This window comes from Asterias amurensis, chromosome 10, assembly GCF_032118995.1.
Source record: "Asterias amurensis chromosome 10, ASM3211899v1".
In the NCBI taxonomy this organism is placed as follows: domain Eukaryota; kingdom Metazoa; phylum Echinodermata; class Asteroidea; order Forcipulatida; family Asteriidae; genus Asterias; species Asterias amurensis.
This window is the reverse complement of record NC_092657.1, coordinates 8,838,408-8,910,496: the sequence shown is the minus strand read 5'-3', so window position 1 is coordinate 8,910,496 and position 72,089 is coordinate 8,838,408. Positions and strand designations below refer to the sequence as shown.

The window sequence follows — 72,089 nt, the reverse complement described above, 5'->3', positions numbered from 1 at the left end:
TCAAAACATTTACAGATATATTCTCAAAGTAAATGTATTTAGAAGATGAATATATGTAAAAGTTACTCAGCAGTTAACAAGCATAACATAGGCAGCATTACTATTGCATTTGTTATGGAAATACTTACTGCGTTACTTAATGCGTTACTTTCTAATATTTATCTTTTAAATACATTGTAACTTCTGAGAATTTTGTTCGGAATTAATTAGCCCTTCTTTTGTGGTTTGTGTTTATTTTATTTTATATAGGCTTAAACTTTGAAAACATTTGTTTGTATGCTACGTACTTCATATTATTATTATTATTATTTTTTTACTTTGGGTTTATGGTTTATCAAACCATGCACAACTGCACATTTTAAGAACCTTCAGAACATGGTTTATAACCATTAACAACTTGCACTCATGAATCGTGGTTTATAAGCCATAAAAATGAAAATGGGTTTCATTCAAACTCCATCCCACATTGACTTTATGTTTGTGTCTGTGTAATATGGAGTATGCGTCATGAGTAGATGAGTGTACCCCCAAAGACTTGCATGAACAAAACACCACAAGCTAGCTGGAAGTGATCAACGGCTGTTACTGTTATTAAGAGCCTGTCCATGAGAGGACCATGCAGTCCGTGATAAGGTGGGGGTCAACGGATTTGGCTGAAATTTTGGTCGTAGGTGGGTCATAGGTCGCCTTGAGGCTGTGCACAATATTTGGCCAATCCGACCTCCCTAACAGAAAAAATAGCAAAAAATGTGTTTTTTAGTGAAAAAATTGCGTTTTTGAAGATTTTTGACTACAAAAGTTTAAACGCTTGCTGCTGAAAGGTGGAATACAGTAGAGCAATGAATTTTGCAGGGTCTTTGGTTAGTATCCTGACCTAAACCACGAACTCAAAATTTTTGAAAACCAAGACTCTTAAGAGGCAACAGTAACTCTTCATTTAAGGGTACCCCCAAAATTGCGTCACATCTTTGTGTCGCTGTAGAGTCACTAGTGCAGGTCTGTGAGCAATGACATTCAGGTGAAAGAGAGGTCTTATTATGGTCCTTAGGTAGCATCAATAAAATATTTGCCAGCAGTTTTTTGTTTGAAATGGCAGGTGCCTGTTTTGCCTTATAATGGCGGTTTAACATTGCATCATTCAAAACTGGTACCTCTTGTGATTTGCGATTGCCTCGTTTTCAACGGTAGTCTCGATGCATTGGACATGAAGCAAACCTCTCATCACCCTACATGAAACAATTATGTTGGTTCCTGAATCTTTAAGCAATTTTGGTAAACATGACCAATTTCCTCAGGATTCAGACACTGACCTTATATTTAAATGTTTTGTTAGTTTGTCATATCAAATCCTGATTTATATTTTAATTATAGCCCCCTCCTCCAAGCCTTTCACCCTTTCTGATTTGTATGATCACATGAGTAGCTATCAGTGCCAGTTATTTGGTCCTTGTCAGGCATTTGCAGTACTGCAAAGCCAATATCCTCTTCAGAATAAGTTAATTAGAAAACATTAGATAACAAAATAAACACACCAGGACTTTATTATAGTTTAGAGAAAAACACAATAAGTGTCAATGGTTTTATTTATTGACATCATGAGTGCAACAGTTCAATATGTTTTAGTTTTTACCTTCACACTACCTGTGTGTGGTATTCCCTGACTACATGTACATGTATACAGTCAAGATAGAGTGGTACAAGTATTACACCAAAGATAATACTCAAACGGCATCACAGTTGAAAGCAGTACTGGCCATTGAGTGAATGATTTTTTGGGGTGTGAAAATCAGCCCTGATGGTAACGAGACAATTGGAAAGCTAATTGGCTAGGTGTAGTTTGAGACCATCAACATTTTGAGATTTAAAAAAAATAAAAAATGGAAGAGTAGTACTGACTGTTTAATCAAAAACGAACACTTGATAAGCGTCCGATGGCATCATGCATTTAAATGCCTCAAAGCTCACACTGGTTCTGTACAGCATCCACGAGAACCTGGTTTCTACCAATTCTACAGCATTATTTTGCACATCAGTCCAGCTCTTTGATGGCAGTGTCCCAGATTTTTGTAGGAGAGCAAGACGTGAAAAATAGCTGGCTATCTGTTGGGTAGTCAACCAGTCATCTCTGTGAAAGTGACTTTTCAATCGCCGGGACACAGTTTCTGGGTTTTCCTTTTTTCCTGTATTGGCGCCAATCATGAACTGAGCAAGCAAAATCTTGCGAGCCCAGCCAGGAAGGATTGCCTGGGACATAGAGGCCGAAGCTGCTCCCGAACTGACAGTCCCAACACCTGTACTGGAACAAGAAGGGCCAGCTTGCATCTCGCCAATCTTTTCAGCCCACTGACATGCAAAGTAACAATGTAATGTTTGTCATGTTGTGGGCCAATATTTATAAAATATGTCGTTTGGTACACCAGTTGTCTGCAGCTTGATAGCACACAACTAGAGAGCTGGTACTGCTGTCAACATCTTGATCACTTTGTGATAAGTCAGCAGCTTTTTCACCAACTGTGATCTTCATAAGCCCATCTTCTTTACCAGGTGCCAAACAATTGAGAACTAAACCAAAAGCTTCCTTTGCCTTTCTTCTATAATAACGGATGGTACTATCAGATGCTTCTTCTAATGGTCGACGAAGCTGTCCATCAACAGGAGACCTTCCACTCTGGATAAGGAAAGTGTTCAGGGATTGCAACTCCACATTCTTTGGTCGGGGGGTTGGAGCCCAAGAAGAGTCAAATGCACCTAGATCATGTGTAACATTGTCATCAGTTGATGAAGACTCGCACGTTTGCTGAAAATTTGAGAAATTGAATAAATCCAGTGAGATACTGTATGCTGCATAAAGCAAGGATGAAACAAGTATGTGCTTATGAAGAAGCGTGTTTACAATTCTGTAGCGGACACTTTGTATTCATACTTTACTATTGAGAGGTACTTGCCCATTAGGCGCACCATGAATGCCAAATACTATGTGGGATTGAATACACGGTGTTGACAAGATGGCTCCTGTGAGCTGAGCACAGGTATATAATAAATCATCTGTAATTATTGTATTTTGTATCGTCAAATCCGTTGTAGCCCTTGTCCTGTTTGCGGAATCCGAACAATAACGTAACGGAGAACCCGTTATAACAACACTCACACACACAAACAGCATAAACATGGCGGAGTTCAATGTCACTGGAAGTCAAAAACGGCCCAATTTTGACCATTGTTTACAAACTGTTGATGTATATGCGGTAACCCTTCTTCTCAGGTAAGAAACAAATTATGTGGTTTTGGAGTTAGTTAACGGCGGATAACTTGGTGGCGACGTGCGGAAGGTTATCCCACCTCACGACTAGTTGTTTTATTCGCACCACGACATGGTTTGCCTTTCCCTTCATGGAGTGGATGACAGCATTTCCTTGTTGATGTCCAACTCAACCCTAACTTGTACCGATGTGCCGGGCATATCGTCTTATCACTGTTGTAAGCATCAACGTCGAATAACCCACATCGCAGGAGGATCAACTTCCACTCGACATTCACATCATGTGCAGCAACTTTCCACTTCTGCAAATGGCTCCGTATGTTTTTTGTGCATTGACGAAGATGCACGGTATTGCTCTCTCGCGGATAAGAGGGATATACACCACACTCGATGTCTTTGCAATGCTCAAGATTATAAAAATCACACTGCAGCGATACGGCCGCCATATCCATGGCTGACATGTTGACATCGCTCGCGATTGGGGGGGGGGGGGGGGGTTGCAATGCAATGTGGGGCGCCCTCTTGCGGTACTTCGCGCTAACTGGGTGGGCGGTTCTGGACGTTCCACTTCCATTATCACGGTCGTTGCTGCAAACAAAACTCTCCCATCCACCTTAATACACAAAACTTGCAAAAACTTATGTATCATCTTTGTTGATGTATTTGTTTAATTTATATAACATCCTATTCCAGACGTAAATTAAAGGCAAGCAATACTTTACTCAGGACTGTATGTAGGTTTGATACAGATACTTATGAACTTTTCCATCTTTGTTGACCCTTGGCAATCAAAATCAAGAAGAGCTGGCAATGTTTTAATTTTTTATTATTGTGGTTGGATATCTAAACTATACTTCCACCAAATTTGTTGACACTCAGCCCTGCACTAATTAAGTTATGGTTAACTGCGTAGATGGCTTATTTCCTTAGTAGAACTGTCAAGTGTTTTCCTAATGCCTAGATATCTAAAGTGAAAATTTTCACACATTTTTGTATTATTTCATCGTGAAGAGGACGATGAGCTCTTTCTTTCGATGTATATGTCGACAAAAATTGATACAGTTTAATGGAATTAACGGGGCTCTAACAGTACGCCAGAAACACTACAAATAAACTCCCCGGAAGTGTCAATTTTGCGCTGAAACTAGTTGGTGCCCGTACTTGGCCACTGTAAGATTTTTGAGCGAGCTGCTCCACCAGGTGTTATGGTCCCAGGTGGGGATCAAATAGCCAAGATTTGAGTTTAAATCGCTGACCCCCTTACCTTGTCGATTTTTGAATATTTTGCATGGTCTTCTCGTAAACGAACACTTAAACGAATGAAACAGGATCAGTGGGCATCACTCACTCCAGGCAGCTACTCCCTATAGCACAACACGAATGCTTGAGGAGTTTGAATGAAACCAATGTTCAGTTTGAACCTTGATTTGTGAGTGTACAGTTTTTATGGTTTATAAACCATGGTTTGAGAAAATAGGAATTTTTGGGTTTATAAACCATCATTTGTGAACAAACGATTTGCATGGTATATAAACCATCATTGAAAACAATATTGGTAAAAAAAACGGCACCCAATATAGTGCCCTTTGTCAAATCGTTTAATGTTTTCTTTGCATGTTTTATATGTAAACCCTAGCATATTCTTTCAACTATTGTATGGTTTACATACATGAATATACATGCAATTAAAGTTTTGAAATTATGGTTTACAAACCATAAAATCATATAAACCATGAAACATGTTTTTTTTTAAGGAACACGTTGCCTGGATCGGACGAGTTGGTTTATAAAAAGCGTTTGAAACCATTTGGTATGAAATGTATATGGTTGGAAAGATATTTTAAAAGTAAAATATAATGATCCACACAAGTATCACTCGAAATTGCATGTTTTTCTTTTTACGTCGCGAACTATCACGGTCGGCCATTTATGGGAGTCAAAATTTTGACTGCAATAAATGGCCGACCGTTTTATTGGACGAGGTAAAAAGAAAAACCTCGCAATTTTGAGGCATATTTGTGTAGATCATTGTATTCTACTTTTACATCATCTTTCTAACCATATGCATTCTATAACAAACGGTCACAAAACGCTTTTCAAAGACAAACTCGACCGATCCAAGGCAACGTGTTCCTTTAAGTATGTCTATAAACCATTCAAAATGAGTTTTAATAAAAATGGTAAATGATGCTTTCAATTTTCATGGCCATGAACCATGTTTTCAAGATTTACACTCTTGGTAATTACTCAAAATAATTGTTAACATAACGTACTTATTAACAAGCACTAAAAAGCTGTTAGTAGTATACAATGTTTTGAGAAAAGGCACCTCTGAAGAAAGTTAGTTATTCAGAAAGAGGTACCTTCTCACTTAAATATTTGAATTGAAAAAGAAACCTCAGCTGAGGTCTCGAATTCAAGGCATTTGAAACACAAAACTCGTGAGACGAGGGTGTTTTTTGTTCCATTATTCTCTCAATTATTCGACGATAAATTGAGTCAAAATTTTCACAAGTTTGTTATTCTGTGCAGATGTTGAGATACACCAAGTAAGAAGACTGGTCTTTGATAATGACCCCAAAATTATGTCCAGTGCCATTAAATTGTCATGGTTTATAAACCATGTTTTGTACGTGCTTAAATGTTCGTGGTTAAAAGAATAAAAGAGTTGCGACAAGTTCTTTTACAGCTTTTTAAAACTGGCAGGGTTATGGCCTAGGAAAGGTCCTCGCCTTTAGCTCAGGCCTTCATCGCATGGCCCTTTTAGAGCTCGTCGCCTACTCTTTTTTCCCTCATTCATCCACAACAAAATTTACATCTTATTTTAACAAACTAGGTTAAAAGTATGTCAAAAAAGCGCCAAATATTCTATTGACAAATGGCACCAATCAAAAACATTTTTCTCCAGTGATGACTGTCTGCATCTTTTCGAGAACCCTACGTAGGCCTCAGGTAGATGACTCGGCCAAGTTCGGAAGTTGATCAATGCGACACCTGCTAGGGCACCTGGTGGCAATAGGTAAGCCATGTGTTGCAGCATGTGCCACACTGCACTACACTGTGGTTGAAAGTCAACATCCAGTACATAAATCATCTTCATACATATGTCGACTGCTTGGAGAATCGAAGAACACAATACCGCCTTTCTCTCCACAACCATGAAGACATGGTTCGGGTTGTATCTACTTCCTCTGAGAAGAAGTATGAAGGGCTGTGGGCGTTCTTTCGCTGGAATGCTAGCCATATAATGCTGGATGTCGGTACCTTCCTGTGTTAAAAAAAAAATACAGATTCAAATTTTACATAAAAGAACGTACATAAAATAGTGGGCACAAAATTAAATAGCTGAAGATGGGGCTTAAAAAATAAATGGGGTCAAGTGGATTCTAAAGCCACATTTGTTTTCAAGAAGTATGGGGGTCCATTGTGCTTTTAAAACAAGTGTTTTGGGTTTATTTTGGCTTCTTGGTCGTTAAGCCCTCGAGGATGATTATTTCATTATACAATTGTTGCACGCTGTGACGAGGTCAATGGCGTATTGTACACCCGAGGGGGGAAAGGGCACCCGAAGCGCAGCCGAGGGTGCCACTTTTCCTCGAGGGTACTTGACTCATTACCATACCTTTTATTTTTTTTTAAGTTATAAGCAATTTATTAGATTATTAGTATTTCGTACAAACCTTAATGCAATTTGTCATCTATGAAATTTATATGATGTCATATTTCCATTGGGGATACAAAATTTAATAAGTATTTTGGTATGGTTTCACCCATGTACACTGATGTGTGTTAGCTGTATAACTAGTATTTTCTAACTAGCATGTTTTAGAAGTGAGTACAGCATCGATATATGTTACGTATTAAATTTGCATTGGGGTACACTTTTAATCAGCATCTGTTTTTCACAGAACTCGGTGCAAGGGTAAAAACCAACACGGGCAATTTTGGTCGAGGCAACCATTTCCATCCTCATTTGATTTTTGATTCAGACACAAATAAATTTTGCTAACCTTCTTGCAACTACTTTTAAATACAGTTTGAATTTCATCAGGTTCAATATGTTGTCTCTATGTACTAACATTCAGCTTAACTACATCATAGGTCACTGTTCATGCCGATATGTAAAACTGTTGAGAATGCTCAACTTAAAAAAAAAAGATCTTTGTCTGCCCATTTCAAAAAAAAAGAAAAAACAGTGCAAAAACTAAAAATTCTATGCAACTTACAATTCCTGGATCTAACAGGCGAGGATAAGCCTCCAGGATCTCTGCTGTAGTTGGTTGATCTTTCTTTATCCAGTTGTAACGTGGTTTACAGGTGTTGCCCATGTATTTTAAATAACAATGCCTTTGGTTCTTCATTATGTTTCATCCATGTTATTGCTTCTTTAACTAAAAAAATAACAAGAAGAAGAAAATATGAGCTGAATAATTCCATAGCTTATTTCATTGAGTGTAACAAAAGATGGCAACTCGTCACCAATTTTTACAGGACAACCTTTTCTTACCAGAATAACTCTGCTTAAAGGGTCTATGTAACTTTTTCAGGACAAAAAACACAATGTCCACAGATTTACACTAAACTTACACAGTTTGAAAATAATGATAGTAGAAATGTAATGAAAATAATTATCGTCTCATGGCACGAAAATTATTTTAATCATTTACAAACATATTTTCATGAAATTGTTTTACTCATTTCTCAAAAACTACAGCACCTCAGTAAGTAATATTTGAAGTGAAGCTTTCCACTATCATTATCTTCAAACCCTGTAAGTTTAATGAAATCTATGAACATTTTGAAAAAGTACCCAAATACTTTAACTATCCAACTGACCATTTGGAAAACAAATCATGAATTTGCACTTGAAATAATAAATGAGAAATAAATACATGTGAAAACCATGTGTTTTAGAAATGCAGGCTAAAACCATATCAATGCTTTTTAAGTATATGGGTTACTATATCCAACTGTAATCTGTTTACAAGTGCCAAATGGCAATAATAATGGTGAAACACTTACCTTCTGACTCGGTCAGTTCAACAAGATGTGTTATTTCCTTTCTTTTCACAGGTGTCTTCTTCTCACTGGTTTTCCCGGTGGTCTCTCTCATGTACTTGAAATGTTTCATCCTAACGTACCGTAATCGGTCTTCTAGGCTGCCACCTGCAGGATGATTTCTTCTGCCTTTCACAAACCACTGCTCCTGAGATAAAAAACAACAAAAACAAAACAAAACAAAAAAATTATTGTTTGAGTAGATAAGTGACCTGCACCAAGTAAATGAGTTGATGCTTACATGTAGCAGGAATATATAGGGCTTGATAAACTACTTGAGGTCATTAGTAGATCAGAGACTAACACATTTCTTCATATCAGCAGTATACAGATGAGGGACTGAAAAAGAAACAGTTTGAGGAGCGTGGTTGAACCATTTTAAAATTTGCACCTAAAAGCTGTCATAATGTCAAGTTTTTAGAATTACATGGGAGTGATAGAAAAACCATCATGCTCTTTCCACTTAAAACTTTGTTACAAAGACAAGAAAACAAAAACATTTTTTCTTTATTTTTTGCTTCCTTTTGCCATATCCAGTCTTTAAAATAAATCACACAAGTTAAAATCCTTATTTGTCAGGATAACACAATATGATATAAATGCAAAACTTACATATCCCGTTATGCCGTCTGTGTCTTTGAGGAAGGCGTAATTCTCAACGAGGCTATTGGCCATGGTTTCTTTTATGTACGCTGATGGACTGCAAAATATAAATAAAATAATAACATGTGTGTCACCAAGCCTAAATTTATCTTCCCTTAAATGTGAAAATTGCTACCACCTTTCATTTGCCTCCTGTTGTGGTTTGCAGTTAAGAGCACACAACACAAGCTCTGGTTTGTCAGCAGAATGTGGGACCGAGTCCCAGTCAATTCAAACCTGTAACATTGCATCCATGGCGTTATATAACTTGAAACATAGCCATTGCACAGTTTCACACAAAACAACAACTTCGATTGTCATCAGACAAAGTGGAGATCAATGTGATACCTTTTTCTTTTTTAAAGGAACACGTTGCCTTGGATCGGTCGAGTTGGTCTTTGAAAAGCGTTTGTAACCGTTTGTTATTAAATGCATATAATGATTAGATATTTTAAAAGTAGAATATAATGATCCACACAAGTATCACTCAAAATTACGTGGTTTTCTTTTTACCTCTTAGACTAACACGGTTGGCCATATGGGAGTAAATTTTTTGACTCCAATAAATGGGCGACTGTGTTAGTTCGCAAAGTAAAAGGAAACCCATGCAATTTAGAGGCACATTTGTGTGGATCATTGTATTCTACCTTTAAATATCTTTTTAACCATCTGCATTTTATAACAAACGGTTTCAAACACCTTTCAAAGACCAACTCGACCGATCCAGCAAGGCAACGTGTTCCTTTAAATTAGCAGACAAATATTAAAGTCTGAGAGAGTTCAGTTTAGCACACATGAATACTTACTTAAAACCATGTTTCTCAATCAGGTGACTGACAAGAGTCTGCACAAGTTTTCTACGATTTGTAGGTAGAAGCACCCCATCGTTTTTCATCTTGCCCACCAAGTCACCCTGATTTCCCTTCAACAGAATGCCTTCAATAGCCTGCAAAATATTCAATTGCAAGATTTACAAATTTTACTCAGAAGCAGAATAAAAATTTCAGAAAAGAGCTCCTCAGGAAAAATGAGGGTCCCTGGAGAAACTGGAAGAAATCTTATGTGATTTTTTTTTATAAATATGTTTTAAAACGATGACACTGACAACGAATTGGTTTCCCTAAGTTTAACTTACAAATAGATGATACTTGGCTCTCTTATGTGTATTCTCTTCTATATCCACACTCTTCTTCTGCATAATCTGTATTAATCAAAGAAAATATACTTGTCAGGTCCAAACAAAGTAAACATGAACCAACTTGTAAAACAAATTAGGTTGATTTGTGGTAGAAATTTTCTTTTCTATGAGCTGACTAGGGAGGTATAGCCGCACCAGCTGCTTGTTAGGAAGGCCTGTTGAACAACCAGGAATACATTTCAGATAATGACACTAATTGTACTAACCTTGTTTATATAGAGCTTTATACAAAATGATACAAAGCACTTAAGGAATACAAAAGCAACCAAACAAGATGAGCATTAAACTACACCTTTTACAAACAATAACAATGCAGTTAACAGTAATACAAATAAATGTAAGTTAGGAAAGGGGTGGGTTTTAAATTGGGATTTGAAGGAACTCAGGGTAGGCCCTATTGGTTATACAGACAGTTTGAGTAAGACAGTTCAGCATTTTGGCCCATCATCATCATCATTCTCTGTGGACCATCAAGGGGGACGTAGAGCCAAACCAGACGATTGCTTACAGACTGCCACAGCTGCTGTGCCGGTGAGTGGTGGTCGACTTCTAGCTGGCGCAACCAGGTGTTGCGTGGTCGCCCTCTGGGTCTCTTCCAGTCAGGGCCAGGATGTAGTCCCCCTTGAGTGTTGACGCTCAGCTTGAGGGCAGCAAGTGCTGGAGTGTTTTCTGGAAGCCGACGAACGTGGCCAAAGAGGGAGTGGCGTTGCCGTGAGATGGACACACAGATGTCCTTGAGACCGGTGGTTTCCAAAATTGATTCATTGGAGACAAAGTCTGACCAACGGACACCGAATATCCGCCATTGGCATCTGGTGTTAAAAGCTTGAAGGCTACGGCCATCCTCTACGTAAAGTGTCCAGGTTTCTGACCCATAGAGTAGGATGGGGAGAACGCATCCAGTGTGCACCCTCAGCTTGCTTTTGAGGTTGAGAGGTTTGTTCCGCCACACGCAATCTAACTGGCCAAAGACTGAAGAGGCGAGTCCGAGCCATTGATGGATGTCGGGAGAAGAGTGACCTTCAGAGCAGATGTCGCAGCCGAGGTATCTGAACTTATGGTCCCGACAGGCTGGCTCGGTTGCAGCAAAAGCTTTCGAATCTACATATGTTTTGTGAGTCAATCAATACTACAGCTGATGAAGTGGATCTTAAATTATATGAAGAATAGACTGACGCGTGTGGAGAAGGTTGCAAATAAATAATAATAATAGTGGCTTCTTATAAAATAGCGTGCATGTCCGTCACTCAGTAACGCTCCTGGCTCTGTATTTCTTGGCACTACATTTACATTATTAGACCTAACCCTTTTATAAATAATAATAATAAGACTTGTAATGCGCACATATCCACCCTGCTGGGTGTTCAAGGCGCAGTAAAACCAAAAACAAAACAAAAACAAAGCACAACACAAAGAAAGACAGACACAACAAAATTAGTCATTGAAAACCTGTGACATAAGATAAGTTTTGAGAAGAGACTTGAATTTTGCGGTACAAAGATAAGATCGAAGATAAGTGGTAGAGAGTTCCAGATGCGTTGGGCGGCTAAAGAAAAAGACCTGAGTGTCACCCCATGAGTGTCGAGACTTGGGTTCAATGAGGAGAGAAGCATTGAACTTGATCAAAATTCCTTGATACTTGAAGCAGTTCAGAAATATAGTGGGGAGCCTTGCCATAGAGCTTTGTGGATAATGAGCATCACCTTGAAGATGATTCGTTGAGAGATAGGGAGCCAGTGTAGTTCTTTCAGAATGGGGGTGATAACAGGATTTTTTAGACATTGTCACAATGTGGGCAGCAGTATTTTGGAGCCGTTGACTGTAGAGAAGAGCATTGCCGTTGACAAGACGAGAGGTAACAAACGCGTGAATGAACTTTTCAGTGGCACTTTTGTCCATGTACTTGCGAATCTTACCTATATTCCTGATGTGATATGATGATAAACGAACATTGTTGTTGATGTGTGTCTGAAGTGTCATCGATGAATCAAAAATAACCCCAAAGTTCCGAGCTTTCAGCGAGGGAGCTATCCGAGCATCACCGATGGAGATGTATGGCACTGAAACCTTAGATAACTGTTTACGTGACCCAAAAAGAAGGAACTCTGTCTTATCATCATTTAACTTCAGGAAGTTTTGTTGTGGGTCCAACGTCGAATCTCTTGGATGCATTTCTCAAGTCTTGCAATAGATGCATTGGCGTTTTCTTGAGAAGTATGAATGTGATCAGAAATACGTGATGAAACTACTCGTTCGATGACTTTTCAAAGATATTTTCAGTTTGCAAATGGGCTGTAGTTTTTTAATATCTCCTTGTCCAGGTTTGGTTTCTTGATGAGCGGCCTGATGTAGGAAACTTTGAGGCTATCAACTGAGAGATTCGTTTACAAGCTTATATATGTCAATGTTTTGCTTTATCATGGATGTTGACCTGGATCTAGCTCACAGGATTTTGAAGGAGATTTCATAATAACCCTTTGAATCCCATGTTATGTTTTAAAAGGACATAGGTGACGTGGTGCAAATTGCTGCTGATCAGACCAGGAACCCTTGGGCAAACCCCTTTTTTCTTTTACATGCATTACAGAACACATTGGACCAACGGCTTTACATTCCATCCGAAGGAGAAAGTTGGACGAAGATAAGTTGGAGCTAACTAGAAAATGATTTATATGCAAGTACTACATTCATTAATTCAATCCTTGGGAAAAAGAGAAAACCGGTAAGGATGCAGACACAGTAACAAACCCCCGTTATCACTATGCAGGCTCCACATTGACAACAGGAGTATGGGTCGAGGATGAGGCCAAAGCAGACACTGATGAACTCGCCTTGGTAGAACGCCATGATGGGCCGCGACTCTGCTGCGAGCGAGACATCCACGTACCAAAAAGTATGAGCTGTGCACACAGACAGCAAAACAACATCAAACGCAAACCAAACTGCAAACCAAACTCGTAACAGGAAAAGAAACAGGGATGAACTCAAGTTGAAAACAAACTTCAAAAAACTCCAACAACTAACAAGCAATTACAATTGCCTTATGCAGGTTGATGTCGCACTACTATATAGTAAGTCTGGTCATCTTCATCATAGCTCTGCACTGCATGAACAGGTCTGTAGTCCCCAAGTTGATTGGCCTGGATTACTTGCATATTGTTAAGAGTGGTAGTCACAGCATATGCATAATAACGTCTATCAAAGTAATCAAAGTAAAGGGTGGCCCACAGTTGCAACGAGAAGTAGATATTACCGTTGTATATGAAAACTTCTTGAACTTCTCCAAATTCGGGAAGGTCCTTATTCCACCCAAGAAGGACCATAGTGTGGGGTCTGAACTTGTAACCATTCAGTATTACTGCATTTGAAAAAGTTACATCACTGTAGAGAGGACACTGAAGTAACGTGCAGACTGTTTCAGCACTTTGCAGAGTTGATGCTGAGATGACATCTTGACCCAATACTTCCATTTCCCTTTGCTCTATGTCTTGCTTGAGGAGAAAACCATAGTTCTGTTTGATCTGTTGTCTCTTAGCTACAGTTTTAGCAATGTTGATGAAGTTATTTGAAGCCCTTGCAATTCGCTTCAAGCCCTTGTGCTTAGCTTCAAATCTCATGCATGTGAAGTTGTTTAATGGCCCAAGAAGCCTCATAGATCGAGGATAATGAACCAGGAAATGCTGCTTGGGAGTCAGTGGCATGTCAAAAACAGCTTTATACAGTTGAAGGTGTTCAGCTATTTTACCCTTCAGCATGTAGGTAGCTTCAACAGTTATGATGGGTGCTTGCAGAAGTTTGTATATATCTAGGAGACTTAACAAAACTTGCCATGGCTCTGAATCTTGTTCCACCTTGTCACCAATAAGCATACACAAATTGTTGAACAAGCAATTCATTTGTGCAGCTTTTTGGCCACTTGCCCCTTTCGGATTCAACAAAGATGTCGTTGTCTTTGGACTTTGCTCATTTGCTGATCAGTAAAACCATAACTGAAGCTGGCTATTCTACCATTCAATTCATCAAGTGAAAGTGCCTGCTCATCTATCAAACATTTCAAAACCAACTTGACTACAAGTGGAACCATCCCCTCCAAAAGATCATGCATGATGTCAAACGTGCTGTTCTCAACGACATGAAAATAAGGCAAGTTGTCCATGCTGCTACTTCTTGCCACACCAGTCAGTGTCAGATTTCCAACCTCAACATCCAGAGCAAAATTCTCTTTGGTTCGTAGCTGATCCTTGTCTTCTTTCTCCATTATTTGGCAGTCATTTCTGTGTGATCGACATTCTCTGCAGTAATGGTTGGCCGTAAATCCACAAGCAAACCCCAACATGGAATTAAGTCCTAGGTTGTCACCAACAACTTGGAAGACTTTTGGGTGAACACGTCCCTTAAATTCACCACAATCGAGTACGATGCCATCAGTATACATGTTGTGTAGTTCAGCACAAATAACCTCCAGAACTGAATTGATTCCATGCTTTGTGATTAGTTTTGATTTTACCAGGGCTACCAATAGTATGTTACTTAACAAACTCTGGTATCTTCTTGGAAGACATAGCACCGACGCACAAAATGCACATAACTTGTACGTACCCCTTCTGGAGCCCAGAGGATTTGCAGGTTCGAAATCATCGCTGTACAACAACAAAGGCAAAACCAAACCCTCATCACGACCATCTTCTTTGAAACTTTTCTTGTATAGTTCACCATCACGGTACGACTTCAACACACCCATTTCCTCGAATGCATTTACTTCATCTAGAATGACACGCATCATTCCTGGTTGCTCCAAAAAAGCTTTCAAGACTCGATCTAAAGGAACATACTGAAACTCTTCGGGCTTTCTTACTTGTGCATTCGCCCTGTGGACCTGTCTAAGGTTGCTACCCAACTATGTCCCATCAATTTGCTCTCAGGTAGAATGAGGACTTCTTTATCCAACATGTACTCCATTTGCAGCTTCTCTGACTTCATGCAGTCCATGGGGCACTTTAATTCATCACACAACTCCAAGGCAGCCGCAAACGATCCTTGGTTTATTAGTCCACTCTCAAACTCTCTTTGTAGTGAGCAAATGTTCTTAACCATACAGACAGTCGATGCAATGACGTCTTGGACATTTTCAGTTCTTTGTTTCACTTGTTGATGTTGGCAAATCTTTATACTTCATGTGAGAATCCAACAAGGCCATTTCGTCTTGCAAGTTGGGGTAAGCACAATCTTCATCACTGCTGGAAGATTCATCATTTTCAGCTTCTTCTTCAAACTCCATGTAGAAGTTATCCGCACGCGGTTCACCACTTTCAGGTATCGGAAGTTGGGGTACTTGTGTATGGTGTTTCTTGACGTGTCTTTTATATGTCTTGCAGTGGGCAAAGGCATACTATTTGAGTAATTGAACCTGCATGAATATTGTGGACATATTTTAAATGAGAAAACAGCTCCAATGCATTGCCCTGCACCTTGAGACACTTGAAACAAGTAAGACATTCATTTACCTCATGATCTGCATCATGCTCTACATTTTCTGCAGTCTCCTCTGTTTGATCATCATCTACAACTTCGTCCACTTCTGCATTGAGCTTTACCAACAACTCTTGATGCCTTTGTTGAAACTTCAGCCTTGGCCCCGCCTTTGGGACAAGCTCCTTTATTGTGTCAGCATCAAGAAGGAGAAATGACTCCATGTCAACTGCATTATCTAAAAAGTAGAACAGCAAAGCAATTATAAAGTTCATATTTTCCAGCAGTTTCAACCAATCTCTGTTTTTTTTGTGGATTTAATTCATAAAAATGAACATTAACATTAGGCCTACACTTCATGCATTCTGTATGGCCATTCAGCTTTATAAACACAAACAACTTTTCTGTACCTCGTCATGGTCAGGGGTAAAATAGGTAAGGGGGGGAGAAGAATAATTGTCTAAACTCACTCAGCTAATTATAATACTTTTTCCTTAATTAACTCCGCTCATACTTTTTTTTTTTTTTAACTCAAACTAAGGTGTGAGTAAATATTAAATGTCACAACCTGTACCTGGGTGTGAGTTTACGTGTGTACGAGTTGGTTGGCGTACACGTTAGCATGTGTAACAGTTGATCTGTTTCCTATAAAAATACACATGAGGCTCTGGATTGCCAAAATTGCTCAGAACCCAGCATGCATAATTATGTACTCTGATCACTAGTTCGTTGAGGTTAGAATTCTACCTCATCAATGGTCAGCTGAATGAAAAGACTACATCCCTGATACATCCCTGATACTTCCCTGATACAGCAATTGTCATCGTTGCCCCTACCGATTGCCGCAATGCCCTTCAAAAACCCAATTACACGTGTAGGTTAAATATTATTTAGTTTGGTCAAGTGGGTCAAAGCAGTTTTGAAAAAAGATTCATTGTGATTATTTTACAGTGTTGTTTGACAGCAGTAAGATTTGTACGAGTTCAAAGTGGACCGCATGTGTATACGTAGTGTAACAACAGACATATACATGTTTTGTTACTACTGATACTCGTGTAGGAACTACATGTAAACCAAAGATTGTTGGGAATTTTCCATGGCCGATGTAAACACACCCAGGCCCAGACAATTAGAGACTCATGTAAAGTAAGTCATGCAGCAGGCATGCAGGGCTTGGATTGCATAAAAGCATGTGTCATTATTGTGTGTTGTGTAGTGTAATAATCCTGGTGTCATGGGTTTCTGAGAAAAACGTGAAAATAAAAAACCAATGTGTTATTTTAAATCACCTTCACCTATCCAACCTTTTTACAATACACTTTACACTTAATGGTGTGTTGAAATCTAAAAATAAAAGTTTTACGTTGCGAGAGATCGCCCGCCATTTACAGTGGTAAATGCATCACGACATTGGAGCGCATGTCGTAAAAATTTTTCCAACACTTTCAGTGGTTGGTATTTTATTGAATATTCAGAACCTAGATGGCGTGCAAAGTAAATCATAAATCTCATTCAATTAATATTTTAAAAAATGTAATTAAATTTTTGTCATAAGGCATAAAAATTATGTGGCCACTTGTTTAGAATCCTGAATGATACAAGACATGACAGTACAACACCCCAACCCCTCAAAGAAGCACAAACACTTTATACCATTGATCTATTTTTCAATATTTCAGACCAGCCATGTTTGGCCAGAAGAAACCCATGGTCTGTAATGTCTGTTTATTTTCTCTTTTATGTAGACTATTATTCAATACCTAAATCAGAATTCATTTACACTTTCTGCAGTAAATCAAACAGTTTTTCATTTTCACTTTATATTTTCCCCCCATATATTGGCACAACTTTTTAATACCTTCTGACGGGCCTGGCTGATGCGCTACTGTACTGCACAAGCTCTAGCACTGACATTTATTTTCATTTTTCCCAATATCATTTCTTTAACACGGGAATTCTGTGTCTGATGACGAATCAAGTGGTGTAAGTATAAAATCATTATTTGAGTTATAATTTGCACGCCACACACACACACCACACACAACACTTCTTTGGTGGGAACTTGCACGCACCCACAAAAGTGCAAAAAGTGTGCAATTGTGGACCTCCTATTAGCCCTCTTTATGCCATATTTTCCCTGTTAAACTTTTGTTTACCACAGCTCCCATTGGTTTTGTACACGATTTCAAACTATATTTCAAACTCTAGACCTTCCGAACTGGAAAAACTGTCCACTTTTGTTACATGTCCCAGTTTGAATGGGTACACTCTCCCTCAAACACAAAAGGAAATGTAGGAAAAAGTATGCTCTCTTGACAGGACAAATAGCAATAAAACAAACATTCTTAAGAAAAAAAAACACTTTTTAAACTGACATTTTTGTGTCCATTCATACAGGACGAAGTACCTGATGATGGATTTCCACCAAGACAAGTAAGAACACTAAGTAGAAAAACAATAGCAGCATTAAATTGACAATGTCTGGTAGTACTCGGTTACATGTAAATGTATAAAGGCAAGTGAACAAGTGTTTTTTCAAACCAAGCGGGCATCCAAAGTGTGTTTAGAAAAGAGGTATTGTGGAGCGTGGTTCTAAACTCTTTTTCAAAGTTATTCAGGTTTTACTAAAATGAAAAGAAACCATAAGTCGGTACATGTTGGCGTGGATATGACATGACAGCGGTTCCAGTTTCTAGAGGCAGACAATGTGTATAGATAAAATGTATGTTTTTGGAAAATAAGGGTGTACAACTTAGTAAGATAAACCAATAATTTTAGTTAACATCCTGTGATAAAAACAATATGCACACTTAAAGGCAGTGGACACTATTGGTAATTGTCAAAGACCAGTCTTCTCACTTGGTGTATCTCAACATATGCATACAATAACAAATCTGTGAAAATGTGAGCTCAATTGGTCATCGAAGTTGCGAGATAATGATGAAAGAAAAAAACACCCTTGTCACACGAAGTTGTGTACTTTCCGATGCTTGATTTCGAGACCTCAAAGTCTAATTTTAGCTTTGTAGTACCAGCGCCTGATCTATTTTGCATAAGCACATACACGTGTACGCACCCCAATGCGCTCGGCTTGGGCCGTCATTGCACGGCCTGACCCTGCCGGTTTGTAACAGCTGTTTAAGAGCTCCTCGCCTACTGTGTCAAATTTAAATTAATTTGACACCTGATGACGTCACATTGAAGAAAACTTGTTTTTATAGCAAGATATTACAACCTAAAATATGGTTTGAGATTTGTATCAATGCAATACCTCAGATCAAGGACCCTGACAATTCAAAATTAATAATAGTAATAGTAATAGTAATAGTAATAGTAATAGTAATAGTAATAGTAATAGTAATAGTAATAGTAATAGTTCAGTATGCCAAGTTATTATTACATACTTAATTGGAGCGTTTTGGGTCAACGCAGGGCGCTATTCTAGAGTCAGTGAACTTGATTTGCTTCATTCACATGTATTCGTTGCCATTTTAATTGTCAGCTTTGTCGGTGTTGATAAATAATTGTTGTCGGAAGCCCAATGTCGTAAGTACCATCTAATTCATAATGTTAGAATCATTAAAAGTATGAGCTTTACAGTCATTACAGTCATTATTTAAGGGCATTCTTGATCAGATTCGTGTATTTTTGATGTCAATAATTGTCACGAGTCATCAAAGAACAATTCGGATGGGTTTAATTATTATGCATTCATGCGATTTACACACTGCATTCTCTGTAGTAGAAGACCCAAATCCGTTGTGAATTCAGAAGTTGTCAAATGCTATTGTCTGCCTGCTATCAGTATTGTTATTTCTTTGTGTTTATAGATGAAACTGTGTTCAAGGAGTTTCAGAAAGTCAACCAAGTGTCAAGAATGAGTCAGTCTTTTAAGAAGAATTAAGATTATTTTTAGTTATTGATCGTCACCCGCCACATGAGTTTAATGACAAGGCTATAAGAATTGGACATCAACATGAGTACCGAGCAGAAAACCCAAATAGTTTGAGTCTAGTAGTTTAAGCCTTTTTTGTGAAATGTGAAGTTGTTACCCCTTTTATATGTTGTTAGTAAAATGTTGTACGTTTTTCTGAGATCCATGTACTAAGCTTGGTTTTAGTCCGGAGTGCTTTTGGATCACAAGCAGGCATGTAGTTACGACTATTTTGTATAGTTGCGGTGGCACGATAACCGAGTAGTTGAAAAATGCTAGTTCCAACTCGACTAAGCAATCAACAGTCCCGACTTCATCAGTAGTTGCCCTATGTAGTCGTCCAGGCTGTAGTCTCCCCGTCACTTTAAACCCCGCAGTGAAATATTTTTGCTAAGACATGTTTGACCATTCCCTTTTTGATTAAGAGTTAACTAAGACTGTCTTAAATCAATATGATTTAACCCAGTATGAACAAGCAAAAGGTATTGACCAGTGACCACCTGACCAAGTTGAAACTCAATCAATAATTAATGTATTATTTATTTATTTTCTCAACAACGTGTCAACAAACATTGAATAAAGTTTCAGGTAATTAAAAAAATATTCTATTTTGAATTATTAGTAATATCATGTAAAATAGTATTAGTAGATTCGAATCAAAGAAATAGAAGACCTACTCTCATTCTACACATTACATAGAGTTTCAATAAAACAGTACCACCACCACCAAGAAAACCCATATTCCAATCCTACATCAAACTACCATGTTTTGTTATAATTGATGAAAATAATATTTAATATTATTTCATTTTTTCCATGACACAATTTTATTTCCAACAAACATGATAAAAAAGAGCGCCGTACGAACTGTACCGAATACAATGCCTTTTTCTTACATGATGATGTCACGTCAGCTAAAACGAAGCGGCACAAAATGATTTTTGCACATTTTTGGCACTGAACAAAAAATCAACGGCCAAACTAGTTGCGATAACGTAACCCGACTGCCGCCAGGCCGGTGTGGCGGTTTGTGTCTTCCGCCGTGTTCAGTTTTCCGGGTGACGTAGTCGGTCTTGTCTGCACGTTGTTCGAACGGTTTTAGCCTTCCGGCGTGTTCAGTTATCCGGGTGACCTCTCAGATACCGAGTGATGTATCCTGGTGTCATGGGTTAACGGTAGGATAACGGGGAAGTTGTTCTCAGTCGAGAACGAAATGTTTTTTTTTATAGTAATTTTACCAACCTTTTAGGAAAAACCATTAAACTTCATCGTTTGTGGAAATCTTAGTAATGTTGGTCTTGCGTTGCGAGAGATCGTCCGCCATTTACAGTGGAGCGACGCCACATGTTATCGGTTCTTTCATTGGTTGGTACTAAATGAATATTTAGAAACTAGTATGGTGTGCCAATTAAATTCAAAATAGATGGGAGTTCTCTAAAACAATTTTGAGTATACAAATGGTGTTTATTAATGTTCTAAGTAACTCACAAGCTTGTTTATTTTTTTTTTACTTATTATAATCTAAATTTCTTAAAATTAATTTAATTAATTTTGTTGAACACAATTTTGTCTTTGTGTAATATTCTTCGTATTGTTTACATTTCTTCAATTTAATTATATTTATTTTTCTTCAATACACTTTTGTTATTCTGTTTATTCTTTTGTATTATTTACATATTAGGTTTATTTAATAAAATTCTGCCTTTATTGTTATCCTTTTGTGTTATTTTCATTTCTTGAAATCAATTAAATATTATTAAGTTTATTTAATAAAACTCTGCCTCTCTTGTTATCCTTTTGTATTATTTACATTTCTCGAAATAATGTTTGTTTTTTACCCTGTGAGGCCAATAATTCAAGTTTTTTTGGTTGGTTGCAAGTTTACAACAACTTATTGAATTTTATTATAAATTTGTTTTACATTTGTTTTTCATGGTTTTACTCTTCGGCGTTGTGGCACGGGCATTCAAAAGAAGAATGACGTCGCACCGTAAGCACTGTTGAACAATACTTAAGGTGCACCCAATGACCGCAGTCAGGTTGAGTGCACTGTGCCCATGAAACAAAAGAAATAAAATCCAAATGTTTTAGTTCTCTGGGTTGCAACCGTTTGCATGCGCAGCACAGGTCTTTGGGGTCTGTAGTCTCAGATCCACTATCACTGTCGTTTGCATCCAATGGTTGATTCCTTGGTGTTGTCCTACATGTACTTGTTTTTTGGGAACTGTTTTTGAAGCTTTTTTGACAGAGACACTTGCACCAAAAAAAGCATGAAGTGCCTTGTCAAAGCTGTCTGTCTCGTAGTTTCTGTAAGTATCAGGACGAGTACTTTTTGTAGTTGCCAACTTAATCTGTACAGAAAAACAAATAATTGGCATGCAAATTAAAAACAAAAGCTCATATTTAATTTTAGATTTTGTTTAAATGGCAATGTCCTAAGACTATGGCTCATTAATTAGTGTACCCCCCTCCCCCAACCCCCCCCCCCCCCCGCCTCAAGCATTCTTCCCAAGCACATACACTTCACAACATTTTGGGTTTCCCCTTATATTTCAGACCAGCCATGATTGGTTTCAGGAGGAGAAAATATACACATCTCTTTGTTTTTGTTCAGGTTGACACACCGTGCATTATGTTTACCAGCCCCAGTCAGGAGAAAATAAAATCAATTTTTGGCCGAATTTGCGTGTCATAGAATCCCAACTAGCAACCACATCTATCGAGTGTTCGACGGAGAGTGAAACTTAATCTAGCAGACGATAATTTTGTTTGGAACTTTCGATGCTGGATATTGTTTCTTTGACACATTTGATTGTTAGTATAATACTGCACTAGTGATCTATACCCAAAACGGATCATTTTATTAACGTATGAACGTCACTTACGACAGGAAACTTGAATTTCAGCATGATTACGCCGGGAGACAGCACGGGCCGTGAGAATGCAGCAGAGCTTCATTCACTGGTGGATCTCGTGCAATCTCACGGTAAACGGGAATCAATGTTGGGGACCGAAAACATATGAGGGTCAAAAACATATGACGCTACGATAGTTCTCTCAGCAGTGACCCCACATTGTTTATATTACGATTCTTTTCATCAACCCTGGTTTGACAGGACACTAGGATGGCCTGTTAAGAAAAAGCAACATCTATACAATCATGAAAGGTTTCTGATTGGGAAGTTTTTCGTGAATACAGGAGAAATACACACAAACTCATCAAAAATAACCGCTTTACATACATCAGAGAAACCTTGGGATCCGTTATCAAGGAGGAGCCTAAAAAATTCTGGACATTTATCAAAAAGTTAAGCAAGAAAACCCAGGAGTTGCAGACCTTCAGAAAGATAGAAAGATTATCACCGATGATACAGAAAAGGCGAACATCTTGAATGAACAGTTTCAGAGTGTGTTTACCAAGGACCCTCCTTGGCAGTTGGTGCTAGCCCGTAGTACAGATTGGTCAGCTCATCATCACCAAAGAGGGAGTTGAAAAGCTCCCTAGCCAGCTTAAGCCCAACAAAGCACCAGGTCCAGATGGAATATCACCTTGGGTTTCTAAAACTTTGAGCTAAGCAGCTAGCCTCACCGGCTCAGGACCTGTTCCAAAGTTCAATCAACATAGGTGTACTACCACAAGATTGGAAGGAAGCAAATATCACTTCAATATTCAAGAAGGGGGCCGTCCTTTGCAGCAGACTACCGTCCTGTCTCACTCTTACTAGTGGTTTGCAAGGCTTTGGAACATTGTACACAGCCATGTGATGAAACATTTGGAGAAACAACGTATTTTAATTGATTTTCAACATGGATTTCGGGCTTAGAAGTCAACAGAAACGCAACTCTTCCCCACAAATCCTGACTATAGCATGGAACTCAACGAGAACAACTTGGTTGATGTCGTAGTGTTGAATTTCCCAAGGCCTTCGACAAAGTCCCGCACCATCGTCTTATCTCCAAACTACAATATTATGGATTAAGTGGACTGATATCAACATGGGTTCAGGATTTCCTGACGGGGCGTACCCAACAAGTCATAAATAATGGACATACATCACTCCCAGCAGCCGTCACTTCTGGTGTGCCACAAGGCGTTGAGAACGAAGTCCTGGAAATCGGTGGATTTATTGGGAAGAGAACAGGCATTAAGCATACAAAACTTCAAGTGATTCTTTGGTTCATCACTTGTAGGTGACACTGGAGAGGATATAGTTGATGTTGAAGATTTAATGGAGTGACCACGAGGAGTTGATTGTTGAAACCTTTTTTGAGTTTAATCGGGGTCGAGTGTTGCCACGGCCAGGATTGACGTTGTGAAGTGAAAGACTGTCATATGTGATGCGTCTATTCTGCCGAGTATAAATCTTTTTTGGTGAACCATCCTGGAAACCAGTTGGTCCAGGATTTGGGCCGACATCCCCACATCCAATCAATAATAGTTGAAAGGTGGCGTTGGAGTTAGAATAGTAAAGAATGCGAGTTCCAGAGTATATTCTTCACACCCCAGTGAGCAGGATGCTGTGCTATAACAACATGGAGTATATGGTAACTAAATGATGGCCCTGTGCAATTCAGTGACATTTTGAGACTGTTGGCTTGATACCGTAGGTTTGCAAATCAAAATTTGTATGGGTGGGGCCCATGTCAGTTTAAATATATCTCTGTCAGTTGGGTTGACCGTAGAGTGTGTGGTGGGTGGATATATTTGGGGTAACCGAGGAAGCCGCTCTGACGGTTGCGTCATTGGTTTATGTGGGTTGGGGTGAGACCGCGGGGATATTTTTCAGATCCCCTTTATATTTATAGCAATAACATGTTTTCGTGCCTCATTTTCGTGCACTCTTCAGATGCGGTGTGGGTGATTCAAATTGAATCTATAGGTCTCCAATCTCAAAAGAGAAAGAAAGGTTATGGGTTGTGTTTGCCGTTAGGTTCAGGGTGAAGGTTGTGAATTTGTGAGAGTGACCTCCTGATCATTGACGAGTTGTTCCTATAGTAGAGAAACTAGGATGTCAAAAGTGTCATCGGAATCGTCAATAAATCCTGAATCATGTGACGTATGATTGAGCTGTTGGGAAGTTGAGTCGGCTGGACTCTGGTTTAGTTTGGCTCTGATAATTTTTTCTCGTATCTTTTGGTCTTTTCTGTATGCAATGAAGGGGGGATCCAGAAAGATTCCCTAGAGTATTTCGTTGCGTTGTATCATAGAGCAGTGATTTTTGATTGCTTGGTTTAGATCACCATGGTTGATGTGTGGGTTGTGTGTCTTACTTAGGACAAGTGGGGGTTTTGCTTTTTGTTCGTTTGCTTGTTTTTGAATCAGGTTTAACCGTTTATTGTGTCATACATTCCCAGTGATTTTGGCGATTTCCGAAGCTGTGTAACCTCTTGTGGTAAATTTTTCGGAAAAATTGTTGAGTAAGAAATCACCTTGTTGTTTGTGTTTCGAGCATAAACAAAGTGTTTCTCCGTATACGAATCAGCTAGGGGAGCAACGTCTTCAGGGAAGAGTTAATACACAAGTAGTAACCCAACAGTCATAGCAGGTTATTATATGCATGCAGTGCGTGAAAGGAGAGGATGTTGGAGAGGATGTTGGTACATATTTTGGTACAGAGAATTCTGTCGTGCAGCAAACATATCGAGTGCTGGTGAAGCATCTTATGCAAACATTGTGCACAGTTTTGGATGAGCATTTTTCATGATTTGAAAGACAACAGCGAATTCAGTGGAGATTTTCTGCACGTTTCACTGATTCAATTCTGCTTGTTGAACCTTAGCCAGGTGAGTTTTTCATCCCAGGTAATGTTGTTTTACTGCAATTGAGATACCTCCAAACTATTAAATTATAAAGTCATTACAGTAAACAAACAAAACTAAAAATATTAATGGATCCGAAGTGGAAATTGTCGACTCTTTTAAACTTCTAGGAGTGCACATATCAAACGATCTTAAGTGGGTGACTCATGTTGATTCCATTGTTAGGAAGGCCCAGCAACGGTTGTTCTCTCTTAGAAGATTGAGGAGTTTTCGTTTCAGCCAAGATTTGCTGGTAAAGTTTTATCGGGCAGTTGTTGAGAGTATTTTGACACTCTCGATCACTGTCTGGTATGGCAACACCACGGCAGATGACCGAAAACGCCTCAATCGTGTAGTCGGTACTGCTAGCTTTATCATTGGTCGTGAGCTTCCTGCTTTGGATAAACTTTATACTGCTCGGGTTCTGAAGAAATCTAGATCTATTATTTCGGATGAATTTCACCCTGCGAACAGTTTGTTTGAATTAATGAGATCAGGTAAGCGATATAGAGCGATCAGAGCCGACTCCAACCGTACTCGCAATAGTTTTTATCCCAGTGCAATAAGGTTACTTAATGATTAATATTTTTTAATTTGTTTTGGGGGTTTGCAATTTTGTTACTGTTATTGTCTCTATGCATATTGTGCGCATACTGTTTATTTGTTCGTTATTGTATGCCTATGTGGTTTTAGGGTTTTCTGTATTTTTTGTAATTTTTGATTGTTAATATTTTTAGACTCGCAAGCCGAAGTGAATTTCACTGTATATGTATTTATATGTGTGACAATAAACAATTGAATGAATAAACTTGAATGAATAAAACAAAACAACCCGAGAAATCAAAATCAGACCATTGGGGAGAATTAGAACAAATGTGATATTCTTAAATTAAATTAATAGTTTTAAGTTACATAATTCCAAGGGGTCCAGACAAATCATTTGGTTTGGGCAAATGTTGTGCAATCACCGTCATTGTCATAGTACCACTTCCCCGAATTTGAAAATCGTTTGCACTTTCTTGTGTATAGGAATAGCTGGACACAGTTGTTCGAGAATGGAATGCCCACCGCATCCGTTCTTCGCAAAATCATGAAGGACCATTTGGATGTTCTGCAGTCAAATACTCCTTGCCTCAAATGTTTGGAGCAAGATACCTGCTGTTTGTGCCTGTCCATCTTGAAGAAAATAGAAGTGTGTGAGACTGCATGTGCCTTTAAAGGAGAATACCCTTGTGATGTGGACGTGGTTGAGCTGTATACCATCTTGATGACAGGGCTTCTCTGATCCGCGGGACTCAGACGAAGGTCTTCGTTTATACCATTTTCTCAGAACAATGATTCAAAGACGGGTGTAGTTCCTATAATGCTCCGAGTCTGAAAGTGAACTAAGCACAAACCATGGGCTGATTTGTTTAAAGGCTTGTGGTGTCTTTGTAACCCATGCACATTTTGCTTTTTTGTAACGAAAATATTGTTGCAAAAAATAGTTAATGGCCTGACGTTTCGACCCTAGCAGAGTCTTTCTCGAAGGCTAAATGACAACACAACGAACACGGACAGGTAATTACCCGAACATGGACAGGTAATTACCTGTCCATGTTCGTTGTGTTGTCATTTAGCCTTCGAGAAAGACTGTGCTAGGGTCGAAACGTCAGGCCATTAACTATTTTTTGCATTTATACTCTCGGTCCATTTGGTTGGTAAGTTGTTTGCAACAGCTAATTTAATTTTTTCATCGAAAATATTTTTTTCACGAAAATAATATCGAGTCTCCAATATTTTTGTCATTATTATTATACCATGCGTAATAGTCTTCAAAGTTCTGGAGGCGCCCGTTATTAATATCCTTGAAAATTATATACGTTCGACTTTAAGCATATGAAACGTAATTAAGTGACTTTTTTATTCATATCTCAAAAACTACAGAACCTCAGACAGTATATTTTGAAGCAAGCTTTCTACCATTACTATCTCATCTCCACACTCTGAAAGTCGTAAGTCGTTGGGCATAGTCTTTTGTGTCATGAAGAGTATCCAAAGCATTCAAGTCCCCAGAATAAAACATTTTAAAATAAATCGTGTTAATAAACAAAAAAGTCCAATGGGATTCCCATGGGTTCTCATGGGATCCCATGGGAACTTCATAGGATTCTGACCTTTTCCCATGGTATCCCATCGAGAAGACCATGGGATCCCATGGGGTCCCATGTGACGACCATAGGAAGATAGGAACCCCATGGGATTTTGATTTTTTCCCATTGTGTCCCATGTGAAGACCATGGGATCCCATGTGAAGACCATAGGAACCCCATGGGATTCTGATTTGTTCTCGTTGGTCACAGTTGTTTCCATGGGATTCCCATAGGAACACCATGGAGTATTGTGGTTCGTTCCCGTTGTGGCTATGGGATCCCATTGGATCTCCATGGGATCCTATTCCTACATGGGATCCTACATGGGATCCCATGGATCACCCATGGATCACCCATGGGATCCTCCATCGGAACCCATGGGATCCTACATAGGCCGTACGGTTTCAACTTGTAAGATCTTGTTAAGAGAGTCAGAATCATAAGAATCCTGTTAAGAATATACATTAAATAAAAAAATGTTTAATCAAGTAAGAATTTTGCAATCAATCCTCAAAGAAGTTTCAGAGAAAAAATATCTTGTTAATTTCTTATTTCAGTAGACACAGTAAGAAACCATTTCTTACTTTAGCAAGAAACAGTAACAAACACTTTGTGACTTGAGTAACAACCAGTAAGAAACCAATTCTTACTTATTCAGGTAGAAACCATGTTAAACCATTTCTTACGTCAGTAAGAATCTGTTATAAACATTTGTTGGTTTCCCTAAGGGCCGGCAGGAAGTGTAACTTGATGCTGTCACTCACATAACACTTCCTGTGGGGGGGGGGGCACAATTTCGCCCACCGTATAACCGAGACACAATGTTATCATGGAATTTGGTGCTACACCGTCCCTATTAAATGTTTCCAGTATTGTGGTGTTTGTAATCAGACTATTGATTGCGACGGTGGCTTAGGTATCTCAAGATAGACTTCAGTACAGTCAATGATGCACCTCATGCCAGACAAATAAATGCATTTACACATTCCTTGGGTGCCCATTGCACATTTCTGACGACTACTGAATTTAAAGCACTGAGACATGCATGGAACAATATGCGCGAGCAAAGCCCAGCTGAGATACCAAAGTTTCGAGCCTAATCATAATTAACTAGACCCAGGTGCAACCTCATCAGTGTTTAATAATAGCAACTTATCCTTGGATTTTGGGTTCCGCTATGGTTCTGAAGTTTTCTGAAGAAATTAGAAATACCAAAAGACGAAACACCTGCATAACTCTGTAGATAAATTTTTCACCAATAATGGTGTCCTCTTGTTTACCTCGGTTGTTGGAAGCTTTAAGCCGTCTACGAACAGGCTTAGTCTATGAACAGGCTTAGTAGCTGATTTGGAAATTACATTATCTCCTTGGCAAGAGTTCCTAGTCCATCTTTAAATTGTTGATGCAGCTTTGAACCCTGTACAAACACAAATGATAACTGTTTTTTGTGTTCTGTTAAAACATGTCCCACAAACTATAAAAACATGATAGAACATGTCGAATTACGAGGTCAACAAATATATTCAGGCTGAGCTCTAAAATATTTCCGTTGACAGGGCAAGGATGGTAGTTTTAAGAAATATAACTAATATGGCGCCCCAATCCCGACGCAAGGCAACGACGAGAGCGTCTCTGAGATGCTGACACGGCTCCACGGGGATGGATGTATACCATCTCGACGACAACCAAACAAGCTCTTTGTACTATGTAATTTCGTTATCGGACCTTTAGGGATATCACCACAACCTAGCAATGAACCCCTGAAAGAGCTCCTCAAGGAACCCTAATCGCTGCTCTACCCATAGGCCAAGTAGCCCCTGAAATGAGGATCTATTCGCCGCACAGCATCCTACAAGTACACTAGGCCCCTTCAATTAGCTTATACAAGAACCGTTACAACCGACATAAGTCGACCGATTCCCATGCATGCCCATCAATCAGTCCACTTTGTTAGCAAGATGCGTATATTATTATTACATTTATAACACCCCTTGCAAGTATTCTGCCTGCTCATTGGTTTAGAGCACGTCACATGACATGTCTTAGTTTTGCTAGACGACGGCCGTCGGTTTGCCATGCGCTAGTCCGAAGACTAGCACATGGCGCCGTGCGCTAGTCCGACAGACTAGCACATGGCGCCGTGCGCTAGTCCGACAGACTAGCACACGGCGTGCAGTACCCAGACGCCCGTTGCGTGTACGAGTATGATAAATTAATAGTCTGTAACCATTTCGGATTGCACGACACTACATGCAACACATTAAGTAAAAGTGTTTGCAATCTGTGTTCGCGTCGTCCATGGATTGTAGCATTCAGGTCTGTAACTTAATAATAATAGTACAGTATATAGAAATGTTTGGGTGATGTAAAACAAATATTGACTGCTTTTACTCGTGCAATGGTTAAAAACTATGACTCCCTCGGTGATCCCCGGAGAGTTCTATTTTCCCTCGGCTTTGTCTCGGGAAAATAGAACGCTACGGGGATCACCTAGGGAGTCATAATTTTAACCATAGCACTTGAAGCAGTCGATATTTGTATACTAGCTGTGCAGCCGGAATTGGCAACACAAACCAATACTACAGATTGATCATCAGTCCAGCACCTCATCACTCAGCACGTCGCGCTTTTACAGCATTTGGCCAAAAGCAAATGCACGTTTCGCCGTGTCATGACATGTGTTATAATATAAACCTGTAATTCTCACTAACGAGAATTGTGATTGTTTTAATGTTTTCTAAAAAAGTAAAGCATTGCATGGAATATTATTTCCAGATGTCTTTCACCATTCCCTTCTGTAAACCCTGTAAATTGCTTGTAAATCTGTGAGGGTTTTTTTGTTTTCTGTACTGAAAGTTTATAATGGCTTTAACCAAAATGCCATGTATATTCTGTGTTTTTTTATTTTGTTGTTTTTATTTTTTTTTATATATATAAATAAATTATCAATCGAATTGAAATCAGAACGTCCGTGCCAGTTATTCAATTTTGGATTGATCAGCAATTCTCCGTGTGTGGCCTTCGGCGTTACTGTGCATAAAAAAAAATGGGTAACACAAAATATTGGTTTGTCAAGTCGGGGGTGTTTTGGTGGTTGCAATATATGGGTGTGGGAACATAGGGGTGTCGGAATATGGGGGTGTCAGACTTTAGGTTGAGTTGTCTAAATATAGGGGTCTCGGAACATAGAGATGTCGGAATAAAGAGCAGTCACAGTACCTGCGACCTTCCAAATTTTAATGAGGTTGAGTGAGCAGTGGACGTCTCTCCGACTCGCTCCTCGAATCTTACTAAATTTATCCAACTTCGCTGTAGATAAACATAAGTTTGTACAATTTTTTTCATCCGGTCATAGTTTTAACATGTCAGACTCAACTGAATCACGCAGATCGTCGAAGGCAGCCAGCAAGAAAAGAGCCAGTAAAAATCTGCAGCCCTCATAGTCAACGCAACTAGAGCATGATGGCACCAAGTGTTAATGTGCTTGCACGGGCCATATCATTACGAAAACCACAATCAACAAGAAGCTTGGCAAGATAATAGCACTGCTTGAGTCGGTGGACTAAAGACGTACTGGCCTTGAAGAAACAACTCCATGAAGTCACAGTGAAGATTCAAACTGCTGAACTTGAAGACCTAAAATCTGCAATGTCCGACATCGAAACTTGGCGGAAAACCATTGTTCTGTAAATCAACCAACGTCACGATGATAACTACAGTGAGGTTTCCGTCCTGAAGAACCACATCTATGATCTTCAGAATCGTAGTCGGCGAAACAAAATGATCGTGTATGGAATTCCCGAGGGTTCGAAGAAAGGTCAGAAATGGAAAATTTCATGACTGCCTTCATCACACAACATATGAAGCTGGATGGCGGTCACTACTTAGATATTGAAAGGGCCCACCGAACACCTACCTGGACACCAATCACCGGCTAGCTCTTCTTTGTGACCCCGACCGATTCACTGCAGACTAATTCGCTCTGGTGATCATGAGTAAATCCCCAAGAATGCATCACAGACTCTACGAAACAACCCATATAACAAATCCAAGATGTTCATCACTAATGATGTAACTATCCTAACTGATAAAATTACATTTGTTTCTGTAATATTTTTCAGACTGCACTGGTGGTGCAGAATAAACAGTGGATCGTGACAAGCTGAAGGATTTTAAAGGGGTCACCGATATATGTGTGATGCTCAGTGAGTGCACTTGACAATTAAAACCGTGAAGCCCTACTTACTGTGCTTTCCGTTTTCATCCTTTTCAATACAGAATTTTTCAAATTAATGTGCACATCGGAGTAAACCTTCTGGTTTACGACGGGTGTAACATATGTAATGTACCATTGCCGTTTGCAGCAACTATAACATAATGATGGTGCAACAATGGTGGTTTCGGACATACAGCAGTAAGTGCACAAACAATTTATTTTTAGTAAAAACTTTCCTGGTTCAGAATTGTACTGACCAATGATACTTGTCAATAATAAAAAATAACAAGGTAACTGTAAAATACCCAATACAACTTTATACCAAAAGGCACCATATACCAACCATTGGCACATAGATAATCTTCACAGGATAAATGATATGGACGCCACTAAAACCATACCATTACAATTTCATTGATAAACATTGTTTCTCATTATATGGTTTGGGTACATTTTGTAGGACACAAAACTCAATATCCACAGATTGCATAAAACAAACACGGTATGAAAAAGTAGAGAAAGCGTCCCTTACATAAAACGAAAAATACAGCACCTCAGCCAGTAATATTTTTTGAGAACAGCTTTACTAAAAGTGGGGCAGATAAGTGTTTAAATCTGAAGAATCGTTCACTTTGTGATACAAGCACCAACATTTGCAATAGGGTTCCTCTGAAGCCACTTAATTAAAAAAAAGCCGTTAACGAATCAAACAAATTCAAGATCGCCACCATTTTCAAAAAATGCCGCCATTTTTGCAATATTTATGGAAAATACAAATTTATGACCCATAAGTTTTATAAGCCATCCATTATTATATACAATTTAAATTTATATCTGTGTAAAAACACTGAAGTTATCCTTTCATCATACAGTAAGGATTTAAGAGATGGGGTCCTAGTTGCGGGAATATTCTTCATTGGTGAATATTTTATACAACAAACAGCAAGCTATTACACAAAGTTTATTGACCTGTTTACTTCTAGAATATTCCACACTGAGTGCATTGGTGTAATGTGATACAAACCTTATTACTTTGGGGTCAGTTTGGTATAATGACAAACATTGTACATTGTATTACACTACCGTTTGCGTCACACATGTAACTCACTCTATAGAAAGTCTGCTCTCGTAATGGGTTTTTTACAGCAGTTTGAGCAGTTTGTCATTAACCTTAATAGGTACATTTGACTCACGGGAAAACAAATTACTTATTCCATTCAGAAGATTGCTTTAGAAGACTGATATGTAAGACTTGTTTCATTATGTTTATTCCTGACCTGAAATTTATAAAGTTTTTTTGATTAATTTACAAACTAATCTCGAAGCGTGTTAAATCTTGCCTCTAAAACGGAAAACTATACAAGGTGTTTAAAATTAAAATACAATAATAAATCTGGCACCGCCTAAAATCGTGGAACCGGAAAAGCACCCACGATTCTGCACCACGAGTCAAAGTTATAACTTTGAAAACTTTGAAACTTGTAAAGAAGGGTCTATGCCTGCTACTGTACTTCAGTTTGTGGCCATGATTGAACATGGGGCTGACATCAGATCTCAACTCGGGTTTGGTGCATCAAAGACAGACCTTGCAACGGCACATTTCCTCCAGTACAACTGTTATGCGAGATATAACGAATGAGCCGCTACTCACAGGCACTCAAAGGATCGGGAAACATCTTTTCCAGTTTTCATCGGAATGATTGTCTATGCAAAAACAGAACAAGAAACGTGGTAGAAATGCTTCATGAAAACGGCCTCAGCATTTCATACGACAGAGTTCTTGAAGTCTCGGCACAATTAGGTTTATGATGGGTGGTATGCCCACAGGTTCTTAGAAAAAGGGATATGCATTACATTTGCCATGGATAACATAGACCACAACCCAACTGCTACAACAGCAGTTAGTTCGTTTCATGGTACCAATATTTCTATCTTCCAACATCTAATCTGAAGCTGAACAACGTGAAACCCTTTAGCTTGAGTCGTAGAATATAAAGTCAGTTCCTGAACTTCCTGACTCTGACACCAACGTCCGCCCGGCACACTTGACAACAAAGAATCCAAATCCTGTCCAAAGGCAAGGACTGACAGAGCCGAGTTACGAGCTGCTGACATCGCAACTGACGCTAGAGTATTAGTGGCTAGAGAAGGTCAGTTCACCCATAATGTAGATGAGGCGGTAGATGCTACTTATTGGCACACGGTCCATTTAGGGCCGGTTCGGCAACCATCACACTATTGTCAAACGATTACAGTAGCAAACGATTCAGCAACAATTGGGGGATAGCTTTTTCAAACGCTTCAGTGCGCTGAGCTTGTCTGGTCGTCCGGAGTGCAAACAAAGGGGCTATAATCGGATTACTGTCCATTGTGTTGGGATTATAGCTTTGACTGATTGGTTGTGGACTATGGATATTAATTTAAAAACTAAAATGTTCTAACGCTTTATACTCGTCAAAAGATACCACACATACTTTTTGAACAACGATGAAGTATAACCTGACATTCTACTTTACCTCTTTTTTGTCATGTATTTGCTGGTTGGCTTCGCCTAGCGCTGGCACCGTCAATGTACCTGTACATCATGTACATGTGTACTCGATTAGAGCGTTCGAGACGAACTCAATTTTTGGTTGGTTGTGACCAACTAAGAATGTTTCCCAACTAGTGTGTATGTTTTTAATAAACGTGTGAACAGAATGTTGAATTTGGGTGTGATCTGCAAATAGGATTGTAATCAGTACGTCCTCGTCAGAAGGATTAATTTTGAATACTTTTAATTTTAAACATACGGTTGGCATTGAAGAAGAAATACCATTGCATTAATAAAAAGACTGCAATAAAAAATACCTAATGTATGTGTATGTAGTTGTTTGTTTCATGCTTAATTGGAATAAATTTACGGATCTTATTATCAGAACAATTTGTTTATACCCTTCCCGTTTTTAAGTGTAAGATAAAACTCTATGTTTAAGGTTGATCAGACAATCTCGTGCTGTCATATAAATTTGTTTCCTGGAAAACGGTAAATAAATTTGGAGTCCGATTTTGGGGGAAATCTGACACATAAATATTACAAATCTGTGAAGTAATAAATGAATAGTTGAATAACTTTTTATTACAAAGACGCATCATGTTAAATCTCTTTTTTGAATGTGTGTGGTTCTGAAAAGAGCCGTTTGGTTTGTTTGAGAGAAGGTTTCTCTGCTTCCTCAGGAATTTTGAACGTTTAAAGAGTGACAGGCCATTGAGGGAAAATGTCCACAACGAGACAAGAGCCTGCTGAATATTTTTTCCTCTTGAGGTCTGCATCATAAAACTGATGGATAGTATGTCGGGTGGAAGTAGAACTATAGCGAGTAACATTGGGTTTAGACGTACATTTTGAAGAAAACAGTCTAGTGTCTGAACGGGTTCAATGTGCCTGTTCTTTTTAAACTAAAATAGGTTTTGCAAGAATCTGTTCAATCTAAATGCAATTTGGAATATTACTGAATGAGTTCACACCATAAATTTGCCCGTGGTGTTGCAAAACTGAAAAGGTTACTCTAACAATAACAAGAGTATCATTACCTTTGTAACACAAGTAAGATAATTAAACAATAGCGGGGGAACAACAGTTATCTAAATCAGCTAAATGAAGAAACAAAATGAAAAGCGAACAACTTAAATCTTACGAGTAATAACTGAGAACTGGAAGGAGTTATATCATTGTTAAGTTAAATCCAGCATTGAAGTTCTAACGACAATACTTACTTATAAGATGTAAACGTACAATAATTTTCGGAAGAACTCATACATACGCATGTAAATCAATCAGTGTTTCTGGTTATCTAACGAATTTGGGCGTTAACGCACACTTGGAAGAGGTTTCAAGTAGCTCATTACCATCCGACTGGGGTCCCTCACTGTAGGCTACTCAGGAGATTGTCGTATAGTCAAGAATGAATTGCAGTAGATGCCTTCTCTATTCCGATACTTTCTTTTGCAGGAATTTTGTGAGGGATGTTTTTTCTGGGTCTTACCACCAAATTGTGGAACAAAGTGTGACATGGGTGTCAAAAATTAATGTTTGTTTGATTTTAAAGTCAGATTCACAATTGATACCTGATTGTTTGTATTTTACACAAAAGGTACCTTTGAAGTGTTAACAATTATGGAGAAATTATTACAAGGGTTCCATTCAAGTGATTAGAAAAGGTTGTGGATGTAACAGGAAACCATTTGTTTTTCAGTTGTAGCTAACAGAGCACAATGCACATGGAAAGTAAATTTAATGGAAATATTGCCATGTAGTGCAAGAAATTTGGTAAGCAATTGAAACAATTAAAACAAAATATTGAGACCTCTTAACTTCCCAATCCAACCGCCGTTGTTTACATGTGTTCTTTAAAGTCTTGCTCCAATAAATATCAAATAAAGTTTGTATTCATCATAAACATTTCCATTTACCCGGTTGTTAAGGTAATTTTATGAATTTCCACATAAGTCAATCCATATTGACATAGAAGTTACCAGCAGCAGCACAACTTACTAAAGAGGTTGTTGATGTAACGGGAAACCATTTCATGTTTCATGCAAGTCTCATAAATCAAAAATACATCATTAAGGGCAATTCCACGTCATGGACTGTAGGTTTGAAGACATTTTTAGAACTTTATTGGTAATTTAAACACACCAAGTAGCTTTGATTTAAAGCTTTGTGTTTGATACTGATATGTTGTACTCTAATAAGTCGAATGATACTGTGTATTTGGAAACGTTTGAATTTATTAAGAGTTAGAGCATTGCTAACGAGCGTCATGGACATTACGAAAAACGGAAGGGGGTTTTGGGTACAACACAGTCAATTCCAATAGTCTGTGAAATTAAAGTTCAACAGTTGTGTAACACCTTTTTATTTATTAGCAAGGAGGTAGTTAACATGAACAGTAATATTGTTTTTAGAAAGCCTGTAAATTTTTAAGAAAGCCTGTCAACTTTCTTGTTGCACATTTTAATAATTTGGGGTTATTTTTAGCGTCATGGACATTACATCAAACTTGAAAAATGATGCAGCATGCTTTTACCCTAAATTAATAAACCTATGTGCTGCCTTGCTGTTAATGTGTGTGTTGTAAACTTTATTGAATGTCCCTATCTTAATGTTTAACCCCTTCCAAACATTAAGAACCGAAACTCCCCCAGAATGTCATTTAAACCCCGCCCCTCGGTAAGTCCCGTTTTTGCACTTTCCGTCCACATCTAACCAGGCTGCCTTCTGCACTCTGAAGTAGTTATGATAGACCAGAGGTGTAGGTATACATGAAGTAACCTTACATTTCTAATTAGCTTTCACATTATTCCCTTTTATGTGTTTCTCACAAGGTAATTGTTCATCTTAAGTAACATGCTGAACATCTTGCGTCAACATTTTGTGACGACAGTAAAGTGAAATTAAAAATTAAAGGTTTCTGTAATTTTCAAAGTTGATCTGGATACTGCTATGTTCAAGACTGGGTGAACAATAGCCAGGTCAGTTAAAATGAGTTGGGATGACTTCTTGGGAGGAACAGGCCAAATGTAGCTGCTACCTTGGTTTTCCAAGTGCGAGATAGTCATCCTCTGCACGTTCCACCTAGATTGACATGTAAAACAAGAACATGAGGGAAAGATTGGCTGCATTGGGCTTGATTATAACAATCATGTTTCCAGATTATGTCTTTTTCCTCTCTTTACTTTTTCTGCCTCTCTACTTAAGTCTTAGCCATTCTGAAATTATGTAAAAATAAAAAATTACTTTATGAATGATGCTTCGTATCCAAGCTATCCTCAGATGTGTACAAATCTTCATTACGCCTTGGCCTTCAGAAGTTTTCTTAGATGATAAGTATGTTTATAATGTCCTACTATACATTTAAACATGTCTCACCAACAGTTCACATAATTCAGTATGTACAATGTCACTTGAATGTTTTTAGGAAAGAACTATTCAATGATAAAACTCACCTCAAAGTCTAAGATTTTGGCGGTCAGTCTGTACAATCTGTGCACAATGTTGTCACTAATAAGCTGCTAAACATGAGCCCGAAACAAATTTCTGATAAGGTCTATGACAAGTGTTCTCTTTGACAAGTTCAGGTTTGACCTACATTAGGTCAAATTAATGAACTGTGGGATTTACCTCCGAAAATAACGATTGGCAACACCCTGAGATAAATTTACTGTGAAGTTTCTTTAAAATTGTGACTACTTAACCCCAGTAATTTGTTTTAAGCTAAGAATAACTAAAATGTGCAAATCATGAATTGGGCAAAAACAAACTTGTTTTAATAAACAACGAAAAACATTGAGAACCAACGGGGAAAAATTAAACGAACATCGATTTGAAATCACTAGGTGTCACTCTTTCTTGCTACACTAAAAGTAATAAATTTGACTGATATTTTTCGGGCCGACGGCACTTTTTGGTGGAATTGCCCACATGTACAGTTTGAAAGCTGATAACTACATACGAAACCTAATTAGTTTTCTTATCAAGACCTGTGACAAAAATATGTTCATGTTTATTTCCTTCTGATGTAACTAAAAAGGAAAACGAATTAAACCAAGAACTTTTTGTCAAAGTTGGTGAAGACCAAAAATGGCAAGTTTGTTAAAAATTCGAGCGGCTGACTAATTAATCTGTAGGGACGTTCGTTTGAGGAAAATACATCCTTATTACAAAGGCAGAGAACTCTGGCAAGAATAATAGACAAGGGAAACAGATATAAATTCTGGAACAATAGAAAGAGAGGATTTATTGCGTCTAAAAACAAAAGCAGTACTTGCCCTTAATGCACACAAATCAAAAAGTCTGCCACTTCGTTCGGATCTTCATCCAATCCCGCGAATCCCGCGGAGTGCACCCATTCTCAACCACAATGTCACGACACATTCTCCAGTAGTAGTGGGCCTTCGTTTGCGACACACTCGCATTACTCTTGCCGCTTGTGCCCACACGCTTATGTCTGTCCTGCATGACAAATTAAATACCAAATTTATGGTGATCTCTTTCAAATAACCAATTATTTTCACGTTGTTGTTGAACATTTTTGGTGGGCTTCGTTTTGGCCTCGAAGTTGTCCCCGGCATAGACATCTGACCGTTACAATTTCAATTGCAAAACCAATCCGTCAGACTAGACTTTACTAACTATTTATCCTAGTATTATGTGCAATGATGTAGCTGTTTTTAATTTGTTCACATCAAACAACTTTACTTAAAATTAGATTGAACCCGTTTACCAAAAATTTGCGATAAAAATACTATAAAAATTACATCGGCAACATAATTATTTTAAAAAAAATTCTAGATTCACATCATACTTACATGTTTTAGTACTAGAGCTTGCAGACGACATTTTAAAAATGTAATTATTGTTTTCTCCCAACCAATACTTTTGACGCAAACCATTCCATCCATAATTTTTCAGACGTTTTGTAAAACACTCTACAGAAATAACTGCTGGGAGATACAAGCCTTTACAGCGCGTTTGACTACCATTTTTTTATCTGATATTTTAAAACCGCAAGACAAGACAGTGATACATAAGTTGTTGGCCGAATTGGTCGATCTATGTCACGAGTCTCTTCTTCTCGATGTTTGATCAAAACATGACCAATTTTCCGTGTCTTTTTGCTGTTATTTCCTCACATAAACATATTTCCCCGTATAAACATATGAATAATGCATGTTTAGCTTCTAGTCGCACGTTTTCAATCCACCGTACGTTGCCGTGTGTGGCTGATAGTGATAGCATAGTACTGGCTGATACGGTTTGTCAAAAGGCAGCCCCACTGTTTCACAACTCAAGGTCAGTTGTGTTTTGGACAAAGCAGGGCAGGTTGATGTGATTTAACTTGATTTTTCTAAAGCATTTTGTAGCGTTTCTCACAACTTGCTTTTACACAAATTACAGGGTTTTGGGTTCCATTCTAACTTAGTCGAGTGGTTAAATGCATACTTGCGTAATCGCCAACAAAGGATGGTGTTTAATGTTGTCGCTTAGGGATTCCCTGAAAGATAGGGGCAGTGTAAGTTGATAATTGCGCACGTAATACACAATGTTTGACTGCCTTCGCAAGTATATAGGTCTTTCTGCCATCACAAATGGAGCAGATAAGTTTAATTAGCTCGGGGAAGTGCTTCCAACCATGCACTTGGAGAATACTGCAAAAGGATGGAGATATGCGCAAATGATGGAGCGTGATTTCTGCAGGAAGAAGTGACCCTTGTAAATGGTATATATTTTCTTGTATTTGAAAGTAGGCATCCATTGTCCGGGGTAGGTTTGTTCGTAGCAGCCCAAATAAGTAATTGCAACTGCAATATGTTACTTGGGTGCGTCTTTTTTAAAGCCAGTGGATACAAGTGACTTACACGGTTTACAGAAGGTGAAAGACTTCTCTAGAAATATTGTTCCATGAAATGCTTTAGAGAACTATCTTTCTTTATGAAACTAATCAGTAACCGTTTTTTCAAAGGATTACATTTCAAAATCTATTATCATGGTATATGCCTGACAATATGTAATCTACTAGGGCCCATCATCAACACAAGATGTACTTGTGTTAGACTGTGATGTGTTAAGAGACAGCACATTCAAATGATCAGCTTGTGACATAAAACTGTCTTAGCTTCTACTGCTGGAGCCGTCTCCTTCCTCATCTGCCGATTGGAAATTGTCATCTAAAATTTGTGAAATGATACTCCGCACTTTTTCTGAATTACTTTTCCTAAAAATTAAAGAAATTGCGTGCAGATGATCTCATGACCTAATAATGTGTGGCAGATTTCAACTATGGCATCAATCAGTGCGACTCCAATTCCACTGGCTAAAGCAACACTGGTATACGTACACATGGCTCTCCATGAAGGAATGTGAGTCGGTAGTAGAGAAGTTTGTTCCTTAGGTCTTGCCTTTCCTCATCTGTGATTTTTCTTCCTAGTTTGTGTGAGGAAGGAGGTAGAAAACTTGTTGATGTCAACTTAAGTAGCTGTTTATCTACCCATCCTTGGCCACTGCCGTCTTCGGCACAATTGTCACAACAAACCTTGTTCCTCTAAGGTGTGTCTGATAGACTGGTCATAAAAGTCTGGTAGGACCTTGCGCCGACACGTAGTTTTTGTGCTGATGTAGTTTTTCATCTTTCCATCAACTCTGCAACCTCTCAAGCGACCAGGAAATATCATGATCACTGCAAAACTCTGTAAACCATCTCTTTCAATTCGACCACTTTCTTGAAAACAATCACAGATGTACTGGGATGGACGAGAGTGGATGAACACGGTGTTCAACTTGTCAGCACCCATTCAAAACACCCATTCCAAACGCCACAGTAGCAATAACAACTCTTTTGATTAGTAGTAGGCCAGCTAACATACAAAATATTGTGTGCATGCTTTGTGTCAATCCACGGCCCCTTCTTCTCCTAAGGGCGAAAAGGTACATTATTTGACAAACAGTAGGGTCTAATCTTTGGGTTCCGTGATCGTTTTGTTGCTTCCTGTTTTTCTCGATGGATTTGACTTAACGAACCATTTAAAGGGAAAATAGCTCATATAAACCTCTGAAATGTGTTGTTTTTTAAAGCGCTGAATTCAAAATGACCGCCGACGCCATCTTGAAAAGATAAATTGTCTTTTTCCACTATATCTGGCATGATATTCCATTCCATGGTGAGGGAGGATATTATGTCCTGTCACTTCATGACATCTCAAAAACATTAGTGTAACCATAACAACACAAGCTCAATAACGCTTTAAGGATTTAAATGAGTATCATAAATAATGTCCACCCTGAGAATTGTTCCTTCTTAAAGACGTGTATTTAACAAAATCATAGCACATATACATGTACACATATAAATTAGAACTTACAAGGACTCATTGCTATAATATGTCAATAATACTACTATTGTCGATCACTCAGATCACTGATCACACAGATCAAAATGTAGGTCACACAGACCGAATGTCAAATTGAAGGTCATATTGACCGAAAGTCAAATTGACGGTCATAAAGACTTAAATTAAGGTCACTCGGACCGAACGTTAAGTTAGTCTCAAGGGACTTGCCATTAAGGTACACTAGAAAAAGCCCTTAACCAAATTCACAATTCACAATCTGGCAAATAGATATTCTCCGCAACTCCAAAATTATTATGCCTCTAAGTGTACAGTGAAACAGCAATAGTTTTGAGCCAAATGCCTTTCAACTGTTCAAAAACAACACTCCACTGGAACAATCAAATTGCAACTACACGGAGGTCCCCAATGGTTGTGAACGCTTGAGGACCACCTCGCTCTGTCAAAACACCCAAATCCCTTTTGTTAAAAATTTGCTTGATGCAAGGACTGCGTAAACATTCCTTTGTTCTGTACAATGCCAAATACAGTCAAATGTGGACCCTTTTGGTCCCCAGGGCCACCCAAACATGCACACAACCCTATCTGTATTTAAATCTGTGTTGGTTAATTAACTTAAGAAAATAAAGGAATCATCAAAAAATCGCTACTCTTCTGCATGAAACTTTCTAAAATATGAACTTATATATGACAAGTGTTGTAATGTTTTTAATTACAGATGGATAACTGTTTTTCGTGAAAACAAAACCAAATACCCTCTAGCTATGGGATTCCTCTCTGTGGAAATGTACAAACCGGTAGTTTTTTCACATATTCCGTTAACGCTTTAATTATGTTCTGTATCTAAATTTACTGTGACTTTGGCCACTGTGATATTTCTTAACTGAAATTCTCATATCCAGACTCAGGTGTGTTTTTATGTGTAGGGTAGAATGGGTAAGACACTGTGAAAAGGTTCTTTGAAATCTTCCACAAGCATAAAACTGCAGTGCAATTACTACCTCAACAGCTCAGAAATAAATAAAATACAGTTTCTGTTGAATAAATACCGTGAGTAAAAGTTCATCGGCGGTGAAATTGCTGAAGGATTATTTTGTTAACGAAATATTCGATCTCTACAAAGCTTTCTAGCCTAAAAATAAATAATAAAAAATTGTGTTACTTTAGGGGAACCTTTTTTTACAATGTTTCATACTGTTAACAACTTTCCATTGCTTGTAAAGAGCCAAGAGACCTTCTTTTCAAGCGATTGATTGGCATAGAGGGCTGGATGTTAGTTACACGCAATCGTTTTATTAAAACAAATGTAAAATTGGTTATTTCAATACAAGCTGAAATTTATGTTTGTAAGGTCACCATCACAATAAAAACACGTGGCAATGTTGTGATCACCAATTTACGTGAAATAAATAATTAAGATTCGTCTGAATCAAATTTTCTTGAGCGATTCATCATTTTCTCTCTGAGCTTGTCCGGCTACTTGATGTGCAAGGTGGTTATTATTACCAGTGGTTCTACTTCAAAACACAGTTTTCCTTCAAATGTCAAAGGAAGACAAAGAACTTCCTGATCACTGTTATTTAATCGCTGCTATGCCTATTGGAGTAACTAGGTTATTTTCCTAGCGTTAACACTTGGTAGTATTCATGCAACAATATTTATGTGTCACTTTTACAGTGTAAATAGATCTGCAAACGATCTATTGTCACCAAGCAAATCAAGCAGAAAACCCAACACAAAAATAAGAACTGAATAATTTAGAATGATTTAAAAAAAAAACATGGTCATGTTGTCGTTTCATAGGTTACATTTCACACTACATTTGTTACACATCCAATGGCGTTCTTTTACTGACTTCTTAGCAAACCCGCTTTTCGAAACATGTGAAGCCAATCCAAACACCCCTCATAGAACAGCATTTGTCTTGGTTTTGATGGCTTCAAACAAACGTCACCTACGTACGTAACAGGTTGACCACGTAGCTTCAACTAGACTAGTTTTGATATTGTTTAAGTATGAAATGGTCACATTGCCGCGTGTCGGCTGTCTACACATTTTCAGGATGATTGCGCAACTTCATACCGGTGTCTGCACTTTAATTGTTGCCATTCTTATGTGAACAAAACGCGCACCGATCGTCTCATCCATGTGTCTTGCAAAGGAAGTCATCACTTAGTTGTCTGCATTCCAGTCTCTCTCTCTCTTTCGTGGCATAGTGTTAACTGTAACCGCCGTGCTTGCCGCGTATTTTTGCGTGTGCGCACACTCGAACACACCTAAATCGTTCCCATTTGCCTGATAGTGATGGGGTGGGTCAATTGGCAAATACACGCACCAGCCAGAACTGTCAAAATTACTTGCCGTGTTGCCTGGTACATGTCTAAAAAGTGTGCAGCACTCAAAACATTATCCCCATGCATCGAGTCTACTACTATAAGCTGGCGCAACTTTCTCACCGACACAACAAGTATACAATGATTCCACCATACTAACAAGAGGGCACAGCCATATCATTTTCAAAAACACGATGAACGAGAGACCACTTCATGACAAACTTAACCTCCCCTTTCTCCCAATCGGCAAACACGTGGGAGTCAGAAAAAAGAAAGTAAGCGACGCTCTCATCCTTTGTTGCAATTTTTCTAGGAAGGCCAAAATAGCAGCTTCTGCTAGCCAGCAAGCCAGCAAGAGCGAAGCAAGATCTGTCAAGTTCACTAGGAATGGCCGGACCCCACCACGCAAACATTGAATGCCCCCTACTTGATGACATGTCCAAGTTTGACCTGGCAATTTGTCTACGAAGTGTTTGTGTGTCGTCTCTTCCTGGGTTGTGTTGCTCTAGACCAAATGATTCGTTTGTGTTTTTGGAGTTTGGTGTGGAAGTTCCAACAGGTTGGAAGCAAGGTGAAAATTATGAAGAAAGAATGTTTGGCGGCGATAGAGGAGATCCTTCACTCATGTGCCAATTATCTTCCACCATCGTTGCCTTAATCGTGTCGGGGTCGCATGTAATGTCTAGATCCAAAACCCTGGGTTGTTTTCTCCCATATGCTGTTATTTTGTCGCCTGTTCCGTTCGAGAGTTGACAGGTTGTTTCTTCTGCCTGTAAATCCATGGGGCATACCTACTGCAAGCAGTATTGTAGCAGGTTCCGTGGAGAGACAGGGGCAGAACTCTTTAGGAAAGAGTGTAACCGCGTAGTGGTTTCTCTTCAAGCCTTGCACTAAAAACACGCTCATGTCGGCAACGCAACGTATCGTGCTATTTTGGGCATGCCTCACCCGAGTATTATACTGTCCGAGACCCTTCAGTGAGACTTTTTGTTACACTGGTTAAGTATTCCATTGTTTTACCGCGTAATTGACGAGATTCATGATCTGATGTTGCTTTCGAAGTGGACGTAAAACTGACATTGTTTCCATTGTTTTACCGCAAGTAGTCCTAGTAATTGACGAGATATTCATGATCTGATGTTGCTTTCGAAGTGGACGTAAAACTGACATAGGCCTTTTGTATTACTGCTTTGAAAAACAGCGGATACCCCGGTATCTGCAAGTGCCCCCCCCCCCCCCGTACGGTTTCTGCATGCAATGGCCGTGTTAGGCCGACAGCCTTGAATGGTCTGTGTTATAGCCACTGACCTCATTTTGTCCCTAGAGATTTTCATAATTATTGCCTTTTTAAGTTCCAACTAGGGTGGATTAAACCATTAAATACTGTTAAATGCGTTATGACACAATATAGATTCATCAATGGATGGAGTTGGGCCCCAAACAACGGATGATTAAGTGAGCCAAATTTATAGTCTTAGGTTTCCCATTGCCGATATTCACCCCAGTATCTCGCATGGAAGACGCATGATTACCTCAACTTGAATTATGATGCAACATACATTATTAATATCCACATTACCCGACTGTTATTCATAAAAGTTACAGTTACCGCTTGTGCCCCTGCATTAACGTGCATGGTATAGGGGTGTACAAACATTTGCCTCGACCACATCTGCTCTTTTGCACTCCCTGAATATGCTTTGAATACGGTAACCGTCAGTGGCATTTCTGTCTCATCAAGTGTTCCGTTCGTAAGAGCTGTTTATCTGGCAGTATAAAAAAATCAGCACAACGAATCATGTTGTCCATCCTGGATCATACCCTCCTGAACTCTTAAATATATCTTCAATAGCCAACATCCATTGGGAGTACAATGGGTATGTTTGGAAATTGACGCCTTTGCTGATGGGCAATGCTTATATAACCGGTTGAACTTCTTTTAGCTGAAAGTTTCAACTCAACAGTCTTAAAAAATAAACAAGAGCTGAGTGCATAATAAAATGCAGTGTTTTCTTAACTAAGTGCACCTTTTCTTAAACTAAATATTCACAAGAACTAGGTAGGAATATGACCAGATTTTAAAGCCATTGGACCCTTTCGGTACAGAAAAAAAGAAAAGAGTTCACAGATTTACAAATAACATACAGGGTTTACAGAAGGTAGTGGTGAAATACTTCTCTTGAAATATTATTCCATGAAATGCTTTACTTTTTGAGAAAACAGTAAAACAATAAAAATTCTCGTTAACGAGAATTACGGATTTATTTTAAACACATGTCATGACACGGCGAAACGCACGGATACAAGGGTGGGTTTTCCCGTTATTTTCTCCCCGACTCCGATGACCGATTAAGCCCAAATTTTCACAGGTTTGTTATTTGATATAGAAGTTGTGATACACGAAGTGTGGGCCTTGGACAGTACTGTTTACCGAAAGGGTCCAATGACTTTAAGAAAATACAACTCGTGACATGATCCCCCCTTGAACTTGACAGGCAGTGGACACTGTTGGCAATTACTCACAATAACTATTGGCGTAAAACCTTTCTTGATGTCAAGTAATGGGGAGAGGTTGGTGGTTTAAAACATTGTGAGAAACGGCTCCCTCCGAAGTGCCATAGTTTTAGAGAAAGAAGTAATTTTCCACGAATTTGATTTAACCATCTAAACGCACACAACGTGTGACAAGGGTGTTTTCTTTTTTCATTATTATCTCGCAACTTTGGTGGACGGATTGAGCTCAAATTTTTTGTTGAGATACACCAACTGTGAAGGCTGTAAAGTACCAATAGTGTCCACTGCCTTTTTAAGGTAATGATCATACAATTGGAAAAGGACAACATTTTAAGAAAGACAATTTGCAGCATGATCAGTTTACACTTAAAGAAAATTACATAATCACAGGATTTATACAAGTTAAAGGAATGTCTTAAAAATCACATCTATAACCTTTTATACCCTGTTAAACGTCACTTCTCCATTTGCATAACTTGGCAAGAAAGATCGCAAAAAATATATAGGTTTGTGACTCCCTGCCTCGAATTACAGATTGGCAAGACTGGTTAGATTACCACCGACTATAAAAACTTAACTAACATGCAAGGCAATGAACATACAAAAAGAAGGAAAGCCTAACACTCTGTGGGAGGGTGGATGCACCGCCCCTCCTTATCCCCTTGACTTGCTTCTCCCATGTCTCCCGGTGCTCTTACCGGTTCACCACCCTGCCGTTAAGTACAGTTGTGATGCTGAGGTGACGGAACTCCTCTGCTGTCCGCAGCCAACGTGTTGATGGTAGTAATCCTTCAGCTAAGGGCTCGGATAGGGGGTAAGGAATGGGTTCCGTGGTTGCCGTCTCATCAATGGCATGGCTTGTCTGGGTTTCAACCTTCTCAATGTCTATGCTGCATCCGTCTTTGCCTTGTTAGTTGGGAACACGGTTCCATGTCAAACAACACACAATGCCAATAAATGAAGTAGAAAGTCGAATTTCAAAAGTGGAAACCGTACTATAATAAAACTGAAACCCACAACCTGAAAAACAACATTTGAAAAATAACACGCACAATAATGAACGTCGTATAAATTAATCTAGAGATCATTGCCTGATAGTAAGTTAGTTACATATACGTGCACCGCAAGTCTGTACAATGGGTAAGAATAAGACTTGTCAAAAACTGCTGAGCGATGGTGAGGTACTTTTAGTGCCTAAAAAATCCAATGTGACGGCTAGCTTTGTCATCCCGGGTCTCACGGCAATCCTCCCTGGAAAGATGGAGATGGTTTACCCAACGCACATCAGGCCATTGGAGTAGTTGAGGACATGATTGTCGTTTTCCGTTTCAAGGGCACACTCGTCACAGCAGTACAGGGGGTCATCTCCCGGGAACCCATGTCTGCACTAGTTGCGACAACATAACCCTCCTCCCGCCCAATGGCTGCCAGCAGGCCAGAGGGTTACGATATTCTTTTGATGGGTAAATGACAATCTGGTCCCACGAGATTGGCCCCATTTTTACCACTTTCAAAAATCATAACACAAATTATAAGGTCACAAACTTACTTCATTGTTTAAAGGCCAGCTTTGACTTGAGCGTAAACTCAAAACTCCTGTATCTTCGGCCGACAGGACTGACTGACATTATGATTCCATACCGACCACCAACGATTCTGTCCGAATGTTGACGACAATACTTTCGGAACATTTCGGATAACTTCAAAAGAGGAAGAATTCCTCCTTTTTGTCACGTGATTTTCGGTGATAACGGACCCTAGTCGGAGACTTTTGGGTCAGGCACCCAGACTAAACTAATGGGGGTTGTGACCATGAGATTATAAAGTTAAGGTTCTCCTTTAGTGTTTAAATAGGGCAGTACAGTTGGCAATCAGTTTTGACGTAATGTTTCCCTAACAGTCTCTCAGTATTGGCCTTACAGTGTGAAATATTTATTGTTATTGGCAGACTAGTGCTACTTCTTTTGTTTGCGTTAAAGACTGTATTCAAAATGCGAGTCCTTTAGACAAAACTCTTTATGAGACCTTTAATTGAGTGTTCCCATTTGAGAAGATCAATTTGAGAAGATATTTGAGAAACTTTTCAAAGTTATCGCTTTGTTTAGTTCACTGACAGATATGGGTAAGCAGAGTACTAAGGAATTACATATGGGAGAAACACCTACCGGAAATGCTGCAAACTCTTGACGCCGACGAGTGGCTTGAAGAACCTCCCAGGAAAGGTCTGCAAGTCATAAGATGCGCAAAGGCTTCCTGCTATTTGCTACCAACTAGTTGAGCCTTGTTCAAACGGGTTGCTGTACTCTCGAGGGTAATCTGCGCTACATCGTCTAGGGTTGACACTTCCGTGGGGCGGTACTTCTGCTTAAGGCCAAGAAAAGATAGAAAAGCATGTGCCTGTTTTTGTTCTGTTCTCAGCCGTTGTCGCAGTGTAGACGGAGATTCTCCTCGCAAAGTCCATGGTATGTGAAGAAGTGATGTGAATAGCTTATTACCGGGGTGCTCCCTTTTGTTGACGTCATCCGTTCATCGATGATGTAGTGACTTGTTCAGAAAGTCCCTCGCAGAAAGTCCCTCCAAAGATGCCGCATCTTTTTTGGAGTCATGAAGTACATCTGCCCTGGCTGGAGAGATGGATAGTGATCTGCTCGGCGAAATCAAAGAATAGTGCATAGTAAACTTCCTGGAGCACGGCCCGTTAGGTTCATCTGGCGTGAAGTTTCCACTTGCAATGATGACTTGAGCATCAGCAACCTGCTCCTTGTAAGATTCGCGCTCTTCCTTGACGTGTTGAAGGTGTGCCCCCTGCCTCTGCAACGTTGCGTTCTTCTTTGCTTCTTCGCAGTTGACGGTCCTGTTGAAGAGGTTGTTATTCTCTCTAGAGAGGTCACACATCGGTGGACAACAATGGATTTGTGGACATAGTTGTTTCCAAAGCTTCTTGGAGGTGGAGAGTGCTGCTGCCCTTAAGCAAGAAACAAATAGCATCTTAGCAGAAACGCCATGGGAAACTAAAACTGGAACAACGATTGAACTAGAAACGTCCTTCGAAACTAAATCTTCTCCAGAACTGAAGGCAAGTCGAGTACATTTTTGAATTTTAGTGTATTTCTAAAAAGAATGACAACATATATTGGAATTTCAACAAACAAATTTCTGAAACAATTCCTTTTCTTCAAATTCATTGGCTCACTTTACTCTCCACCTGTGCGGGTAACATTAAAAACCCGGAAGTTATTTGGTTGCACGTTGGGTTAATGCAGGCATTTTTATTAAGATGGGGCGCCAGTATTTTTTTTCTTCTAAAACAATTCTGGCATTATGAAAGGTTTGGTGTACTTTTTTCTAGCATGTCCCAAATGTGCATTCAACTTTATACAGTTTGAAGATAATGACGGTATAAAGCTTCCCGTAAAGTATTTACGGTTTGTGAGACATGAATACAATAGGTCAAGGAACTGTTCATCGTCTCAATGAGCTGAATTTTTTTTAGCATGTTAGACATGTTAATCAATAATGGTTATTCTACCAATACTAGTTAATACGTTTTTCATGCTACAATTTTCGTGAAAGCCACATTATTTCAGCAATAAATACTCTAAGGGCAGCTTTAATTATTTTATTTATTTATTTTGTTGAGCCTACCCGTTGTTTCCATAGGTGGCTTGTAGTAGTCCCTCAAGATGCTTGATTTCAAGTTCGTTGATGGCAGAAGACAAAGATCTGCTTTCTTGAATCCAGAGACAGGACCAGGAAGAAAAAGTGCGTTCTCTTCTGCAAAGTTGTCGATGAACTGGAAGACTCGTGTCGTACCCTCGAAGCTCAACACTCTCGTACACTCAACGAGACCACCAGACTTCTTACGCCGTTGAGTAACCCCTTACTCCCGGTACCATTTTCCAACCGCACTTACCTTATTCTTGCTGATGCTAACAATAATATACAAATAAGAAAGTTTTAAGGCTTTTTTAATTGCTTTTTGTTCTTCATCAAATTCCAAAATACTTCAAAAAGTGTCACCTCACTTTCAAAGGCCTTTTTTTATGTTTAAAAAAACTCACATTGTACTCGCACATGAGGGAATCAAAAGGTCTTGGAGCAAACCCTCTTGCTTCTGATGAAGTAGACGTTACGGGATCTCTTGCGCTCTTTACCGACATCTTTGGGCTTGAAGTAGCCTACTTTTTGGCGCATGTTCATCGACGTATGGAAGTTCCCAAGCAGTCTCAAGTCTTTTTCTCCTGAACAAACATGAGGCAATGCCAATTATCAGCCAAACATACTGAAGCATTATGATTCTTTTTTAGTCCGAGCTCAAGACCCCAAAAAATTAGAACACCATACACTATTTGCAGCCCTCAATATTTTTACAAGAAAATGTGCGGTAAGACATGCTGATCATAAATCAGGGTGCTGTAAACAAAAATGACCCGACTAAAGTGCGGTTTTGGCCTCCGCTTTCCCCTTGAAACCAAATAAATAAGTTCCCATTGACATAACTAGACAATTTAGAGACTTATTCATCCAAAATTTGGCTGAAAATTATAGGCTTGTACATTTTACATTTTAAATTTTTCAAAATTCATTATGGCCGCCTTTTTGTATAAAGAATAGGGAAAAAGTAAATTTTATGGAAACTTTAAGGAAAATTTTGTCAGGATCAAAATTTGGCCCTGCAGCTGTCAGCCATTGCCTGTCCACCAACAAGCAGCAAAGATCTGGAAGAAAGCACTTGTTCTAGCACTCCTAAAATCTGGGATAGATCATGCCATTCCTAAAAGCTACAGACCTATATTACTCCTGAGTCACTTGTATTTTTGGTGGTATGAGTCAAGTGTTTTTATAACTTTACCAACAATGCAAATTAGATTTGCCTGCAACTGCCTAGGCGGGTTAATTACTAGTTAATAATTAATATCTATTACTTACAACTTTAACCAATGATCAGGTTCTTCCCTGTGAGGGGCAAACACCACCAAGCCAAGTCCAAACCTGCTACATTGGCTAAGAAAACTGCCTTAATAATCGAGAACCTTCTCTGACCAAAGCTGACGATGAAGTGGACGAGTATTTGCTATGCTCCCCTCGTTGTCGTTACACCTCAGCAGTTTTCAAAAGAAGAAGGGAACAAAAGCGTGCGTCTTTTTGCACAAAGAAAACTTTATTTATTCTTTAAGGGATTCACTACATATTCAGGACCTGTTGTGGATAAACCCATGTGGATTAACTACGAGCCAAGTACTCAACCTCAGTCAGTACGTAGAAAGATGGGTTTGAGGCAGGGAAAGTATCCGGTGTCGTATTTGCTGACCTATCATCTGCCTACGACACATTTCACCACAGATGTGTCCTCCACAAGAGGACTGTACTAGTACCTCTATTCAACATTTTCACCAATGATCAGCCAAGAAGTGAAAGTACACGCCGCTTCATTTAATGCAGATGACCTTGGTGTAGCTGCCAAATTCGGTGGCTTCAGTACTGTTGAAGAAAGACTCGCCTGCTCTCGACGCATTGTCACCTTACTATGAAGAGATCCACCTCCTTGCAAAATCATCTGCGCCAACTGAACGTCTCCTGGTCTGAGGCTCCTCTTGAAAACTGTGACTATCCAGTATATCTCGGTGTCACCCTGGCCCACTGCCTCTCCTTCAATTCAAGACCCACGTTGAGAAGACCAAAGCCAAATGCTGTGCAAGAAGCAAAATTGTCAGCAAACTTACTGGAACAAGATGGGGTGCCAGCCCAGACAGTCTCTGATCGATGGCCTTCGCCCTTTATTAATTATTCGTGTGCAGTCTGGGAAAGATCTACCCACGCTAAGATGGATCCAGCCATCAATGCTACATGCCAACTTATCACCGGTTGCCTTAGACCAACAGCATACTTTCTGGTAAAGCGCCACCTAATGTTCAATGCAGTGTGTGGCTAGCAGCAGAGAACGCTATTGCCAGACTAAATATGAGCGAAACCCTCTATTCATGAACCTGCTAAAAACCGACTCAAGTCCAGGAAAAGCTTCCTCAACAAAGTCATTCCAAGTGCAGGAGCCGGGGCTTTTCAAACTGCCAAGTGGGATGAGAGACTTGGTTAACTTGGAGGTGTCGTCGGGTAAGAGCACCGAATGCAAACTCTCGTGTTTCTGATAAGCAGAGTGTGGGTTGGAATCCCCAGCCGTGACACTTTACCATTGCTTCGTTCTTCGGATGGGATGTAAAGCCTTTGGTCCCATGTGTTGTGTAAAGCATGTAAAAGAACAAAGTGCACTTATCGAAAAGAGAAGGGGTTCGCCCAGGTGTTCCTGGTTGTGGCTGCTTAATTCGCCGTAGTACCTTGTAAACCCTTATGAGTGCTACATAATTGGGTCTCAGAATCCATCAGACAGACTTAGAATTCCACCTGGTTGGTGCAAGGTGTCTCCCAAGAGTTGCAGATATGGGACTCTGAAGACGTGACCTGCAAATGTGGGACGGGCCACAAACTTTGGATCACGAACCTGGAATAAACTTACGCTGTGGAATAAAGTTAATAAGCTAAGCACCCTGTTGCGTCACAAGGTTTATCGATATATTTACAGATACTTGCAGGTGACAAAAAACAGTTTGGTGCAAATGCACTGACTGTTTCAAAATCTACCAAAATAATTTGTAATAGCCACTTGAATTCAGCAGACACTGGTATGGCAATTATGACTGGTTAAGAGTAAACAGTAAAATTGTAAAAAGCAATGTGCATTCTCAGTCAGTCTTTTCTTTCATTTTCAGCGTATGCACGACAGTTGGAGTTTTGCATATATAATGAGCTTGGAGGGCACGTTTTACAAAAATCATATCGTGAAAACCCAGTCATGTAAAACAAAACAACGTGACAGTATGAGCGAGGAATGCTTGATTGTTATGACAAAAACCGTAGGTGAATTTTTAATCGAAATATAACAATTTTGGACTATAAAAATGATCAACGTTGTACAAAAACAAATGTCTCAAAATGTTGTACAGAAATAAATGGGAATACAGTATATCACCTCATCCCCAAGGTACCGATCAAGTAGAGCGTTCAGTCAGGACAATCAAGTCTTTGATCTAGAAGTGCAAATCTTCTGGACAGAACATCGATAACGCTCTTCAAAACCTCCGAGCTACCCCAGTGGAAAGTTAGTTCCCATGAAATGATGTTTGGCAGAACGATCTGGGCCCACCTAGCCAACATTCAGAAATCCGAAGACATCAGAGAACAGCTGAAGACAAGACGTCTGAAAGTGAAAAACGATCATGATGTCAAACACACTGGGAAGGAGCTCCTCCGCTCTACATTGGTCAAAAAGTGAGAATCTTCGACAACCCTAGTAACACCTGGATTCCAGGAGAAATCACAAATGTCTCTGAAAAAGTGTCTTTTGTAGCATTTCACGAAATTGTGAAGACAAACCTTAATCGTGTGTTCAGGTACAATTATTCTTCTACGCAACCACTAATGTCATTGTTTACGCAACCGCTACTGCCATTCTTTCTGAATCCACTCGAAACAGTCGGGGCACTCTAAGTATCTGTCGCCGTCAGCGCGAACTTTCTCGGTAAAAAAGTCCGCCATTACTCAATGCTCTAATGTGAGCCCGTAGGTGATTGGTCAGAATGTGCATCAAGCGGCCATCTGACTAATCAGCTTCTATGTAACAAAACACAAGGCACCCATGGTTTGGCATGATTCCTTGCGTATGTCATGCAATCACGGGGGCTTGTTTTGGCCAAAAAAAGCGGTGCCCGACTATTTTTCGTTAGTATAGTGTTTGGCCAGGTTTAGCTTCAGTTATTATCTGGGCCTAATTTCATAGAGCTGCTGAGCACAACAGTTGCATGAAATTTCTTCCTCGATAAAAACAGGATTACAAACCAAATTTCTTGTTGCATATTGCTTGTTATTGGTATTCGGCTGTAGGTTGGTCATCCTGAAAATCACGTGGAATTCTTGGTCGGTAATCCTGTTTTATCGAGGCAGTAATTTACGAGTTCTAAAAGTTTCTCCTGTCTCTGATTTGCACTGGTTTCACTTTTGTTGTTGCAGAGGATACGACTTGTTCTCGGGGCTATAGAGAAAAACTTCAATAAGTCTAGGTATTATAACATTGTAAGTCTTTGCCCAGTAATCCAGGCCAATCTGATGGTTATCATTCATTATGTTATAAGAATTTTACAGCCGTCTCGGGAGGTAAACATTGTAAACTTACACCAATCCTCAATGAACCCCCAAAACCACATTCGCGCTCTGCATGGGAAACTCCACCAAGCACTTCCTCTTCGGGTGTATTTTCAAAGGTATGCATCTTTTGCAGCATGGAAAGAAAGCAAAGAAAGGCATGTGAAACAAAAGATGCAGAAGCCAGGATTAAAGAAGCTGCGATGAGGTTAGATGAGACAATAATATTCTTGCAAAAGTGGGGGCTGTAGATTTCGTGGCAAAAGAAGTGAAGTATCACGATTCCTGCCGAAAAGAATACATGGCGGCTGGGAAGAGAGCAGGCCGCCAGCAAGGACTAACGGTTAAAAGAGATACTGCAATAAAAGCCATAAGTTCGTATGTGGCGAGATCTACTCTGGGTGGCCAGACACAATCCAAGAACTACCTCACGATCTCCGACCCTATTGCGCATACCCAGATGAATTAGGCATATCATGCGGTATTATCTTCAAAGGAAGACAAGTCATCATACCAGACTCACTATCACACAGACTCACAGACATCCTGGAGCAGCTACACGCAGGCCCCATGGGTATAGACAAGACCAGACAAGTCGGTATATTGGCCGAATATTAATCGACACATTTTTTGTTTTCCATTCGAGCTCAATCAGCCATGAAATCATGGAAGTCTTTCATTTTCACACAATACTTTTACCGTATGATGTTATGACGAATTGTTTAAGGGGGGGGGACCTTACTTTTTTGATGCGTGTAAATAAGATATAATAAGTTACTAGAAATAAAAAAAAATAAAAAATCATGGCTCTTGAAATGCATATAGAACACATTTAAAATAGTTTAGATTTTTTTGTTTTCATCAGGGATAAGTATTATTTTTGTTTGATAAACCAATTCACCAATGTAGGTTTAGTACTATATACTCAGTACTTACCCCAGTGACCTTTCTTCCACTCTTAACCTGAAAATTACGATCCAAAATTCCTACGACTGTTGGTCTTAGACAATAAGACAAGAATTAATATAGCCTTGCTCAAGGCAGTCGAACTATTCACTTCCAAAAAAGACCACCGATGTATAAAAACCCACCCGTATTCACTCTGCGTAACATCGCACAACACGGTGCCTCCGTACACTATACGCATGCGGAGGCCGACAGCCATGTAGGGTCTGTGTTGAAGCCACTGACCTCATTACTATAATAAGCGAAGAGTTCCCACGGTCAGCTCATTACCATAATAGGGACCTTTAGATTCGAGTGAACGTGGACCTCGTTCACGTCGACCACGGTTGTGGTTTTTCCAAGTGACGTCTTGACCATAGTTTTGGGGTCGCGGCTCTATGGGGCGCCAAATGTAAAAGTTTTCTTAAACGCATGTATTTACATATAACTCATTATACAACACAGTTCATTATTCATTGATTATTAATTTTGACTTAAAATAATAAATTTTAAACGACACAATTATACATAAGCTTTGCAAGGGTGATGACACACACCGCAAGCATAAAGAATCACACCGTATTCACCAACTCAAGACAGTCCAAGAACCAAACATAAACACTGGTTTTGAATAGCTTACCATTTCCCTCCATTTTACTTCAGCTAAAAAATTTATATTTATTTTCTGTAAATAAAGTGTAAAATAATACGTTTTAACATATGTGACCAGGCACTTTAAGTGACTGCCCCCTCTTAAGTTAACTAATGGTTGACTTAGCAGCAGCCCACCTGCTGAGGGTCTTATTTCCCAGGGCATGGTCAGTGTGGTCAGCCCCAGCTCTACCCCAGGTATAGTGTAGCTATTGTGCAACTAAGTCATTCCATTGCAAGTTATCATCGTGTGAACAAGTCATTTTCCAAGAGTCTCAGAGCTATTCCAGTTTTCAGAGTTATTCCCATCCTTGTTATACTTGTGCATCAACCTTTTTGTTTTAAATCTTTTGTGCTTGTGAATAAAATACTTGTATAAAGAACCAATCTTGTCGGGTCACAGGCGTCGTAGACAGGATACAAGTAAACAAGCACAAAAAAAGGGTTGGTGGTGTGACGCAACAAGGATGGAGATGCTGCAAGATCAAGTGAAGATGTTGACAGCGACGCTGGAGGAGCTGAAGTTAGCGAAGGCCGTGACACCCAAGATTGTTGTCATGCCACGGGACCGAGGAACAAAGCTGTCCGGAAAGCCAACAAGCGACAGAGATCCGGAAGTCCGTGAGTGGGCGGAAGACATGCTCCGTTTGACAAAGGACATGTCTGATGAAGAGGGCGCCCAGATAGTCCTGGATCATCTCGCCGGCAGTGCCCGAGCTGAGGTACGTCTCTGCCCCCCTTTTGTGAGAAGTACCCCCACACGCATCATAGAGCACATTATGCTGACATATGCATGCCACGAGACGCCGTCCACACGCTGGGAGGAGTTCTACGGCAGACGTCAGCGTGGAGGGGAGAGCATCCAAGAATTCTCCCTCAATCTCCTGAAGTTACTCCGTAAGGTGGAGACCGCCACTTCAGAGGACAGCCCCCTACTGGAGAACAAAAACGCCATCTTGATAGAGAGATTTTCATCAGGGCTGGCAGATGCGTCTCTACGGCGTGAGGTGAGACGGTACATGCAAGAGAAGGAGGACATCGAATTTGCCGACCTCCGGAACACTGTTCTGTCGTGGGAGAGCACCCCACCACCACCTGTTGCAGAGGCCCGCGCAACTAGGGCGAAGACGGACGAGGTAGACAGCAGCCTCCAGAAGCAGCTGGACCATCAGGCGACTCAGCTGAAGGCCACCCAGGACGCCTTTAGCCAGCTTTGCGGACAGGTGTCACTACTCCTGTCCCACCAGAAGACCCCCAGCCCCATGGCAGTCAACAGAGGCCCGCGGACCTGCTATAACTGCGGCGAAGTAGGCCACATCGCCAGATTTTGTCGCAGACCCAGAAAAGACCCGAGAGGAACACCCCCTACAGCCACCCACACTGCCCACCATACCTGGACTGAGGTCACACCCGCCCCAACCAAGAGATTCCCCAAACGCCTACCCTCCACAGTAAAGAGCCAGGCGCTGGAGGGAGAGAGAGCTGGCTCAGCGAATTGGAGCAGAGAGGAAGTCTTTGGTAGAGCGGTGACGAAGAGCCCGGAAGTGATTGTTGAGGTGATTGGTCGGCAGGTCCGGTTCATCATCGATACAGGAAGTGAAGTCACCATTCTACCAGAGACTACTTTTAAAGGAACACGTTGCCTTGGATCGGACGAGTTGGTCAAAACAAAAGCGTTTGTAACCGTTTTTTATAAAATGCATATGGTTGGAAAGATGTTTTAAAAGTAGAATACAATGATCCACACAAGTTTGCCTCGAAATTGCGTGGTTTTCCTTCTACTGTGCGAACTAACATGGTCGGCCATTTATGGGAGTCAAAATTTTGACCCCCATAAATGGCCGACGTGTTAGTCGACGAGTTAAAAGGAAAACCACGCAATTTCGAGGCATGTTTGTGTGGATCATTGTATTCTACTTTTTCAATATCTTTCTACCCATATGCATTTTATAAAAAACGGTTACAAACGCTTTTCAAAGACCAATTCGACCGATCCAAGGCAACGTGTTCCTTTAAGCAGTTGACACCCCAGCCGCCCAGAGTTCAGGATGTTTCGAACTGGCTGCGAGTCCATGCTGCCAATGGAGCGGAGCTGCCGTATGTCGGATACACCGAGCTCGACATGGACGTCTGCGGAGTCAAACTTGGTGGTGTCGGTGTACTCATATCGAAGGAGTCTGGAAAGATGGACCCACCTACTGGTCTTCTTGGCTGCAACATGATAAGTGAGGTGAGGGCAGCACTGAAGGATAAGCACGGGAGGAACTACCTAAAGACAGCGAAGGGGAACGTAAACCACTGTTGGGCCGAGGCGCTACTAGCGTTTGAGCTAGGCGAACAACAGTCACCCAAGCTAGAATTTGCAAGGTTAAAGGGGAGAAAGCCGATCTGCATTCCAGCCCAGAGCAGCATGGTGGTAACTTGTACAACGAGGCAACTTCGACATAGCCCGGCGGTTCTGATCCAGGCCGTACAGGGAAACCATGGCAACCTCCCAAGAAATGTGGCAGTTATAGACACTTGTTCCATCCCCATCAACGGATCCGTGTCAGCAAAGTTGGTGAACCTAGGCGAAGAGGATGTGTGGCTACAGCCTAGGAGCAGGATTGGCATCGTTTCCCCCATTCGGGTGCTTAAATCCAGTACTGATGCGACCCCGGCGACAAGCAACGGTATCCATCTAGATGTGACAGAAGTAGAGTCCAATCGTCTTTCCACAACGGAGCCACCGATGCAAGAACACCTGCCCTTCGAAATCGACCTTGAAGATGCAGAACTAAACAGTGACGAACAGCGGAAGCTGATGGAGCTCTTGGGTAGATACAAAGATGTTTTCTCCCAAGGAGCAGATGACCTGGGGTTCACTACAACCGTTACCCACAAGATCCCCGTGACCACTGACCAACCTGTCCGTGTGCCCCACAGAAGAGTACCCCCACACCAGATGGCAGATGTCAAGGCTCATCTACAACAATTGCTTGACCAGAAGATTATTAGACCCTCTACCAGTCCATACGCTGCACCTATTGTCATCGTACGCAAGAAGGATGGTAGCATACGCCTCTGCATAGACTATTGGGCACTAAACGAGCAGACCAGGAAGGATGCGTATCCCATCCCAAGAATCGACAAGGCCCTGGATTCCCTAGGTGGTGCGAGAATGTTCTCCTCATTAGATCTCGTGCAGGGGTACCACCAGGTAGCTGTTGCCGAAGAAGACATCCCAAAGACAGCCTTCCGTGCAGGCACCGGTGGTCTCTACGAATATGCTCGCATGCCATTCGGACTCAGTAACAGCCCAGCGACTTTCCAGAGGCTGATGGAGGTTGTGCTCGGAGATCTAAATTATGGGAGTCTTCTTCTATATCTCGATGACATCCTGGTGTTTTCCAGCTCATTCCAAGAACACCTAGCGAGACTGGAGGTAGTGTTCAAACGACTTAGACAGCATGGCCTGAAGCTGAAACCCAAGAAGTGCTACTTTTTCCGAAAGGAGTGCAAGTATTTGGGCCATGTTGTCTCTGCGAAAGGTATCGCTACTGACCCTGCCAAGACCGCAGCCATTGGTGGATGGAAGCAACCCCAAACAGAGAAGCAACTGCGAGCCTTCCTCGGAATTGCTGGCTACTACCGGAAGTTTGTGAAACGGTTTAGTCAAATTGCAGCACCTCTCCATGCACTTCTCACTAAACATGGGTGTAAGAAGGGAGCTGCCTGGAGACGTCCTTCGTCAAGTCAACAGCAGGATTTTCAACAACGGTGGAACATAGACTGCACCAAGGCCTTTGAGGAGTTGAAAGCGCGACTGACGTCCCCTCCTATCCTGGGTTATCCTCATTTCAGCCTGCCTTTCATCGTCGAGACTGATGCCTCCTTTGATGGTTTGGGAGCTGTCTTGTCCCAAGAGCAGAAGCACGGCAAGGTGGTTCTCTGCTATGCCAGTAGAAGTCTCCGTCCACCCGAAAAGAATATGTCGAACTACAGTTCGATGAAGCTGGAGTTGCTTGGTCTCAAATGGGCCATAACGGAGAAGTTTCGAGACTATCTTCTAGGAGGAGAGTTTACGGTTTATACGGACAACAACCCCTTGTCTTATCTTAAATCGGCCAAGCTTGCTGCAGCGGAGATATGAGATGGGTGAGCCAGCTTGCCCAGTTTAACTTCAACATCAAGTATCGTTCTGGCAGGTCCAACGCGAATGCTGATGCTCTAAGTCACCAGACAGCTCATGCCGAAGAGACTCTGCCAGAGGTAACCCACTCTACATCACTACAGGAGATTTCTGACGCAGCACCCAAGGTAAACCGAGTAAGCGTCCGCTCAGCCATTGCTGTAGAGGCTACCCCAGCAACGACTACCCTCCCAGGGTACACTCCTGAAGAATTAGCCAGACTGCAGAGTGAGGACCCAGTTATCTCCAGACTTTTTGTGTTCTGGAAGCATGGAGCCAAACCAGACTTGACCCAACTGAGACGAGGGACGACAGCCACGAGAAGTCTCCTACGGAAATGGGATAGAATCCGAGAGAAGGATGGTGTTTTCTATCTTCATTCCCAAGATCCGTTGGAAGGTGATCGTACTCAGTTAATTCTGCCCACCAAGCTACAGCCAGTGGCACTAACGGCTCTTCACAACCAAGCTGGACACCAGGGACAGGAGCGCACCCTTGCATTGGTAAGACAGAGGTTCTACTGGCCAGGCATTGCTGCAGACATAGAGAGGTGGTGTAAGAAGTGTGAGCGATGTACTGTTGCAAAGGCACCAGTTCCAAACATCAGACCCACCATTGGAACCCTTCTTGCTGAACATCCCCTTGATGTCCTTGCGATCGACTTCACCCTGATGGAGAAATCTTCAGATGGCAAAGAAAACGTTCTGGTCATGACTGATGTTTTCAGCAAATTCTCCATCGTGGTACCTTGCCGGGACCAGAAGGCATCAACCGTCGCGAAGGTACTTGCCAAGGAGTGGTTTCAAAAGTACGGTGTACCAAGGAGAATTCACAGCGACCAAGGAAGAAACTTCGAGTCTGCGCTGGTGAAAGACCTTTGCTCCGTGTATGGGATTACCAAAAGCCGGACCACTGCCTACCACCCGCAAGGAAATGGGCAGTGCGAACGTTTCAACCGGACCCTTCATAATCTCCTTCGTACCCTACCCTCAGAGCAGAAGAAGCGGTGGCCTGAGCATCTGCAAGAGCTGGTGTTTATGTACAACTGCACGCCACATTCATCCACGGGTTTGTCACCATTCTTTGTATACATGGGACGAGAGCCAACCATACCGATTGATCTGATGTTTGGCTTAGCAGAGACGGTGACCACTTCACCACCAGATCTAGACGCATGGGTGAAACAACACCAACAGAAGTTGAAAGATGCTGCTGCATTGGCCAGAGGAAAGATGCAACAGAAGGCAGAGAGTAGGTCTAAACGTAATGACGTCAGGGCTAACGACAGGGGAATACCCATCAGGACAAGAGTTCTTCTTCGAAGTCACCCCCTTGGAAGGAACAAGATCGCTGACCACTGGAAGGCAACCCCCTATGTTGTTGTTTCTCAACCTCAGCAGAATGTTTATGAAATTCAACTGGCTGACGGCACTGGGCCACTGAAGCGCGTTACAAGGACGGAGATCCTTAACACTAAAGAAGTTGTCCCCAGCGAGGAAGCGACCCCCATGTCATCAGTTGTCAATTCAGCGATGCCTGAAACCGAAGACCAGGACGACAACAACACCAGCTTGGACGGGTCCACTCTTGTAATGAAGATTACCTACCCTGTGTCCCAACCCCCAAATCCCGTACTTAGTTCATCTTCGCCTGTGTTAAACATTCAGCCCCAAGGAACGGACATAGCAGCGGAGCCTGCAGTGGATGCAGTCTCCTTCGATTCTCCTTCGGAACCTAAGACGTCAAAGGCTGATATTCATCCTGAGAGTATGCACATAGCAGCGGAGCCTGCTATGGTAGCAGTCACCGTCGATCCAGTCGTATCTAACATCGATCCCATCGTTAACACCGCAGCTGACACTCAACAGTCTACTTCAACTCCAGACGAGCCTGTGAGCAAGCCGTTGAGGCAATCCACTCGCCAAGGAGCCGGTAAACACTCCAATCCTTTCAACCTTCCCAGGACAACCAGTCATCGACTTAAGTCTACTTCATGTATATCAGCAAACTCTACTCTTCTGAGCGATCGTTTAGAGGGATGGATCGATGGTTTTCTACAACAGGCAGTTACTCTTACTACTCCACTCCAGACGTCGGAGCTATGAAGACAGCTATTAGAACTCTTCATCTTAGGGACTGTAGTTTTGCTATGTATTTTATTAATTTTTGGTTTAGCATTATTCGGCACTCCTGGTGAATGGAATCCATTGATCAGGAGTAGTATCCAAATTTGTTTAAAAGTTTCCTTGTGAAACATTTTTTCTTTTGGACTTTGTTTTTGCTTTTCATTTATGCGCAAAAATGCACAAGTTGGCGTTGTACCGCAAAATGGTAGTTTTATATAAACTCAGTTTTTAAAAGGTTGTTGAGTTTCAAGATTAATATTTTGCGTTTTTTTTTGTCATTAAATATTGGTGTGGAACCCAATAGGTTAGCAGAGGAGATTGTGACCAGGCACTTTAAGTGACTGCCCCCTCTTAAGTTAACTAATGGTTGACTTAGCAGCAGCCCACCTGCTGAGGGTCTTGTTTCCCAGGGCATGGTCAGTGTGGTCAGCCCCAGCTCTACCCCAGGTATAGTGTAGCTATTGTGCAACTAAGTCATTCCATTGCAAGTTATCATCGTGTGAACAAGTCATTTTCCAAGAGTCTCAGAGCTATTCCAGTTTTCAGAGTTAATCTTGTCGGGTCACACATATATAGGCCCTGGCTACAAAAACTGTCTCCATTTGCAGTGGTATGTGGTAACCCGTTTTCTCCATATTAACAGCCCCCCATATATGTTTTGAAAACACCCTACCTTTGATCTTGTTTTTCTTTAATTTGTCCATTATAGTTGCATCATGCAAGTTGCTCTCCCTTATCCAACCCTTTCACGTTTCCCTCATTGTTATTCATACAATGCATTACGCCCTATAGGTCCAGTAATCCATTCTTTCATATGACCATCCTTTGTACTCATACTCCTATTGGGGTTCGTAGCATAGTGCCTGCCCCTATACATCCACGATCTTAGGTTACAGTCACCTGGGTCAAATTTCATAGAGCTGCTCAGCACAAAACTTTTACTTGGCAAAACATCTTCCTTGATAAAAGAGAATTAGGCCTACCAACAAAATGTACATGTGGTTTTCAGGAAAGGCAAGCAACAGCTGACTACGTAACAAGCAATATGCAACTGTGACTGGTAAGTCTATTTTTATCAAGGCAGAAATGTAATGCTAAACAAACTGTTGTGCCTAGCAGCTCTATGAAATAGGGCCCAGTGGCTTTTCAAATGAATAGAAACTTTGATTGGCTATAATGTTCCCGTTTTTATGGATCCTTCCCTTAATCCATTCCCCCGTTGTCTTTAATAGGAAATGTATTTTTTTCTGCCTCGCAAGAAGGTTCAGTTTGGATCGAAAGCTAATTATAAAAGCCATCTACACACTCATTGTTGCACGAAGCTTTTCATTTTTTTTCCCCAGTTATTTTGATATACATATTGGACATATATCTGTTTGTTGTAAAATTTATTATTTTTAAATACAAGTAAAATAGTGGACAAAATGATTTATGTTATGTGAATAACATCGTTAAATAACTAGTTTACAATTGGCGCCTCATACGACACAACGTGTAGACAACATTCAGCTTTAGATTTCGCATCCAAGACGTCGACTGACACGTGACTACATCTTGCTGTGGCTTTGCGCATGCGTCAAGTCGTCATCAATGTTGTCTGCACGAGTTGCGGACCCCAAAACTGTGGTTTTGACGTACGTTCGGAAATACCACAGCCGTGCTGGACGTGAACGTAGCCTTTATAAAGGCGCACGCGGCACCTAGATGTCACTAATGCCACTCAAGAAAAGAGAAGAGCGAGAGTAGCGACGCAGCGAAGTGCCTTGAATAAAGGCTAACTATACAACGTGAACGAAGTCCGCGTTCACTTAAATCTAAAGGTCCCTAATGCCCGCGGAAGACGAGACATGTCTTCATCATCACACACCACCACCACGGACGCTGATAAAGCATGATAGGCGTGCGTGATTGGACGTGAAAATGAATAATTCATTTGCCTCACATCCTGTGTTGTCTGATAGGTCTGACGTACGATATACATCTTCATGAGCTGCATACTAGCATATCTGAGAGCCCCCCCCCCCCAATTTTTTCCACTAGTGCAAATTTTTCAATACAACACATTAAACCCGGAAGATACAGACCCGACAACGCTGTCGGCCTGACGGCCTCCGCATGCGGTTAGTCGTACGAGTGCGATGACTTGTGTGAACAGTATTCGTACGATATGACAGTGTGTATAACGGGTGGGTCATTCGGTGTGATCGCACGCACCACGAACAGGGTAAACGGGTGGGTTTACAGCGGCGTCTTTTCGGAGCAAAAAATGCAACTGCCTTGAGCAAGGCTACAGTTAATTCAAATATCACCAGGTCCAGAGCTTGTGGGTGTTAGAGGGAGATTAAAAATGCCAAAACTATTGTCTTATCTACGCATGTTACAATTAATCCAAACATTCCTAGGACTGTTGGTCTTACACAATAAGACAAAAGTTAATATCAATATCACCAGGTCCAGAGTTTGTTGGGTACAATTAATTTGTATCAATAGCTTCATAAAGAACTGGCATTGATTTGAGTTAATTGTCATAAAAATCAACAGTGTTCAATCACGGTTGTGTGTGTTGGGCAGATGGCAAATAAAACGATGTTCGCCAACAGTAGAAAAGTAAACCACATTTCTCTTCCACATCATTTAAGCCTACAACCAAAATATATTCTACTTCACCTATAACTGCATGAATGTGAGGGACTAGCATTGGTTGGGGATACCTGATTAATTGTTGAAAAACAATACTGTATTCACTCTTTCCTGCTCGATAAATGTTGCAATTTTCAAAATGCTAGAATACTTATTACCAACAAAGATTACCGAGTCATTTCGTTTGACAGCTCTATATTCAACATTGTGGTGAACTTGGTGGTTTATATATCATACACTTGTACACATGAATCTCATCGGGCCGGGGGTCAATACCCATAGCACATAAAGCAGTAGTCTCAGCTGTAGATGGACAAGCAGTAAGCGGCCTTCCAAGCATCACTGCACCATCATGTGTCCTTTCCACAAAAGAATTATTGTGTTAAGTGTTTGTACATCTCTTCTGAAGATGAGCTCATCTGAACATGCTTCACAAACTTGGGAAGGGCCTGATTTAATACAAATATGTTTACAATCTCCTTAGAACTGTGTGCCTTCAATGAGCTTGGTGAGTCCCATTTGCACTTTCAAACCCAAACGCAGAATGAGCCCATAGAGGACCCCAGTTTTTGACAGGTTTGGCTTGAATATTAGCAGGTGCACATTAAAAGTGCACTCTTCTTCTCCAAACAGTATTTCCATTATCCCAACAAATTCAAGTAGGAGAGCATGGGCCAAGTCAATTTGGTAAAATGTGAGAATTTCCTGGAGTAGCAGAAACACAGCTTTGGACAGCAGAGACAGGTGCTTTAAATGTCGATTTGGAATGGCATTCTTCAAGCATGGGATACAGTAGTATAATAACCAGGATTTTCCACTCACTTGCTTTCCAGTATTTGATATCTGAGGGGGACCTTGGGCATCTCGTGATCTCACTTAAGGAGTAAGCCTCGAACTAACTGTGGCTATCGTTCTTGGAGCACCTATCAGAGTTAAGCAAATTGTTAGTCACCTGCCGTGTTACTCCCAAAAGTGCGCAGTGCATGTAGTCAGGAGTGTATCCTGATACAATATTGAAATATGGAAGATTGATGAGCACTGATGGACCCTTTACATCCTTGATTCTTCCATCATGAACAGCTCTATGCATATGACGCAAGGTTTCTTCCGCAGACCTTTCTGTGACAATCTGAATTGGATACTCATTGGATGTACCATTACCCCGCTTCACTTGTTTGCCAGGATGCAAACAAAAAGAACATCGAAATTTTCCATTGTATTGAACAACATTTTGCATCAATGGTCTAGCTACAGAATCTACCACTGAAACCAATAGCATAAACTTGCTATTAAACACAACTCCATCTAATACTCCATCTAATACCTTCTTCAGTCAACGTTGTAGCATCATTTACAAATGATTGCAAAAAACAGACATATCTGGAGCCTTTTGGCCAAACCAAAGCCCGGCAAGGAGTGTTATTTCAATTCTCTCTCTTGGGGTCAGTTCGTTTAAACAAACGTGGATTGGCCATTAGAAACACCAGATGATTTGGACACTGAAGCTCCGTCTGTGTTAAATGTTTAAGAACAATTATGTGAATTACTCAAGATGGAACCTTCTGTCATCAAGGTTTTATATAAAGCACCATCCATGATATCTTTTATACAATTTCTCCCAGGGATTTTCTTATTACGAACACAATCTTTGCTGAAATGTCTTCATCCTCTTATAATACATGCAGTTGTGCACCAAGAGGAAAAGAAATATAATAGTAGCTTTTTGCAAGTATCCTGGTACTGCAAAGATGCCCACAATCAGTACAGATGATGTTGCCTACCTGAATATCATTATCGGACCATTACAATGCATGCATTACACATTAGTACGAATATTATTAAAGAGATAAGGAGTGCCGCGAACAACGTCTTTCCCAAACAAGACATTTACCAACTTTAACAAGTCTGCTTTAGCAGTAGACGAGAGATGGTGGCGAAGGGCATATGCCATAATTAGGGATAGTTTCTCCACCTGTTGTACGTGTTCCTTCTGTCAAAGGGAAGTCTAAACCTTTAGGCTCTTTGAATGCAAAGGGTGAAGCCGGACAACTATCAGACTGCTGCAGAACAAAGAAAAGTTATACAAAAATATATATTTAGGAAAGAAATTTACTAAATTACTGCACATGTTCTACTCCATAGTGCTGCTAATCGTAACAATAAGAACAGGCTTGCTTAACCTTTCAGTCTTTGTTTGCTAGCTATTAGAAAGTGATGTAACAATATAAAGAACGCACATAAGCACCGGCTAATTTCCTTGCTAACCTGTGAAGTACGCTCATCCTTAACAAACTTAAAATAGTTAAGTTATACCGAGGAGGCAGACAAGTTATAATAGTTATCAAGAATGTTCGCAAGAGAAATTAACCTACATTTGCAACGTCAGATGAGCACTGGGAATGCGTGTCTGCTACATTTGTCTCCTCAGAAAAATTAGCCTGCAAACAAAAGACAATTTTAAAATAGTTTGGTTTAACAGAGAAGGCAGACAATAGTTATAATTATCAAGAATGTTCACAAGTGAAACTAACTTACATTGGCAACGTCAGATGAGCACTGGGAATGCGTGTCTGCTACATTTGTCTCCTCAGAAAAATTTGCCAGCAAACAAAAGACAATTTATAAAAAGTTATTAAAGTTATACCGAGAAGGCAGACAATAGTTGTTATAGTTTTAAGAATGTTCGCAAGAGAAATTAATTAACTTACATTGGCAACGTCAGATGAGCACTGGGAATGCATTTCTGCTACATTTGTCTCCTCAGAAAAATGAGCCTGCAAAGAAAAGAAAATTTTTAAATAGTTATTAAAGTTATACCGATAAGGCAGACAATAGTTATATTAGTTATCAAGAATGTTCGCAAGTTAAATTAACTTACATTGGCAACGTCATATGAGCACTGGGAATGCGTGTCTGCAACATTCGTCTACTCGGAAACATTAGCCTGCAAACAAGACAATTAGTTTTTAAATAGTTATTAAAGTTATACCGAAAAGGGAGACAATAGTTAAAACAGTTTTTAAGAATGTTCGCAAGAGAAATTAACTTACATTGGCAACGTCAGATGAGCACTGGGAATGGTTTTCTGCTACATTTGTCTCCTCAGAAAAAATTGCCTGCAAACAAAAGACAATTTTATTTAAGTTAGTATAATTTTGTCTTGGGGGGAGGGGGTGGATGGGTTCTCCAAAAATTGTCGTACAGGCCTACCAATCCATCAATAAATAACTAAGAACTTGTCCCAACTTTTAATCAAGAAATGTTAAATTTAATTCTTTTTAAATTAAGGATGAGTTTGACTATACCATGCATCTGAACAGGGACAGGAAGCACATGAAGACTGCAAATGGCAGTTGGCAAGTTTAAAGCTAAAATAAAGTAATACTCTTGTCCACAAAAATGAAGCTCTATAGGCCCTTTTCGAAACCACGGCTTCAGCTTCAGGCTCCGTCCTCTTGTCTGAATCTCTACGCAAAGCACTCTCAGTATTGTCCAGTATCTGCGGGGCCAAGCAAGCCCGAGCTGAATCCAAAGCCGAAGCAGTGGTTTCAAAAAGGGCCATAATCTGGAAGAATTCTTCTCAAAAATTACAAAACAAAACCAGAAACAGGGAACAAATGTCAGTAAACATTTCATTGTTTTGTAACATTTTTGTATCACTTGATTTCCAGGTCACAGTGAAAGTTGGGTGGTGATGTGATTATTGAAGCCGGTATGGACAAGTAAGAGTACATGTACATCAATGTAAAGAAGTTCCCGAGCACGGTTAGATGACAACTAGCTTCTTTGCACGACAGGAAAGCTGGTGACCAGTGAAAATTACTAATCGACTAGTTGCACCTATAATACTTGCGACTACGACACTAGTCGCGACAAATTTTTAATTATCAAGATGCACTGTGGCAATGTGTGCCGCAAGCACAATATAGTCAATTGAAGCGGAAAATTTAAGATTTTTGTCACTCTGACTGTGTTTTTAAGGTAAATTATGTCGTCATAAATAGTCAACAGCGTCACAATTGGTTCACCAAACAGGTAGACACAACTACTTTTGAAGTAGTCGTGACTTGTTTTGTAGCAGGCGACTCGACAAATGATTCAATAGGTGGAGTCCGACACTAGTCGCCCAGGCTTACCGCTTATGGTGCAAGGATGGCTTCTACCTGCAGCCGCCATGTTTGTCATAAATCATGTGTACATGAAAGTTGAAACTATCTGGAAATATATCCCTGATTTTACAAACACAGCTGACACAACACATGTTGTCTGTGAAGGCTGGCTGGGTGGCAAAGTCATTTGTTGTATACATCATGCTCCCCTGGTGTACATGTCATTTTGGTGATGTCGTGCCAACTCTAATGGTGGTCCACAACAATGTGCCTCAAGATCTTTTTAAGTAACAACATAAACAATTTTAAAACATTTAACAAACTACAAATTGGTTATTTGTACATGTATATGGAATATAAAACCCATGCTCTTGATGTTGATTCATTAAAGTGATATTTTGGCAAATATTACCTCCCTGCTCCCTTTCACGAAACTGTACGCAACTGTGTGTGTGGCGCAAGTTGCTGCATAAACATTGCACAAGTTGAATGGCGCAGTTGCGTTAAGTTTTGTGCTGGTTAAAGACATGATGTTATACAAATTTGGGATGTGGCTGTTCAGCGTGAAGTTTTTTGGTAACGAAACGTGAGAATAGATGTTAAATTTGCATTGGGGATAAAGAATATTAATTATGGTGGAGGAGGATGTTTACAAGTAATTACAATGAATGAAAGCTTAAGTTTGTGTTTCCTTATTAAATGTTTGTTTACACATTTATTTTGTTTCCTCTTTTTTTCTTAGGGGACGGATCAAAATGTCATGTAACAAAACTGGATTACCTCGACAGTACATATGTGTTTATTGTTATACATGCACATGTAGGTACTGAACAAGTATGTTGACAGTATGAAATAATCAGTCTCTTACTGCCAAGTTTGAGAAGCATTCATCCGGCCTTTGTTGTTGGCAGCATGACCTCTCCTGTTGTGTTGGCATCTCCCTACAGCTGGTACACACCAGCTTGGCAAGAGCTTTTCGGAGGTTGATGATTTGGACTTGGAGGTGCCAGGTTTGATAAGGTCTCCAAGATGTTTACGCAAAGTCCTGGCATCGGCTCACACAGTACCTTTAACAAGAAATTGATAAAAGTACCATTGATATAACTTATTAGTTCTCTAAAATTTCTTTTTTTTTTTGTTTGAAAGGTCACACTTCTTTGAAAGAATTCGGGTTGACTTGGGTTCAATTTTGGGTAAACTGTTAAAAACATACAAAAAACATGTAATAAATCTGTTTTTTTTTTAATATGTACTTCTACAATTTTTACAAAAGCCTTCCCCATCCCAGCCAGATAAACGACTCTTTTAATTGTTGCATCAAAGTAAATTAGGGTAATTATGCCAAGTCATTAGGACGCTGGACACTCGATTTAGATCCCCACCTCCATCTATGCACAGGGTGAATAGATATACAAAATTACCTGTAAACTCGTCATAGTACATGTACATGTACATGTACTCTCACAACTCAGTGCTGTGAGGTCATGTGTCATGTCATGGAGCAATGTCATGTCGACCATACTAACTAACGTTACATTGGGTATAAACAATAACGGTCCGTTCTCTCTCTCTTCGGCTAGTCCATGTCCCATCACACATAGTCTTTTTATAAGTTTATGAGTTAAACAAAGTGATAGTATAGCTTTATTGAAAAGTTGTAGAGAAACTCTGAAATCACATGAAATGTGTTGTGATTGGAAAACAAAGAAGTGTAAACAAAACTATACTGTTTGACACTTGCAAACTTTGGTTGTACAAAATTTGTACAGAAACGGTTTTGCTTACACACAAGTAGAAACTAAGTGAAAGGGAAAACAAAGAAATGGTATGATAACCTTAAGTTGAGGGTTTGGAGGACTTTTTTGGGGAAGCCTTAGAAGTGGAAGTGGCTGGCCTTCGTTTTAGGGTACGAAGCTGCTCTGCTACTGAGGCGAATGCTGTTTCTAGCCTGTACAACAAATGCATACTTCGTTTTGTTCAAGTGCAGTGGTAATCTCTGATGAAGTTCTTGAGCAAGTTGTTTTCGCATGTGAAGCGTGGAGATTGCATCAATATATTGGCACACCAACATGAGGGTATCTTCATTAGTGCCTCCATTTGTAAATACTTCTACTTGAATGTTCTTGATCTGTTCTGGCAACACCTGTAAGTTCAGGAATAAATAAATATAAAAGAAACATAAAAAAATTATTGAAACTGCGTTAGTTAATTACGTAGAGTTTAAGTGATTATATTGTTGGTTTATCGAAGTGTTCGCCTTTAAGGAGCAACTGGAGGTCCACATGATTTAAATTGACTGGCATGTGTGGTGGAGGGGGGGGGGGGGCTGGTGTTTGTAGGGTTTCCTTCCGTAGGACTAGTAACCAGCAATACGGGCACACGCGCGAAAATGAAGACTGTCCCTCAAACCGAAGACTACTTCAATCTCGCGGACAATTCCAGTCCCCCAATTCAGGAAGTCTCCCGTATGAGACAACTTTTTTTCAACGTACTGAGCGGCCTTCAGATGGCCCCTTCGGCAGTTGCGTGTGTCATAAATGGTATCCACGTCAAAAGACACCGTAGGTTGTCCGAAAATGTTTATTGGTTCGCCGCGTGTTTCTTGAATTACACGTGAGTTGGGAATTGTTACCAGTGATTACCAGCGCGCAATGGAATCGATACTTTATCAAAACCGAATAAAGAGTATCGAAACTGTGAGATTATGCATGGTTTACGCGTAAGGGAAAAGAATCGATAAGGGAAAAAGAATCAATATTTATTCTGAATGTTTATTCGATACTGTCAATGTCATCGACCACCACAACTTGTT

The 72,089-nt window shown here is 40.2% G+C and overlaps 3 pseudogenes; all 3 read right to left on the bottom strand.

The window, feature by feature from the left end:
- Positions 1–2,335: 2,335 nt before the first annotated feature.
- LOC139942614 (uncharacterized) lies at positions 2,336–3,711 on the bottom strand (annotated as a pseudogene).
- An 888-nt stretch (positions 3,712–4,599) lies between these two features.
- On the bottom strand, positions 4,600–16,450 carry LOC139942613 (uncharacterized; annotated as a pseudogene).
- Positions 16,451–27,761: 11,311 nt separating this feature from the next.
- On the bottom strand, positions 27,762–50,642 carry LOC139942612 (uncharacterized; annotated as a pseudogene).
- Between the last annotated feature and the right edge of the window lie 21,447 nt (positions 50,643–72,089).